Source organism: Pieris brassicae, chromosome 7 (genome assembly GCF_905147105.1).
Source record: "Pieris brassicae chromosome 7, ilPieBrab1.1, whole genome shotgun sequence".
Taxonomy (NCBI): Eukaryota; Metazoa; Arthropoda; class Insecta; order Lepidoptera; family Pieridae; genus Pieris; species Pieris brassicae.
In genome coordinates this window covers 11041881-11098956 of record NC_059671.1, presented here as the reverse complement: position 1 = coordinate 11098956, position 57076 = coordinate 11041881, and the positions used below count along the sequence as shown (strand labels likewise).

General features: G+C 36.0%; 3 protein-coding genes and 2 long non-coding RNA genes across 7 annotated transcripts; 3 read left to right on the top strand and 2 right to left on the bottom strand.

The window, feature by feature from the left end:
• Positions 1-11158: 11158 nt before the first annotated feature.
• LOC123711627 lies at positions 11159-12348 on the bottom strand. Its single transcript, XR_006753993.1, has 2 exons — positions 11900-12348; positions 11159-11817 (listed from the first exon to the last, which is right to left on the bottom strand). It is a non-coding gene; the product is annotated as an uncharacterized LOC123711627 (long non-coding RNA).
• Positions 12349-13780: 1432 nt separating this feature from the next.
• On the top strand, positions 13781-17855 carry LOC123711626 (host cell factor 1-like). The gene has a single exon (XM_045664262.1). It carries the CDS (start codon positions 13923-13925, stop codon positions 16389-16391), a length of 2469 nt encoding a protein of 822 aa, XP_045520218.1. The 5' UTR covers positions 13781-13922; the 3' UTR covers positions 16392-17855.
• A 2593-nt stretch (positions 17856-20448) lies between these two features.
• On the bottom strand, positions 20449-23050 carry LOC123712056 (cytochrome b5-like). Its single transcript, XM_045664990.1, has 4 exons — positions 22821-23050; positions 22434-22557; positions 21770-21898; positions 20449-20609 (listed from the first exon to the last, which is right to left on the bottom strand). The coding sequence occupies exons 2-4, from the start codon at positions 22551-22553 to the stop codon at positions 20499-20501; spliced, it is 360 nt and encodes a 119-aa protein (XP_045520946.1). The 5' UTR covers positions 22554-22557; positions 22821-23050; the 3' UTR covers positions 20449-20498.
• Positions 23051-30970: 7920 nt separating this feature from the next.
• LOC123711924 (prothoracicostatic peptides-like) lies at positions 30971-52750 on the top strand. 3 transcript variants are annotated; one of them, XM_045664789.1, is made up of 7 exons: positions 30971-31025; positions 46133-46216; positions 48483-48926; positions 49035-49145; positions 49245-49353; positions 49780-49869; positions 52397-52750. In XM_045664789.1, exons 1-7 carry the CDS (start codon positions 30996-30998, stop codon positions 52420-52422), a joined length of 894 nt encoding a protein of 297 aa, XP_045520745.1. In that variant the 5' UTR covers positions 30971-30995; the 3' UTR covers positions 52423-52750. The 3 variants fall into 3 exon arrangements, with proteins under 3 accessions (XP_045520745.1, XP_045520744.1, XP_045520746.1); XM_045664788.1 differs by having other exon boundaries at positions 48480-48926; XM_045664790.1 differs by lacking the exon at positions 49780-49869 and having other exon boundaries at positions 48480-48926.
• A 1124-nt stretch (positions 52751-53874) lies between these two features.
• On the top strand, positions 53875-56733 carry LOC123712422. The gene is made up of 3 exons (XR_006754083.1): positions 53875-53989; positions 55770-55826; positions 56383-56733. It is a non-coding gene; the product is annotated as an uncharacterized LOC123712422 (long non-coding RNA).
• Positions 56734-57076: the final 343 nt, after the last annotated feature.

Genomic DNA, 57076 nt, shown 5'->3' with positions numbered 1-57076 from the left:
ACATTGCCAAAAGGCTCGCTAGTGAGTTGCCGGTCTTTTATGTTAGTTTCAAGTAAGGCCAATGGATATATTAATCTTTAAAGAATAACTGAAATCTCTCTGAAATGAATTTCTAAAATTGACTTCATCATAGTCATAAATACACCATCGCATTCGTTACGTTATCAGGGTACATTAGGAACACTTCCCTTCGCGATTCATATGCACCTTTATCTTCTCTTTATGCATCTTGAGGTATTTCTATTTTGTTATTTATTAAGTACAATACTAGCAAACGTTCCTTACTAAATAATTTAGGATATTTCATTGGTTGCTATTTTAAATTTAGAGTCAACATTTTGTAAACATGTAATGGAAATAATTTGTATCAAGTGTGAAGGATTAACATTTTGTTTATTATTGGCTAAATTAAGCCTTATCTACCTCTGTTTAGTTTGTGATCAATGCGAAAAGATTTAACACTTGGGCACACCCAGTTATGATATAGCTTATCTATAAAGTTGTTAAGATCAAAAGGCTGTGCGTAACTCCGGCGATTTACATATAAACATGTAATTCTTTTTGGAATCGTCAGTGCCCCTATATTATACTTAATGCTTCTAGGTGATTGAAAAACTGCAATTTAGGAATTACAACTAAATGAACAACGTGTAATCATTTTTGCGACGAAATTAATAGCAATTTATAATTGACAATGCTTTTAGTATTTTCTTGTATCCAGGAATTGTACTTGTACGTGTTAGCGTACACATCCGGGATATCTCTAGCACAGGTAAAGTTGAAGGACACGACGCCGGCTGAGGCGCCGTTGCACACTAAGCTGCAGCCTGAATCACCCTGAAAATTTCCAATTACAAACATTGTACCTGTACATTGGATTTAAAAAAAATTATTGTCTGTAACGAAACACAAATATTCATTATTACTAATAAGTTAGTTTGATGTAATTCAGAAATCTATATAATTAGCACCTCCATGATGTCTATTCGTATACAGTTGAAGCAGATGAATGGCAAAATGTATCAGCTGTAGATTCTTTGTGCCAATAAAAATCGTCTTAAATAATTCACTAAACTCGTAATGCGCTCTTTAACTATATACTGACTTGGCATGTTCCTTCACCGCGTCTGTTAAAGGTACACATCTGGCTGGAACTAAGATTGACTACGTTGCGTCCATTATTTATCTTCTTACTGCACTGGTCACCAGTCAAAGTTTTTACATACAGATACTGCAATTTGTCAGGTGATGACCGTCTAGAGCTCTAAAAGTGTACAAATTACCTATAAATTTCTTTGATTAAAAGAAATAAGTTCGCCGGTAACTATTGTTTCTATAATATCAATTGTACAAATATGTATCTCCGCAATTTTTTTTACTCGCAAGTATACCCCAGCCGCTTAGTATACAGTATAGACGATATTCCAGCCGTGATATCTTGTTTGGGTAATGGCAGGAGCTGAACGTTATTATTGAATTCGATGGCCTTTTTCGTACATAGCATTATAACAGCAATATCGTTGTTGAATCTATTTGGCTTGTTGTGTTCTTTGTGAGCAATGACTTTGCTTATTTCGTACGTTGTACCACCTCTCGTTCTCGATAATGTAAAAACTACAGCTTTTTTTATGGAATCTCGCTGTTAAGGGTCTTTACAGCTCAGCTCGGGCTATTTTGGCGAGCGTAGCTCGGCGTTATATCCCGCGGCTAGCGCAAGGGCGTCTCCTGTAAGACTCGAACCTCGGCTTGGGCCGTCGCGGGGTGGTCAATCGCCTGAAGGGCAGGACGGAAGCTCACTGGAGTGAACGAAGTGCGAAATAAAGGTCCTCGCCTTCCCCGGTGAATTTTAATTTATTGTTTGCTACGGTAATTGGATCGTCCGGATTTTTTAGTGTGTGTCGAGGCCTCCTACGAGCCTTTTTTGTCGGGAAGGGGTAATTGGGCTATGGTAGGGAGCTCCAGGTCCAGGTGGAGATTGACGTTTCTCACGTAAAAGGGCGCACAAATAATTAATAAAATATGATTTCAATGAAACAAAGGTCAGAGACATTGCTCGGAATAAATGAGTTTTGATACGAAGCCCCATAGGAATATTATAGTGTTTTAACATTTTGTCTAATATACTATAGTTTTAAAAACAAGAAATAATTATACAGAATATAAAAAATCTAAATCAACCACTAAATTTATTATCGGTATTAAGAAGTATAATTATAGAGGATTACTGGTTTTCTTTCGTATTACGTATAAATGGGATTGTTTGTTGGGCTCTCAAAAGCAGAATTTACAATTTCGTTAAGTTTGGGAGCCTATTTTTGAGATGCGAACAGATGTTACGGGCGGCGGCTCGACTTTTGTAAAATGAACCCATTGTGACTACAAACCAACATGTTGTATATTTTTATTATAACTAAAGAACTTTAAGTAGAAGAAAGTAAAGGCAAAACAATTTTAGAGAAGAAGAGTAAAGAAATGTAGATCATGAATATTATATATATATATATATAATAAATGTCAAAATTAACAGCCTTAATAGACTTACAGGGAACTTTTGCGGACCACAAACCGGACATGAAGTAGGACGTCACATGCGGTCACAAGCCTGTATTGTGTATTATGTGATGTCTCCGACATTTTAATTGTAACAATAAAATTAAACTAAACTTTGTGAGTAGAACTCAACATGTAAATAATATATAGAAATAATAACAGAAATGAACCATTATTGTAATATTTAGGTATGTATATCATTTACTGAAATCTTTTGTGGGATCCTTGTCCATATAATTGTAATGAAAAATCACACATCGACTGTGCATTAAAGGTTACATGTATAATGTTTCAGAATTAAATTCATTGATCAAACTGAAAATCACCAAACCACCACGACCACAACCTCAGTAGTCAACAAACTGATTGCGAAACTAAAACGGAATGCAAAATGATGAGGTCAGTGATTCCACCAAAGTAGTGTAACTGACAACTCATTTGTGCTTGAAATATTCTCATATCGCATTTAGATAATATTATTTTTAGTCTGTTTAATAAGATTATATTGTACAAGTTCTGACTGTATTTTTGCATATGTTTCCGCTTGTTAAGCAATAGTAGTTGTACAAGGTACCTAACTTACAGTAGCCTCAGATATCTGTATCCGTGATTGTTTTCTTTTTAAGGGTAAGAGTTGAGATCAATTAGAGTAATGTAAATAGTATGTAAAAAAAACAATAAAGTTCTTGATACGTGGTTCACTTATTGTCTCACGTATGTAACCATTCTTGCCTCGTAATCTGGAACTCGCATACTCTTATGTAAGGCCCGATAATATATTAAGTATAATTAGTTAAGTACTTGATTGCAATGTCGACATATTCAAAATAATTATAAATATTTTACTTCTATCATATTCATCAGACTGGCTTCTATAAGATATAGATGGTAGATTTATTTAGTTATTTAGACTTCAGCAAAACTTTTGAGCCTTGGTTCATGCCAATCTTTGGAAGGCTCTGGTCAAACAAGGAATAGAAGAAAAATCAGATGAATTCTAAACAATATCTCTCTCTTTAATCGGCAGCTCATGTCTGAGCATCGTGGTAGGCAACGAAGCAGCTAGAGCGTACTATCTGCTTCCATCGGTTTCACCTGATCGCTGATGGTTGGTAAACGACCAGGTCATCTTTTGCCTTCTGTGTTACCCACCACGATCATTTTCTCCAAGTTCTCATCGCCTCTGCGCATTGTATGTCCGAAATAAGATACGATTTGCTATAGGCATATGGTAGACAGGCGAGTCCCTATGCGGAGTTGTGTCAGGATCGATGTATTGGTACGCTTCGCAGTCCAAGGTATTCTGAGCCGACAGCACCATATCTTAAAGGCATCGATCCTTTGCCTTTCTCGTGCCAAGATAGTCCACGTTTCTACTCCATACAGGAAGATGTGGAACACTAGAACCCGTATCAGTCTTATTTTGGTTTTGATACCAAGTCCTCTTTTCTTCCAGATGATGCCTAAACGTGTCATGGCATCTTTAGCCATGCCTATTCACCTTTTTATCTCAGGGACAGAGCTGCCGTTAAACTAAACGGAGTTACTCGTGCGTGCGCCAGCTAAAAATGTCGATGAATAATTTTTAAAGCAAATTCGTACACGAAAATGAAATCGAGAGTGAATACTATTCTATATTATGGATTTAAATCAAAAGTTATTCTTTTCATTCCAAAGACTACAAAATTTAATAATAAAATATACTTTAAATAATGCAGAGCAACTCCATAGAGGCAAATTCCACTAAATACTTTAATGTAGCTTCATTTTTCGAAAGATGCGTATGTAGCGATCTCAACGCGTTTGCGCTGCGGTAGGCAGTTTTTTATTTTTCTTTTTCCTAAAAGCATATTTAATAAGATGGATTATTTTATCGGAACAAATAAATAATACCTATAATGTTTCAATAATATATTATTGAATATTTTTTTTATCTGAACTATTTAATAGGTTTAAAAATCGTTTGTTTAGTATGGTGTATTAGAGTTTCCTGTTTTTAACTTTCATCCAAATTAACCATACATTGTTAACAAAAAATAAACATGTTAAAAGCTTAGTTAAGTGTGATAGAATCATAGCATATTTGCCTTTTAATAATATTCTTGCACGACGTATAAGAATTAGATTTTTATTAGATTAGAAAGGGTGATTCGGCAGTAAAAAGTAGTATTCATACATACACACACTAACTAATGAATAACTAAAGAATAGGAAACTACTATACTTACAGATTGGGTCTTAATTAGGCATTTTTTGTAAAAAGTATAATATTCAATGTCAGGTTTAACTAAACTCTGATTTATTAAGAGACATTTACGTTAACATGGACTAATCTCTTACGCATCTTAAATGTTAACAATAACGAATAAATTTAAATACACAGTTTTTAAATAAGTGACATTTTCACCTGTATACAAAGGAATAGTTGCAATGCAAGATAAAATTGACTTAAGAAGATGTACTTTGTCCTATATTTTGGCATATTTCACATTTGAAACGGGGTGTTACAAAACATAAATGATACACGCCAGGATGCACAATTGTCGAAATTGTCCTTAAACATGGTATACATTATTTAATAATTTACTAAAAAAATAAATACTTGCCACTGCCACTGGGTTGTGGCATATTGCATCTCGTCTGAAGTCGAGAGCACGCATAAGTTCTGTCGCTGCGCACTGCTTTCGAGTATTCATTAAAAGTTATCAAACTCGCGCCATATCTACGCTAAATTCATTGCATGACTGTATTTTCTCAGGTTTACAATTAGTTTGCAGACCTAATTAAACTACGCTTTCGTACTTTTTAGGTAACATATTTTTTATTTCATATATTACAGATATTCATTATTTATTATCATAAATTATAATGTCTATGAATATTTTTAAATAAATTGCTAAGTATTTCTATTTGATGAATTCCATTTCGATAAAAGTAGGTTTAGAATAATAATTTTATTATGTTTTTCATTAAGAAGAGAATTAAATATTTTATAATTTAATTGTATATGATGATTATGGGTAGTGATGGGCCTGGATATCCGGAAGCTATATATATCCAGGATGCTCCCTTCCCTCGGTAAAATACTGTAGGTGATTAGTACGTGTCGTCATGAAACAATAATTTGTTCTGAAAAGAACAGTTAATTGCGTTACCGTTAGTACAACTTTTTGCATCTTGGTACCACATGTTTACCACTAGTGGCCAGGTAGGATAATTTTTGTATATAAAGCTACAGTTTTTAAAAATTAAACACATTCCACATTCCATCTTCACCTCTTCTCAACGAATTATTAGGAAGTTTTATTTTAACCAAATAAGGACCAATCAACATAAACCAAAACTACCCTAAAGTGGTGACCCCGAGAAGAACACCAAGAAAATTGAAGATGACGACCACAAAAAATTCCGGTGCAGAGCGTCAAGTTTCATCACATCCGTCGAGCCAAGAAGTCTCCGGTATCTCACTGTCACTCCGTGTGCCACCTCCAGAACAACAACCAACCATCGACACCCTCATCGGTGAAATAAGAAGGTTGTCTTTGGAAGTTGCCGAGCTACGAGTACAACCGCGCGACAACTACCGCAACAGTCGTTCTCGCTACCATTCACAATCACGCTCGCGGAACGCATCAACAAATCGAAACGAAAACCGACGAGAGTCGCAGATGGAAGATCGAAGCCGGAAAAAATCCCCAATGCCGTACTGCTATTACCATCATCGCTACGGTATGGACGCGAAGAAATGCGCACCACCATGCAGTTTCAAGCCCATAAATCAGTCGGAAAACTAAAAGTAACGCTGGCCGCGGCGGGAACCGGCGTTACCGAATCATCACACCGCCTTTTCGTTACCGACAGGGTAACGAAACTTACCTTTTTGGTCGACACAGGAGCCAATATCTCCGTGCTACCAAAGGCAAAAGGCTCACGCGAAAAACCACTGCCGTTTCAACTCTACGCCGCCAACAACACGGTCATTCCAACATACGGAGAGAAGTCACTCCAACTCGATCTTAACCTCCGAAGACCATACACATGGAAATTCGTCGTAGCAGATGTGTCTAAGGCAATCCTGGGAGCAGATTTCTTGCAGCACCACCACCTCATTGTCGACGTAAAAAACAGAAGACTGATCGACGGGAAAACAAAACTGGTAACAAACGCTCAGCTCAGTACTGCAGACATACCTACAGTTCGTAGTATAGACATTGAGCAAAATTACCACAGCATACTAGCAGATTTCCCAGGCACAACCAGAATCACTTCAATGAAGCTTAGTCCCAAACATTCCGTTGAACACTTCATTGAAACAAATGGACCGCCCCTTCACTGCAAGCCACGCCCCATTGCACCGCATCGTTACGAAATGGTCAGGAAGGAATTCCAAAACATGATCGATCAAGGGTTATGCAGACCAAGCAAAAGCCCTTGGGCATCACCTCTTCACGTCGTGCCAAAGAAGAATGGAGACCTACGCGTGTGTGGCGATTACCGAAGGCTCAACGCCATAACCAAGCCCGATCGGTATCCCATACCACGCATACGTGACTTCACATACCAACTCGCAGGGAAGAAAATTTTCTCCACACTCGACCTCAATCGCGCGTACCAACAACTGCCAGTCAGCGAGCAAGATGTGGAGAAAACCGCCATCATCACACCTTTTGGTCTTTTCGAGTTTCCGCGCATGTGTCCTGGTCTAAAGAACGCCGGACAGACTTTCCAACGCTTTATTCACGAAGTACTGCGCGAACTCGACTTCGTATTCCCTTTCGTTGATGATCTACTCATAGCATCAATCGACGAGGAAGAGCACCGAAAACATCTACGCATCGTATTACAGCGACTAGAAGAATACGGCATCACCATCAATCCATCAAAATGTGTTTTCGGCCAGCCAACTGTGAAATTCCTCGGTCACCAAGTCACAGCGGAAGGAATACAGCCACCCCAAGAGAAGGTGCAAGCTATTACAGATTTTCCAAAACCACAAACCGTAGAAGAACTACGACGTTTTCTCGGTATGATAAACTTTTACCGTGAAAATATCAAAGATGCCGCCACCATACAAGCGCCGTTAAATACCTACCTGCACAACGTCAAGAAGCGTGACAAAACTAAGATCGACTGGACCACTGAATCAACGCAAGCTTATGAAGCATGTAAAGAGAGCATAAAAAACGCCGCTTTACTTGCTCATCCGTCTCACCAGGCGACACTTGCTATATTCAGCGACGCTAGCGACAAAACAGCTGGTGCCGCACTCAACCAATTTATCAACAACTCATGGCAACCACTCGGCTATTTCTCGAAGAAATTCACCGACACACAGACTCGCTACAGTACCTACGATCGAGAGCTACTCGCCATCTACATGGCTGTCAAACATTTCCGCAAAATGTTCGAGGGACGAGAAATAATAATATTCACCGACCACAAGCCGCTAACTTTCGCTTACACAAAAACAAATACAAACAGCGAATCACCGAGACGCACCCGACAGCTACTTTATATCAGCGAATTTACCACTGATATACGACACGTCAGTGGATCTCAAAATGCAGCCGCAGATGCATTATCACGTGTCGAAGCAATCACCTGTCCATCGCCGATCGACTACAATCTACTTGCAGAAGCTCAAGAACGCGATAGCGATACCATTAAAGCACTCAGTCTACAGAGCAACTTATGTTTCAAGAAAGTCAACCTGCCCGTCTCAAACATCAAATTACACTGCGAAACTTCAACCTCACAGTTACGTCCGTACCTACCAGAAGAATACCGACGTACCGCATTCAACGCAGTACATAACGTTAGCCACCCTGGAATCAAGACTACGAGAAAATTAATTACGCAACGTTACTTCTGGCCCTCAATGAACGCAGACGTCGGCAAGTGGGCAAAAGTATGCCTACAGTGTCAGCGCGCTAAAATACAACTCCACACAGCAAGTCGATTATCAATTTTTTCACCAACCGAACGATTCGAACACGTTCACATCGATATCGTTGGTCCGCTACCTACCGCGGCCAGCGGTCATCGATACCTCGTGACAATGATCGACAGAGCAACAAGATGGTCCGAAGCATACCCATTATGCGAAATATCAGCTGAAGACGTCGCCAAAGCGGTATACGAAGGTTGGATTTCCCGTTTCGGTTGTCCTGTAACAATAACAACGGACCAAGGACGCCAATTTGAAAGCAGAGTATTTGCATCTCTTTCTCGCTTACTAGGAATCGAAAAAACGCATACAACTTCATACCACGCACAGTGTAACGGTATCATCGAACGATGGCACCGTGTCCTTAAAGCCGCATTAAAGGCAAGACTACAGACCGCAAGAAGCTGGATCAACGAGCTACCAACCGTCCTACTCGGATTACGCGCCGCTATGCGAAGTGACACCGGCGTAAGCGCCGCTCAGCTTACCTACGGTTGCAACATACGCTTACCCGGTGATTTGTTATCAACGACCTGCAATGACGTCATCATGGACTCTGGCTACATCGATCAGCTGCGCGACGCAATACGTAACTTGCAACCAATGCCGAGTCAACCACACAGCAACACAAAACCCATATTCGTTCACCGCGACCTGCAATCATGTGAATACGTATTTGTACGCATAGACGCCGTAAAGAAGCCATTACAAGCACCTTACGACGGACCCTATCGCGTGCTGAAACGAGACAGCAAGATATTCACGCTGCAGTTACCTAACCTTGAAATGAATATCTCTATCGATAGACTCAAACCTGCCTACACTATCGCCGAGCAAGATATGCCTACTGATACAACAACGAGTACCTGCAACAAGCAAAACACATCAAGTGCGAGCGAACTACATGAACCATCAAATAGCCTGAAACATCAAAATGACAACACCCTGAAACATCAAGATGACAACAACCTGAAACAACAAGACACTGGGAACACCTCAATACCTACAAGAACAACTCGCCGAGGCCGCGTTATACGCCTGCCGGTACGCTTCGCTAGAGGGGGAATCCTGTAGGTGATTAGTACGTGTCGTCATGAAACAATAATTTGTTCTGAAAAGAACAGTTAATTGCGTTACCGTTAGTACAACTTTTTGCCGCGCCTCAATTTTATTGTCTACGCACCCTTCGCATCTTGGTACCACATGTTTACCACTAGTGGCCAGGTAGGATAATTTTTGTATATAAAGCTACAGTTTTTAAAAATTAAACACATTCCACATTCCATCTTCACCTCTTCTCAACGAATTATTAGGAAGTTTTATTTTAACCAAATAAGGACCAATCAACATAAACCAAAACTACCCTAAAATACTATGCACTGGTTCGGCTGTCCCGTGTCAGTATAATAAAAAAAGGAATCAACAGTCAACGGTGGTGTGTCCCACTCCAAACACTGGCTCCTTAAATAATTATGATCTATTCTTAGTGCGCACGCGACAGCGGTTAAAATTTTACTCCTCACCTTGCGCCATTACGCCAAAACACCATTTCCGGTTCATATGTCAAAGTAATAACCGACAATTGTCGTCCTTCTTTGACTGACACCGATTTAGCGCAAACAAGTAGATATTATATTTTCTTACGAAAAAGCATTATTTATCTTCATCAAAATGTGAGATTTTGCAAAGTCATAGATATAACTTTATTAACAGATATATATAAACATTTTTATAAAACTCGACATGTCAGTCGGCAAGCAGTCATAGTTAGAGATTTGTTTGTTTAACGTGAACACCGAGTTCACCAATTTACATAATAATTATGTGAAACTTGAAAATACATTTTAGATCTATATAACTTTAAATTTACTGCTTCCTTTTGAAGTTTGCTAGCGGCGGCTTGCTTTAGCACGGTAAAAAACTTAGTTCCAGTTTCGAACGTTGGGCGCTGGCTTCGGTATCGAGTGATAGAAAAAGGTCGGATACTATGGCGTACGTTAGGTACGTTTTGGGCGTTAATGGAAACGATGTACTCTCATCATGGACCTCGGACGTCAAACGGAACCGATAACCAACTACAAATTGCTTGATCGATCGCAGGTTGAATCCGATGTTTTATTGAAAGTCAAAACTTTATTTAACTTAATATAATAAACTAATAGTCGGATACTTCAAGTAAATGCAACGCTTTGGAATCCTAGCAATTGTGAAACTAGACGCGAGAAACAAAAACGCAAACAAGAGCTTCGTTCGATTGCAAATGTATTATGAATATCCTTTTTCGACATTACTAATTAAATAAAGCATTTGAGGGCTGATTATAAGAGAGGCTCTAACCCGTTCTCAAGATCCAAATGATAGATACATTACAAATTTGTGTGCCTATGATTACTGACACTCAAATAAGCCATACAAACTTGTTCATTCGGTAAGTTGTATACCTATAAAAAGTATATTCAAAACAAATTACTGGCACAGCATTTATATAATTTTCATTTTTAATAAATGGTGACATTGATGGCCAGCTTAATGTATGAGGAAAGGGATAAAGAATTTCATTTGTTAAAAGTATTGGCTTAATTTTATGTGGAAGATTTAAAATAGGGCCTACTTAATAAATATATTTATTTATAAGAATTACTTACAAACAATAAAACCCACTGATTACTTTGGTCTTTTATTTCACAATTCCTTCTTTAAAATTTTATATTGTCTATCATTTTTCTAATTTTACACCAGGCAATTGTGATTGAACCTTCAAAAATGTTGGTGTATAAATAAATGGCAACATCTTTTTGTTCACACTGATCTTTCACATTCAATCCACAGTCAGCCATTATTGCATCTTTTTCATCAATAACAGCTACAAGGTTATTCCTCCTATAAGTAATAGGAGGCGGTACTGGTAGATCTGCATATCCATCTGAACAAAAGGATATCAAGCAACCAGGTAAAGCACCCACCAAGAATTTTATGATGTTGTGGTGTTTGTAGCTACTAAATCTTGCTTGTTGCACTGTAGGGTTTTTTGATTTTGATATAGGTACCATCTATTATCACTGTGGTAGCTGGATGATATTGCTTACATAAATCTGGCGTATAATAATCAACCAGTAAGTGACTAGGCCAAATTTCTATTTTTTTTTCACAATTCATAAACAAAATAGCAACTTGAAAGTCAGGAACCTGAAATAAATCTTCAATGGTATCTTCAGGTATAGAAGGTATATTAATGTCAATCTCTGTTGCAGCTGTTGATGGAAATACCAGTGTTTTTCTATTATGGCGTTTCAAATATCTTTGTTCCCTTGCAATATTTGCTGTGGACCATAATTAGCATAATTAGTGCTTATTACCCACCTATACCGTATACGTCATAATTTAAAAATAGTTTATGCAAACCTGTAGAAGAGCTTACGCCTTCATAATCGGATTCAATAAAATGTTCCGAACATAACCTCGATGAGTTTGTTGCTTTGAAATTACGTCTATTCAGAGCTTTTTCCCAGAGTAATCTTATGAAAATATTATTTTATCCATAGGAAAACTGTGATTTCCATTATTATTACAACCGATTGCTGCGCAGCGAGGCATTTTTGGAGAAAAAAAATGTTTTATCTTGTTTTGTAATAATGAAGTCTACTTCATTATACTACGGATTTGACGTTTGTTTACATTTGTATGAGTCAGTCAAGCGATGCCAGCGCGATTAGGGGCAAAGTTTGGCAGTTTTCTCCTCCATTGGGTGACCACATAAAAAATTTAATCACATTCATAAGATCAATAAACTAAAGTACTCGTCAATTAATAAAGTAGTAAAATACTAAAAAATCCTGCCAAACTACATAAAATAAGACATTTTTTTATTTACATGTTTGTTTACATTTGTATGAGTCAGTCAAGCGATGCCAGCGCTACTAGGGGCAAAGTTTGGCAGTTTATCTCCACCATTGGGTGACCACATAAAAAATCTAATCACATTCATAAGATCAATAAACTAAAGTACTCGTCAATTAATAAAGTAGGAAAATACTAAAAAATCCTACCAAGCTACATAAAATAAAACATGTTTTAAACTGAATTTAATATCGATTCCTTCATTTTCTATTTTAGCGTAGTTTCTATTCTATGTCGTCGATGATTCCGTATCCTTCTTATTTTATTCTGTAGTCTCCCAAGCTAAGTAGAGATACTAGTTCTTTTCATAAGTCTGTCCCCCAGACTGCCCGCGAACAGCGCTGTACTCGCATGACATAATATTGCCATTTATGAGTAAAAAATTTACCAATATTTACTATTTCTGTTATGCAAAAAGTATATTTTTAATTATTTAAATACCTGAGCTTTACCTACTTACAGGAAAAGATGAAAAAATAGAATAAAGAAAAACATACAATTTTTTTATTCAGAGTTTTATTGTATAATTGTGATCAGCGGCCATAGAACCATCACTGTCTAAAGAATGGATGGAAACAGAATCATGGATTCAGTATCAGTAGCCTAATAATAATTATTCGGTATATCCATAAAGCCGTCATTTTTTAAATATTCCTTCTGTAAATGTTCGACATGTGTGCACTGAGCTATCCAGTCTATCTTCCGCCGTAATACTCGAAGTCCTCTTCAGTTAGTTTCATCACGTTGTATTTGTTCAATGCACTAATCTAATTTAAAACTCACAAAAATCAACAAACGAACTTAATAATATCGACGAACAACAACATTAGCGACCTGTCGAATATAGTTCCAAAAATCACCGCGGGTCTTCTATAATGAAAACTAACATAGTCTGTAATTAAACGCAAGTACATTTCCCGCCTTTTTTCACATGAGTACCAACCTTAGCTTTAAAAATTATTTGAAGCGCCAGTGTTTTAATACGTAAAATTTACATAGGTCTTTACTTTATAGCACTGTGAAATATTAACGGGGTATAAATTCTATAATGTAAATTAATATTATAGATTTGAGAATGAAATAAATAATATATTTTTATAATATTGAACAAAAAAATCATAAATACATGAAATATTTCTGTTTTATATTATAATAAAGACCATATTTTTAAATCTGTATTGAAATTTAAAAAAAATAAAGAACCGACTGATATTTATAATCTATATAATAACATAGACAAAATCTTGACGGCCGACGCCATTTTTCTCCCTTTTGTAAGTTGCTATTGCTGTTGCTAACGCCATTTTTGTTATACAATCGAAGCTCCATAGGGTGATTCTTTTTTACTCATAGGCGAGACCCGTAAGTGCGAAAGAGATAATCGACATAGATTGTTTTATGTAGCTTCAACCTAACCGAATATTTTCTACAAAGCTTATTTACGACGTTTCTCCTTGTCTATGCTCTAGATACGCATCCCGAGCGATACATACGGTGAAAAGAGTTTACTGACAAATGTTTAGTAAAAATGAAGGAAAACGCTGTACTTAAGTGGCAAAAAGTGTACAATCCTACTGGACCCCAACCACGACCTAGACATGGTCATCGAGCGGTTGCCATCAAGGATTTGATGATAGTTTTCGGCGGCGGAAACGAAGGGATAGTTCATGAGCTTCACGTATTCAATACTACAACAAACCAATGGTTCGTGCCTGTTACCAAAGGTGAGGTTCCTCCGGGATGCGCTGCCTATGGCTTCGTCGTGGACGGTACGCGTCTTCTGGTTTTTGGCGGCATGGTGGAGTATGGCAAGTATTCTAACGACCTTTATGAACTACAGGCCTCCAGATGGGAATGGAAGCATTTGAAGCCACTTCCACCAAAACAGGGACTGCCTCCCTGCCCGCGTTTGGGCCATAGCTTTACTCTTCTTAACGGTAAAGTGTATTTGTTTGGTGGACTGGCTAATAAGAGTGATGATCCAAAGAACAATATTCCAAGCTACCTTAATGATTTATATACATTGGAGCTGTATCCAAATTCGTCAATGACTGTATGGGACATACCATTAACATATGGTCAATCGCCGCCCCCACGCGAATCTCACAGTGGTGTGGCTTATACAGATAAAAATACTGGGAAATCATCATTGATAATCTATGGGGGAATGAGTGGCTCCCGACTAGGAGATCTCTGGATCCTTGATATAGATAGTATGTCATGGACTCGACCTGAATTAGGAGGTATATCACCACTGCCACGTTCCTTACATACAGCTACTGTAATTGGACACCACATGTATGTGTATGGTGGTTGGGTACCACTTGTCCCTGATGAATCTAAATTAGCAACTCATGAAAAGGAATGGAAGTGTACTAACACCCTTGCATCACTTAACTTGGAGACTATGACATGGGATGATATATCTCTTGACAACTTTGTAGAAAGTGTACCTAGAGCTCGCGCTGGTCATAGTGCAGTAGCTATACAAACTAGACTATATATTTGGTCAGGTCGTGATGGTTATCGGAAAACATGGAATAACCAGATTTGCTGCAAGGATTTGTGGTACTTAGAAGTAGGAGTTCCACCACAAGCAGGACGTGTGGCTCTTGTAAGAGCTGGCACTACTTCTTTAGAGTTGTGTTGGCCAGCTATGAATACAGTTACAACTTATTTACTGCAAGTCCAAAAATGTGGTAAAGTGACCCCGGCTAGGTTCCCATCTGCATCTGAGCCTGTTACAGCACCACCACCTGCATCTCCTGTAGCATCTCAACCAGACGCAGCAAAGGCCTTTGGATTGACATCACCAATTGCAACATTACCTACACCTGAGATACCTACCCGATCAACAATTTCTGCTGCAACTCTTGCACCTACTACACCTCAAAAAATTGTATCTGGATCCATTAAAGTGGCAGGACAATCCACTGGTGTAAAGATAGCTCCAAGCCCACCAACAATAAAACAATCATATCCTGGGAAAACAATTGCCAAGTCACCTGCTCCTGGATCATCACAACAAATTAAAGTAGCAGCAGTTACACCACAAGGTGTAACAAGAATTATGAGTGGAGTAGGCACTCCTGCCACAGTACGTGTTTCAACCCCTCAGTCTAATGCACAGATTGTTCTCAGTTCTCCTGTTGGATCTAGCACACCACGTTTTGTACAAGTTAAGACAGGTACAACTGCAGGAGTCCCTGTAAAACTTGGTGCGGGTAATACTGTAAAATTGGCCAGTAACACACTTAAGATTGGGACTGCAAATCTCCAGGGTAAGATAGCAAATAGTGTTCAAAAAGTTGCTTCAAATGTTCCATTAAAGTTAAGTGCTGGCAATGTTAAACTTGGTACAAGCAATGTATTGGTTAAATCTGCAGGAGGAGTCCCTATACAAAGTGGCATGCAAACTAAAATAACAGGAGGTGTCCCTGTTAAACTAGGTTCTGGCAATTTACCTGTTATTGGCAGTGCTGGAGGAACTATACAGATAGCTAGTGGTGCACTTACAGGACAAGGGGGCAAAGCTCCTGTGTATAAAATAGTGACTGCAAAATCTGGTGAACAAAGCACTGTAGTAACATCTGTGGCAGGCAGTGTGAGTGCTACCGGTGCAACAGTTTTACGACAAACTGGTGGCAATGCAGGTATACCTGTTATTATAAAGAAGACACCAGGTGCCAATGCTCAAACAAGTTCTGCTCCTCAATATGTTACATTAGTGAAGACCTCAACTGGCATGACCGTTGCGACTGTACCTAAAATGGCAATGATGCAAAATAGACCTGTAGTATCAAGTGGGGCACAGGGTCAGGGAATTTCTCCGGGAGCAACGATTGTTAAATTGGTATCAGCAAATACTGTAGGAGGTAATAAGATAATCACTTTACCATCTAATGTTCTCCAACTTGGTAAATCAGGAGTTGGTAATAAGCAGACAATAGTAATCACCAAGTCTGCTAACCAAACACAGCATGGACAACAGCAGTGAATGAGCCGACCACACTGAAGTGTTCTTGAGTGTCTTATTCCTTCATAAACGGTGAAAGTTCTCTGGTACTTGTGACCCTAGAAAAACCTTAAACTATTTATTAGTTCATATTAAGAAACCCTTTGCACTTAAACAGTTTATTTAGTTGTTATGCTTTAAATATATATTTCTGCTTTGCATTTCAATGAAATAGCAAAAATATTTACATAATTGTTCTGGTTCTCAACATGGTTTGTCACAATAGATTAATCTGAACCCATGTTACGGATGCTAAACATATTGTCTTTTTTTGCATGCACATCAAGATATTTTCTGTACAGTAACTTTGAACTTAGTAACTAGGGATTATTATTGTTTCACCTCTTAAATTTTCTTGTCTTCCTGTTCACAGCAGTTTATTATAAAATTCTAAAATATAATCTCGTGTATTAGTCAGAATACACAAAGAATGTGTGAATGCATTACTTATATGTGAATAATTGTTTTCTTAACAATTGTAATTGAAATAACATAAAATATGCACTATTTTAGTTTTAATATGACAAGCCATTGTTAATGTTGTGGTGGTTATTTTATCATTTAAAATAGGTTCAGAGGTGTGTTCTGTTGAATTGCTGATTTATGAGGCTATTTGTATGTTGACACTGCACTGTTCTGAATATGTGGATGATTATGATTATAATGGAAAGCAAAGATATAAAATTTATTTTCATAGTGACTGAAAAATTCATGACAACATCGCTATAACTCAATGGTAATTTAAAAAAATGTATTGAACATCCGAAAATGTAATTTTTTACAGAATTTTTTGTCAATTGCTTTACTAATTATAATAGTCAAAGCCTGTTTAGTGTTGTGGGCACATATTGTTTTCTTTGTCAATTACATAAATAATTATAATTGTCTTATACACAGGTACTACAGGAGTCAGATGATTTTCTTTTGTGGCCTTGCCAATAGATTAAACAAAACAATCAAATTCAAAGCGTCGAGTTGCTGAATCTAAAAGTAACCTAAAAAGTCACGAAATTCCATGTCAGCTTCAGGATGTATACATATAGTTTTGAATGCTGGTTGGCCCTATCCTGGACAGCCTTACTCCTATCAAATAAACAAACATTTTATTTGTTTGATATAATATTTTATCTATAATTTTTATTTTGTAAGTTAAGTAATTGACATAATATAGTAATATATTATTAAAAGATGCAGAATATATTTTCATGTCACCTAAATCTCAATTATAAAATTAATGGTAAATGGATGCAATATGTCGAATTAATTGGATTTCTTATTTTTGTATTTGAATTAAGTGAAAGCATATTCTGCACACAAAAAGTTAAGTTAGTTATATTTTAGAATATTTAGCGTGATAAGTAAGAAAGAGAATGTAAATATCATTAAGTAGGTAATGTTATAGTTTGTTCATAATATTATGTTCATTTGCTTGAATAAACGATTTGGATAAAATGTGAATTTTATTTATGTATTTACCAAATATGAATAGTAAATGATTCAAACTTAGTATGTATAACAATCAGCGCTCAGCTTTATATTATTTAGTTTTTGTCACTAGAGGGCGTTACCCGCATTTTGTATTGTAGGGACATATATAGAGTACCCGTTATATATTGGTGTCGAACTGACAAAGTATTTAAATCTCTCATTTATTTTTGTATGCCCTCTTATTAAACAACTAGAAACAGCTTAAGGGCTAAAGGGTATTTTAGTTTGTACTTGTATCACTAGATTGCTCTGTGCGCAATTCACTAGTTCTAATAAACTGATTTTCGTGATACTGCATACTTAGGAATACATGTATACGTAAAATTGTCTGGTGTAAACTGCTATCCAGATAATTTAATAAAATCAGTGTTAATATTAATAACTAAGAAGTGAAGTTGTAAGCCATCCTCCATTTCAAAGTGTTTCAAATTCATTAAAAATTCTTTCAATCGGTAATTTGTCATAAATTAAATTTATTTAAAGGTATGCCACCTCACCTGATGTTAAGTAATACCTCCACCCATATTGTCCACTCACATGCCCAGAAGGCTCGCAAGTGTGTTGCCGGCCTTTCAAGAAAGATCTTTAATTAGATCGACCTTGCTGATTTTGTTGCCATTAAGATAAAGTTGTTAGAATGCCTGCCTTGACATTTACTGTGATTTTAAGTCATTTCACTAGCTCATTTAAGTCTTCTTGAAGGTAGTGGCGCGGTGAGTGTTTCGGCTCGGTTTAGTATAAATATAGGAAAATAACAACGGCACCAGAACTTTTTTTGGAATTGAAAGATTTCAGGCATTTAAGTAAAATCTCATCATCGGTCATAAAGGAAAGCCTAATCCCTTTGAGACATAGGCACTACTATTATTGTAAACAAAGGCAACGTGATTAGCGATAAGGTAGTAGATCTTGGAACCATTCTTCTGACACCCGTTAACGATTATTGCTTGGTAAACTACTGTTTAGCTTAATGTCCAAAAATATTTTGGGTTTTCTTGAATGGCTGTCTCCCTGACTTTGTAAGAATTGTAATCGACAGTTCTTTTCGGCATCCATTCTTAAACATGTTGAGTGATCACAGAGAATTAACACACATTAATATCTAATTTTTTTATATCGCAATCTATACTTTTCTTTTGTTTATAAGCCCGATTCGAAAACCAGACTAGAAAGCTGCGCTTCAGAGAACGTTTAAAGTGTACGAGAAGAGAAAAGGCATCATTTATCTAATATACATTTTTTTAAATATTTTTAGTATAATTTTTATTTTTTTATGATAGGTACATAATACCACCCTAAATTTTCACCCCTATATTTTATTTGTTAATTAAAAAATTATGACTTAAACTCTGAGGTTTATATAGAGAAATACGGACAGAAAAACCTAAAAAGTTTTCATACCCGAAAAACGGACAGTATGTTCCATGTAAATGTAATATAAATTCATACAATGTCTTATTAAGTACATAAAATAATGTTAAGGTTAAATTATTTACAATAGCTGTGAAATCTATGGTCCAAATATTCGCAAACGCTGTATTTTAAAGGCACTTTGCCTTTAAAAATGTAATTAAAGGTGATCAAATTTTTAAGGGATGTTAATAAAAGGGAAGGCCCCTTGAAAGAATTACATGGCAATTATCTATAACTTCTAGGAAGGTGATTAAACAGTTTTATAGCGTAACAATTTTTTGTATACATCGTGGTGGAGCATGCAGTGTTAGATCCCTCGGTATATAAAGGCAAGTTTCTTTGTATGTTTTAAACAATTTTGGATATTTTTTTACAGCCATAACTACTTTAAGAATATATAAACTATGTAAACGTAAAAAAATGGTCTACAGCTTACAAAGGGTCCATAATAGCCATAATAATTTTTTTTTGAGTAATGATAACTTTATTTACATCAACCGAATTTCCCCATAAAAGGATACCATAGCGCAGAACTGAGGCAACGGCAACATAGCCGTGATAACCAATAATTGCTGCTTGCTTGGAAGCCACTTTGCGACTATTAAGGCGCGTACATATAGATAAAATGTGTTGTTTCCAGGTAAGAATTTGGTCTAGTGTTATGCCTAGAAACTTAGTCGATACGACTTCTTCAATTGACTTGTTTTGCAATCGACTGTGTAAAAGATAAATTTATGAGGTGGGTACAAGCGCACAACAACTAGCAAGATACTTGCTAGTTGTTGTGCGGAGAATTTTAGCACTTCGGTAGTTATTGAGTCATAACCTGCTGCTTTAGTATTATTAAGATTATTTATAGCTTTAAACATTTCGTCACATGAACATGGAGTTAGAAACAAAGATTCGTTTACAGAGTTGTTTGGAAGGTTACTGAAAGGTTTATTAGTTGCTGTTATATTATTAACGTAATATTTGTTGAACAGATTAGCTATTTCATATGGGTCAGATATAATTTCGTTATTATCATTAAGAATTTTACTAGTAACTACTGGACTAATCTGTGATGCAAAATCTAACACAGGTAAAATACAACAAGTAAAATATGCTGTTTAGAAAAGATCTAGAAAATAACACAAACTACATATAAATTGAATTTATTTCTTAATTACATACATTACTTAAAATATTTTAGCCCAGAAGCCCACACGTGACTTTATTTAGGCAACTTCTAGTTTGTCCATCAGGTTTTACAGCTACTATTTTCTTCTTCTTTCCATTGGCATCGTAATGTTTTTCTTCCTGTAATTTACCGTATATTATATAATCGATTGTTCTAACTCGATGCCTTTTAGTTGTTATTAGGACATGTAGTCGCAAATATGCAATACACCTTTTCAGGCCATCGGATATAAAAAGCTATGTAATTTTTTTTTTCTTAAAGCGAAGCGGACATGATACGCTTAGGTATATACATTATACATACTGAGACCACATGCGAATGGACGAATTTATGATATGAAATGCGAATGACGTAAGGTCATTTCACACTTCAACTTGATGAAATTCTTGGAAACTTATGGTTAGTCCCTAATAATATTAAAAAAGGAGAAACTTCGTTGTGCGACATTATACCAAGTACCTTTCTAAAGTTTGAAGTATGATTTATTGACATTGTTACCCATACCACTACTGTTTCGACAAATGTCTAACCCAACAACCTTAACAATTTTATATAATATATACATATATATAAGTAATCTCTTGGAAGCATATTTAGGAACGAGTTTTAACTTGTATGAAGTGCCACTGCATCGGAACAAGCGTCCACTCAACGTAATCGATTGTCAATTATCTATTGGATTGTTGAAGATACCAAATTCAGCTGAAACGTCCTATTTTGAAAATTGCAAATACTTCAGGTGTCCCTAAGATAATAATAGTAATGTACACTTTATTTATAGATATTTTAGTAGACAATGGGTATAAAAGGTTGGTTTTAATGCTTTCAGCAGCTTCTTTCAGACAACTCAGAATTACATAAACAAATCAATAGAAATACTTAAAAACTACGTAGGTACCTATTACGTAGTTGAAGGCTGGAATGAGCTGTAATACTTACGTTCAAAATGAAACTGAATGGTTTTACGTGGCGTATTTTGTAAAGACCTACTCCATTAAATATCAAGTAGTACTTAGCCTTTATTCCGCTGCGATTGTAAGTAGGTATCTACTTATGTACCTATTCTATCAAAGCGAAACTGTGGAGTTCCAAAATGTCTGGTCCTTCACTTTTTACATTAGTGAATATTTTTTGTAATTTATTTGTTTAAATAGCACTGTATTTGAATAATTCAGATTTCCAGAGATTCGGTTGTGTACGGTTCACATCCTTTAAAGTTTCAAAGGCTTAGCAATGGTTTCGCCCACAGAAAGTAGAAACATGATGAACGAATACTAACTTCATGTAGTTCTCCTATTTTGTATTTGGCGAGTATGGTGTATGCATCAGCCGTGTGGCCGGCCTCGTGGAAGACCTTGGTGGAGTCGGTGCCTGCCTCGTCTGTAACCAGCTCGGGGCCACCGGGATGCTGTGAATATTTATTCTTTAGCTGACGTCAAAATTCCGAAGGAGGTTTTCTAATTCGAGTAGTCCATTAAAATATCTATAATGGTAGATTAATTAAACGGTCCGTATATCAGCAAACTAAATTTAGTTAATATCTGATTAAAAGTTTACTTTGTTTATTATAATATTACGATAAATTAACTATATTCGCTTGAACCCGTAATTGATAACGAGATTATTTTTGTACCATTATAATCAATATTACATAGATTAAAATATAAGACCGCCGTCTAAGGTCGGTAGGTCGATCGGTTTTCTCACGATATTTTCCTTCACTGTATGAGAGTTTGTTACAATCGGAAATAGAAACATCCATTGGTGCACAGCAAAGATTCGAACCTATGACCTTGGGGATGAGAGTCGTACGCACCAGTCTCAAGGCCAACACTGGCACAAAGGCTACAGTCGTAGGACTTTTTAAAATATTAAATGACCAAATTCACATTTGCGTTCGTGAAATTTACTTAAGTTTAAATGAGTACGGGTTTTGGACTAACTTCAGCAACATATTTAGTAACATCATAGACGGCGTCCTTGTATATGATCCACACTGGTGCCCCATTACGACCTGTCTTCTGGGCCACCTCCGCTCGACTATACCTCAACGGCTCCGTCATGTTTCTGTAGATTAAGTCATTACCGATATGTTGATTATCTTTGCTCATCGTCCTAACAAAATTTGTAAACGGAAAAAGGAGTGTGTCGTCTTCAAAAATAAGTCCAGCGTTTTGATCACATACTGCCATTAGTTTTACACAAATGTTTCATCATTCAATAATATTCGCTTAAATCGCATAAATCGTTTGAATGCCGTTCTAAACGTTGATACAATGTTAAATAAATTATTATTTTTAATTTATAAAATAAAGAAACTATGTACTTACGGTAATCCACAGAAAGCGAGTACGGCGTTCAACGGCTACCACTCTATCGCCATGTTATCGCTTTGTATATCCATATTATCTTTGATAAATGTATTATATCCAATCCGCTCGATTAATGACGGATACGAAAGGTTTCATACAGTAAATGTTATTTTTTTATGGCTAAGGTATAAGCTAAAGGGCTATCCAAAAGGAAACGAGAATTGGCAATCCACTGGTTTCCGAACGTTTTCACAACCAGATCTAGATGCAGAGAGAATCAGATAAAAAATACTATATATTAGATTATATGATAATATGTTGATTATAATAAATATTTAAAATTGATTGATAAGATAAAATATACTTTATATTCGATTTACGTCATTAACACCACGAATTTAGGCAAGCCTCTAATTTATTTGTATTTTAATTAATGATAAAACATGATTTATAACATGGAGAGAAATATTATTAATCATTGAAAAGTACAAAATTTATTTAAATTTATTTTGGCGTCGGGACGTGACGACCCCATCGCCCATTGGTGAAATAACCTGTGACAGAAGTTATTTCACCAGTGCAGTCAGTCAACCCCCTTCCTAGTGGGAGTGCCATGCTGTTGCTTTCGGGCTTCAGCCAAACGGGCAGGCACGACCGGGGCAGTACCACTGTCTCACAGAAAACCGTGAAGTGATGCAATAGGTTCATCTTATTGTACTCGCGTTTCGTGCGGTGAGTGAGACTCCCGGAGCCCATCAATTCCCCCCCCCCCCCCCCAGAATATGAAGATGCAGTTTAAACAGAGATTACCCCAGGGAGGAGGGAGATACCCACACGTTTCCGCTGTGGAGAATCCCCCTCTGAGCGTCCATCATCCGAACTATCAGTATTCGGTGGTGGATGCACAGGCTGGCCTTCGTATTCTGGGGTGGGCAAAAACAGCGCAAAAAACTATAGGTTTCGATCTCGGGGCAAACGGAAGAATTTACCGAAGGCATCCCCTTCCACGTCCTCAGTGGACTTTACCAATGTTAGGGGGCTCAATTATAATCTTAACGCGGTTCACTTTCCCCTCGAAACTGCGAAGCCGGCCTTATTCTTACTGAGACTCAGATATCCTCCCGGCTGATACTTCCTACCTACCCGGGGTACAAATTGGTACGTCAGAGAGGATATCTGTTCTCGTCGCCTCGGGTCGCTTGAAGGAAGGGAGCTATCTAGCCTCTGGCTGCGCGAAGACTGCAATGACCATCCGCGATTCTACGCATGCCTGTATAGGTCCCATAGCGGAAATGCCGAAACTGAGCGACTCATTGAGCACATCCAAATGGCTACAGATTCCCTGCTCGAAAGGATTCCTACCGCTGAAATCGTGATACTTGGCGATTTTAACGCCCACCATGCCGATTGGCTCGGCTCTGAAACCACCGATCACGCGGGAAGATCCTTTCACGACTTTGCTTTAGCCTACGACTTGACGCAAATGGTCCCTGCGATTACACGAATACCAGATGTGGATGGTCATAAACCTTCTTTGTTGGACCTTCTGCTGACTTCACATCCGGAGACCTACCAAGTCTCTGTTGACCCGCCATTGGGTTCATCAGATCATTGTGTGGTACGGAGCATTGTGCCGCTCACGCGCCCTTTGGGGCCCATCTGCTTCTCGTTGAGTACTCCGGATGCCGTCGCTGATGTGGTCCTGCAGGGCATGGAACTTTTTATTCCATTCTCTGCGGTGCCGGTCGGTGGCAGGTCCCAGCCTTGGTTTAGGCGTTCGTACAAAGAGGCTTTGCGCCGTAAGCGTGAATGCTTTAAAGCCTGGGCAGAAGTGGCGACATCCTGTGATGCGGCTATCGGCGAACGTAAAAAAGCATACAATTCAGCCTCTAGGTCCTTCAAACGGGAAATCGCTAAGGCAAAGTCAGAGCATATTGCCAGGTTTGGTGAGAAATTGGCCCACCTTCCTTCGGGAACTCGAGCCTTCTGGTCTCTTGCCAAATCTGTCCAAGGGAATTTCTGTCAGCCCTCTATTCCACCACTGCATAGGGGGGATGACTCACTGGCCCATACTGCAAAAGAGAAGGCCGATCTTCTAGGCTGTCTCTTTGCGTCGAACTCAACTTTGAATGATCAGGGGAAGGAACCACCGACATTATTGCGGTGTGATACTACGATGCCTGAAGTTACATTCCGGCAACGTGCTATCCGTAAACATTTATTTTCCCTGGACATCCATAAGTCGAGCGGGCCTGATGGCATCCCCCCAATTGTGCTGCGTACTTGTGCTCCTGAGTTGGCTCCGGTCCTGACGCGCCTATTCCGGTACCTGTACTCGCTCGGCACTGTCCCGAAGTGCTGGAAGACCGCTTCGATACACCCGATCCCTAAAAAAGGCGATCGCTTTGATCCGTCCAACTATCGTCCAATAGCTATAACCTCCTTGTTCTCCAAAATAATGGAATCCATTATTAATGGCCAGCTCTTGAGGTATCTAGAGGGCCACCAGCTGATTAGCGATTATCAGTACGGCTTTCGTCGTGGTCGTTCGGCTGGTGACACATAGATGGGCAGAGGCAATTGAGTCCAAGGGGGAGGCGCTTGCGATTAGTTTGGACATAGCGAAAGCCTTCGATCGGGTGTGGCACAAAGCACTGCTCTCGAAGCTTCCAGCCTACGGGCTTCCCGGGAAATTATGCGACTGGATCTCCAGCTTTCTGGCCGATCGGAGCATCAAGGTCGTCATCGACGGAGCATGTTCCGACGTTATACCCGTCAATGCTGGGGTCCCACAAGGCTGTGTTCTATCCCCGACTCTGTTTCTTCTGCATATCAATGACATGTTGCAACTTAGCAACATTCATTGCTATGCGGACGAGAGCACTGGGGATACTCTTTACACTGGCTGGGCAGGTATTTCTCGAGCAGTTGTCGATGAGTACCGGAACAAACTTGTGTCTGAAGTCGAAACTCTACTACATGGAGTCTCGGACTGGGGTAGACTAAACCTAGTCCAATTTAACCCCAAGAAGACACAAGTTTGCGCGTTTTCCGCGAAAAAAATGCCCTTTGTCGCTACTCCTCTTTTCGAAAACACTCTTCTTGAAGCCACAGCCAGCATCGGAATACTTGGCGTTGACATATCGAACGACGTTCACTTTCGCGGTAATTTGGAGGGAAACGCTAAATTAGCCTCCAAAAAGCTTGGCGTGCTCAGCAAGGCGAGACGGTATTTCACTCCGGGCCACCGCTTGCAACTGTATAAAGCGCAAATACGGCCCCACATGGAATACTGTTCTCACCTCTGGGCGGGGGCTCCCCAGTACCAGCTCCTTCCACTTGACCGTATCCAACGAAGAGCGGTTCGAATCGTCGATGACCAATCCCTCTCCGAGCGGCTCGATCCTTTGGCGTTGCGTAGAGATGTGGGGTCACTCTGCATCTTCTACCGCATTCACCATGGAGAGTGTTCAGAGGAGTTGTTTGGATTAATACCTGCAGCTGAGTTTCATCATCGGACGTCGAGGCAGAATACAAAATTCCACCCGTATCACCTCCACGTCCGCCGTTCCACGCCTGAGCGTTTTTCAAGGCAATTTTTGCCGCGCACCACCGCTATGTGGAACCAGCTACCCACTGAGGTATTTCCGAACCAATTCGACTTAGGGTCCTTCAAGAAAAGAGCGTACAAATTCTTAAAAGGCCGGCAACGCACTCGCGAGCTCTCTGGCATTGAGAGTGTCCATGGGCGGCGGTATCACTTAACATCAGGTGAGCCTCCTGCTCGCTTGCCCCCTATTTTATAAAAAAAAATATATATTAAATTATGATTAAATATAGACAGTATTCTGCACTGAAGAAGTAGTCAACGATAACAATAGGTTTATTCGATTCGTTTAATTGCTTTTCAAACACGAGATCAAATGCCGACGCTGCACTATGAAAATCGAGGTCTGTTTCATAGCATAGGATGATACCCTCTAATCTATATATATATATCTAATAAGATAGGCCTTTTTAAAGTTAATAAATACAAATTTTGTAAAATTTATACTCAAAAAATACGTACATTAATGTGTAAATTATACCGCGAAATGACTGCAAAATGAAGATTTTATTTTTTAATCAATTAAATAGTTCAATATTAAACACCACAATAGGTAGAGGTTTTCTGTTTCCTGGCTGGTGTCATGAATTGATTTTAATAAATGTTATTCTTGAATATTTACTCTACAAAACAAAATCACATGTAAAGCACCGGGAGACATCGGCAACCGGCAAAAGTCTCGACAAAGTTAAAAACCTCACTTACTGTAAGGGGAAAGAAGACAGTTTATTCTTATTTACAAAAATATAATCAGAATACCTAATAATTATATTTGTCTTACATCTGAATACCATGGGCTTTCTTAAAATGTATTACATTTTATAACAAACCAACCAAACATTTTATATAACCTACAAAGAAATTAATTTTAAAAGATTGAAGCGAAAATCATTCTTTGACAAATTTATTTTCATGAATTAAAAAAAACATTCTTATCTCTCTCTCTTGTCGATTTTTTTTTATGCCGTTGTTCTACCATTTTCCATAGTGCGCTGTGGCGCAATAACCCTGTGCGGTACAAGCAACAATTATTATTATTATTATGTGACAAATATAAGAAAATCTGATAGCTTCATACTCTTCCTTGGGTGAGAGTGAGAGTGACTTTTTTTAACTAATAATCTAACTTCAGATTTGTTTTTGTTTTTTTTTTTGTTAAATAGGCGCAGTAGGCTATTAATAAATAAAAAAACAAACGTGCATGCGTGCATCTTAAGTTTTATTAGAACGTGTATAAACAGGCTCGCTATTAGTTCTCATTAAGAGTGTAATTACTGAAAATCGCTAAGAGTTGTTAATATTGAGATCCCATATAAGCCTGGCTAGAAGCAAACTTGTGTTACGATACACCATAATACGTTTTCATTGTTCCTTAGTAAATATTAATACGTTTCTAGTTCTAATAGAAACATTTTTAATCATTTATTATTATTTATAATCAATAATTATTCATTTCTATGTATCGTATGTAAAAGATAGTACTACTTGCAGACATTGTCAGATATTATAATTAAAAAAAGGACACAATTCTCAAGATAACGCCCCTGCACATATGTCCAGAGTTGCGACGGCTGCCATTCATGAAGCTGCCTTCGAATTGATGGAATATCCTCTATATTCACCTGAGCTCCGAGTCATGTATATTTTTTTATGTTAAAGAAACATCTCATAAATTTGAAGATCGTCTCTGTACACGATTTTAAGGGAAGCTTAGGTAAAACGACATAAAAAGTGTATTAACCTGAAAAATTACTTAGTCGAGAAAAAAAAAGGTAATTGCGTCGAAGTGATAATCACCCTTCAGTGACACTATGAATTTCACGAATAAGGAACGGGGAACGGGAAGTGAGTTACTAAAAGTATTTGTGTTTAAATATTGGCTAAAACTAAAAAAGAGGTAATACTAGTTTTACATCATAGTAATAGTTAAACTCTTTTAATTGAAAACAGATTATTAGCAAATTTATGAAGGCACATAAATACATCATTATACCGAATGGTGTATTTACAAGTTTACACGAACACGTCTGATCCAATCTGGCTCGCAAACATCACGCGTGTTTGTTCATTGCTTACGGACATCAAACATATTTGACCAACACACCCACACTTGGAATATTATTACGCACTTTAATATTTTAAGAGTTGTTCATATTGCTACGAGCTAGGGGATCGGTTAGAAATCGCCGGAGATCTCTTCAAGGGGTTTTTAAAATAAATAAACGAAGAATTTAATTACACAAAACTCTTCGGTGTTTATCTTTTGAAATCGCATTTGAAACTGAATTACTGGTCGCGTTTCGACTCGCTTATATATCCCTGGCATTTATCTTGAATGATATTCTAGAAATCTCCAGGCAGGATTGCTACTAAATTACTACATTCTAGAACGTACTGTTAGACGTATTCTGGTACTTGGGTTTAAAAAAAAAGAAAGATGAGTTCAGGATACAATTGAACTTTTAATTTGATTACAATATTTAACGAATATTAAAATAAAGCCAACAAATGTGTGAGCGCGACGGAGGATGATACCGAACTGATTTCATATTTTAAGTATCATTTCACCTCTCGGTGAGAAATGCTGACTAAACAGAAGGTATTAGTATGTCAGCCAAACAGGGTGCAATATATACTATATGTATAATATAACAGTACGTACTCTTTATCTCTTTCGCGTATCATTTCGTCCTTGTCTCAAACCTAAAAAGTTCTAGAATATTCCTTCATCAAAGGGGTATACCCAGTTCTGAAAACGCCTGAAAACAGGTTTCCTAAAACTTCACCACCCGAATACATGTGTTATTAAACAGCCTGAAAAAATGTTATCCTCCTGAAAACTAGATTAAATTTACGCTAATTACCATTTTCTGGAATGAGCTTTGTTGAAATTTCAAGAGAAACATTTCAGTCCACCGAACTTTGTAACAATATAAACGATTATTATTTCACAATTATTTCCAGTGACTTTGAGGTGTCTCGTAGCTTGTTTGTTTTGAACTATTAGAGGGAACTTTGGTGGACATGAAATCTGGAAAAATAAATTATATTGATTCTTGAATAAAGCAAGAACTAAAAGACCTGTTGCAAAAAAAAATATTTTTAACGACATATTTTAGAGAATAATATTTTTTACACCAACGTCGCGTCGGCAATGAGTGTAAACCGAATTATATTGGCTCTTACTTACTATTGCTTTGCCGATTGACGATCCTACGTAAGCATTAAACAGCTCATCAAACTTATAGGCATAGCTTTCAAAACAAATTGTTCCAATATAATGCTAAGTGCTAAGCTGCTAAGTTTAAGTAGTAGTAGGACTCCAAACATTGGTAGATTCCATTCTTTTCCAGTATCTTTTCTATAAACGAATAGTAACCTATAAAGGTCGAAATATTCAACGGCTTTTGAGTGCAATATGAACGAATAAACGATTGGATATGCCTACATTAAGTCTATCTTCTGATGAGCTACGAGTCAGATCAAGTGACCCGAATAGGTCCTTTTCCTCCATCACGCACTTGAGTGCCTACTCACCTTTAAGGCAAAGGCGACGATTTGGGTCAACTCTATTAATGTAGTTTGTAAAGCAACAAAATTCGTAAATGAGAAAGTGATTTCCTCAAAGGAAGACAAAATACACAGTTTTGCGCAGTTTTTTAGTATTGTATTGCAATATTATATTGTACCTGTATCTTAAAATATTTCATTGCTTCCTTTAAAGACAATAAAAGCTTTTTGAATAAACTAAATTGAGATAATAAACCTTCGATAGATAAAATTAATTATCAATTGTAGGTGATAAAGGAGATGGTGACGACTGCTGAGTAGAGTTTACGAGTATCTTGAGAAGTTTACGAGTACACGCCCGTTAACAGTTTGCCAACAATTATCGCTCTTTATGGTCTGTCGCATTAAACTGTTATTACTTTATTTCTTAACGTATGGAAAATTTCAATTTGTTGTTTTTCTATGCAATCTGTGAGTTTTATAAAAATATTTTTTATACTTCAATCAGTTCCTCAATTCAATTCGTCAATTAGTTCCTCAGACAAACACCCTAGCCTAAACTAAGTCAACACGTTACATTAATTTTTATTTATAATTGCAGTCACAGTCAGTCCAATACATACAAATAGGAAGCTCAGGTTTTGCAAAGTTACGTCAAAATATCTCGTAATGATAAATATTTTTTATGACGGAGGTTTAAATTATGACTACGAATATACATAATATTTAAAAATTCGATATTGTATTTATTCTGTTATTTGTGACACACTATTTCTAAATAATCGTCGATCACTTTTTTGCGAAATCTTACAAGTTTCTCACATACCGTTACACGTGCACTTAGCTCTTCCAGCTCGTTCCTGCGGGATCACATCTGTAACCTCTTGACCCTGATCAACTAAAATATCTAGACGTCATCGATGACGTCACAAGATTTTATAAAAATGGGCGGAGTCAGGGATGCCATGCGCTGGTTGGCGCCGCCCATCGGTTCGAGGAGCCAACGAGTATATAAACCATTTCAGCCTGAAAGAGCAGCAGTCCACGTCGCACTTCAGGCAAGAACGTGCTGTCTGATGTCGCAAAGTTTGCTCCGAAGTACAACGGTAAGTAGCTCTGAAAAAAAATTACGTAAAAAAAATAGATATACTCCTATAAAATTATTAGATATAAACAATCTACTCCAATTGAAAGCTTGTTTACACTAAAAAATCTACACAAAAGAGTCTTCCGGCAACGACTCCACGTAAAACTATGGGAAATTCGAAAAAATCAGAACATCTAAAATAGGATTTGCAACTATTTCCATAATTTTAATGTTTTTTCAATTTAGTTTTCTTAACTGGAAATTAGTTAGCCAAACATTTTCAAATTAACCCTTATAGCGTATTGGTATGTTAGACCCATATAAGCAGTAAATTATGTATATCCTATTTACTTAATTAAATAATTTATAGGATAAACAAATTATATTCCAAATTTACAATTCGCTAAAAACGAAGAATTGAAAGTTTTATTGAAGCCTATGAGTGCTTTTGCTTGGAGTGTTGTTGGGGAACCGAGTTTATCTTGGAAGCCAACTTTTTAAAGGCTTCTTATTTAATGCGTAAGACAATGGATAGTCAAATGATATTCAGTTATGATCACGTTGTCCTTTTATTCATTAGCAATTAAGTAAGCATTACTAACGGTAGTAAAACTAAACACAAATATTTCTTTCGCATATTGAGCAGTAGTTCGTTGGCAACGAATATGCTGTCAACCGGACTAACAAAAAATTATCGCGTGAATTGAAATTGCATAAATCTGGATGATGTCGTCTTTATTATAATTGCTCCTTATCTGTACAGGCCTTTCGATTTTTATTTAAAATTATCAGAACAGTAAAATTATATGTAACAAATAGGAAAATATATAAATAATTAACTTTTAATACAAAAAATTATAAAACGGGCCGTATAATATAGAAGAGAACGTTTTAAAAGGCAATTATAAAAATTCAATATAAAAAATATTAAACGGAAAATCTTAGAAGCGTGAAATCATGGGACAATAATTAATAATACTCGAGTATTAAAAGAAATTATTTCTATACCACGGGCATAAGTTTCACCGATTTTAAATTACAATGCCGGCCATGGAGAAGGCGCGATTGGTTAAGATTGTAATAAATAGGCTATCGGTAATTAAATTATTCGGAAAACGAAGTCAGAAATATTTGGGCTCATGCAAAAGTTATGAAGACTTACGTCAGCCTTTGAAAGTCTGTTTCTATCAACAAAAGATAAAAGACATATGTATCATATTACTTATATCATTGACGTGTAATGCTTTAAAGGGGAAAGTGATTACATTATTAAATGCCTATTTGGCGTGGGAGATTATTTAGACCACGCACGATCAATTTTGATAACGATCAGTTTTTATGTGACAATAATAAATTTGACATTTGCATAACTATTTTTCATATGGCTGATTGTGCGGATTTGTATAATTGACCGAACTAAATATAACACTTTCTTTGCCAATAAACGGTCGGTAAATTCTTTCAAATAGATTTCACTTAACATCAGATGAGCCTCTTATATTTGGGATTAACACCCAAATATCATGTTGACGGTAGCCATCGATCACTAGAATAAAGAGAGTATCAAGTAAAAACATTACGTAGGAGTTGGTATTGATTGTCTGTGCAATGGAGTGAAGATAAAATTATTTTCGAACAAAAATTATTTGGTCCAAAAATCCGTTAATATAAAAAACGTTTGTAAACTCATTGGGCCGTTATGGCTGTAAAGAGTATTCCTCAAAACTGAATAATATGTGAGTCACTCTCATTCCCGTAAATAAGATATTGAGATCGTTTTGGGTTGTATTTTATGTCAATATTAGATACAACTTGATAAGATAGTTATTGACTCAAGAAACGTCCGACAGATATTAAGACCTCATTACAAGCTCAAAGACCCAACGTCTCTATTTGCTCTGATCATATTTGAATTATTTTATCAACAAATTGAAATAACAAGAAAATTACGTTGTCAATATTTCAGTTGAATCAATCTCCTGCGGGAGATTATTGATCTGCTGCCATTAATACTTCGCAATCTCTGGATCTATGAATAATAATTATTCTGTTTTCTTTTTTGTTTAGAATACCTGTCGTTTAATAACTTTCAAGATTAAAACAGGTTTCAATTAGTTTCTTAACTATTGGAGTGAATTGTGAGATCAGAATTTTATCACTGTTCTTCGTAGTTTATCTTTATGATTACACTATAGTTAAGTCATTTCAAGTAGTGACGCGTATTTGTTTGAATAATTTGACGAGAACTGCAAACCTCTGGGACGTCCCGAATTAATTAACAACCACTGTTATAGCTTCAAATTGTCTCAAGAAATCTGAGCTTGACAAAGGGTTTTGAGGTTAAACACTGTAGTTAAATAGTGAAAGCTGTTGCAAAAAAAAAATGCTGAATTCAATTTATGTTGAAAGAATGTCTATATCTATAAAGAAGTCGTGTCTGTGGGTGTACTCGAAAATTGATCAAGACTCGGTTATTGTCAAACTACGTTTTTATATTTGGTAAACTAGCAGGTCATTTAGTTCATCAACCACGGTTGATAGATTGCTTAAATAATCTTTTATGCTAAGTTTTTCAACGTCACTTTGAAAATCCGTCAGCCGCTGATGGACCTTAAATAAATGAGCAAAGAAGCAATATCGGCGAAGTAGGCTCGAAACTCAACTACTGTTCGAGAACACAATGCGCCATTGCTGTCTTTAAGTGCTAACAATTTATCCCGAAACAAAGGTAATAGGGATACGGGGCACTGTACTTACTCTAAAATATATTGTCAGCGCGAGAGTAACGGGTTAAATATTTAAGTCAACTCCATTGTCTCCAAAATTAAGTAGATCAAATGAGTCGAAACATAAAAAAAACTCGCTTATATTTTATTATAAACAGTGTACAAAACCTTCGCAACTATGTAATTTATAAATACCTGTTTGAAAAGAAGTAACAGTCTTAACTTATTCACTAAATTTTAAGTTTATTGAAGAAAGTCGATGGTATTTATAAAACATAGAAGCTACATTTTAACATATGACGTAGACATTTCACAGATCTCTGTAGACCCTTCGTAGATGTCTGCTACGCAGATATTCTGTTTGCTCAGACGCCCGATATTGAAATTGTTCTATATTCGCAATCAGTACTGCCCAATCTTCAAGACTTTTAGAAGAGCATAGGTTTAGAATGCCTTAACGCAGTTTGAGAAACTGACAACCGTTACCTAGAATATATAAGGACTGAGGACTCGCAACTGCGTTGCCAGCCTTTACTGATATCACCATCAATTATATTAACTAAAATTTCTATCGTAGCTACTTTCACACCGTTCTGTTGTTACGGTATTCTATTGTATCGTGCTGCTGCAGAGGTTCAAACCATATTAGTGCTGCAGATGCTGGCTGTTCGGGGTATTTGTTGTTTTCCCAAGGGAGTCGGTACGGAATAAGTTTAAGGAATTAAATCTTATGATACTATCTGGTCTATATATGCTTGAAGCCTTGTTGTATGTTCAAAAATATAAGCGATTTTAAAAGAAATTGTGACTTTCCGCAGTACAATACTCGAAACAGAATCAATTTGAGTATACGACCAACCATGCTCCAGAAGATAAACCACTCCTTATATAGAAATTGTATTCGTTTTTACAACTATCTCCCAAGCGAAATTAGACAATTATTACTAAATACATTCAAAGCCCTCGTTAAACGTGAATTTATCAATAAAGCTTTTTATAAATTTTACGAATATTTAAATGATCCTAATCCTTGGGATTGATTTGCTCCAGTTCAATCCATTTGTATGACTCAAGACTTAGCGATTAAAAAGAGTGGCGAAAGTTTCTTGCGTAGTAAATGTAAATTTAAAATTAATTTAACGTGTTTTCTGACGTTCATAAGTGTACTTGTTTACCTATATGAATAAAGTTATTTTGGGTTTGAGTTTAATAACTTGTCATTATTACTATTGTTTTATCGTGTTTACGTTAAAATTACCTTTTTACCTCTCTCGGTTTCTTAATAGAAGTTAAAGTTTGTAATAACCAATTTAAATTATGAGTTAAGTTTAAAGACTACTCTTAAATGGTATGCGGTCGGAGTCACATGAATCCGCTCCACCGAAAGTATTAATTTAAAATCCGGTCACTGATTGAAGCTACCTCCCGCCATTTGGCGTCATTTATATGGAAATAGCTTTGTTTAATTTTTATTGTAAATTGATTACTGAGTCCGTTATTTGTTTAACTGTCCTTATTTACCTTCAGCTGATTTTTATTATTCCCGTGAATGGCCGGTGTGTTTTTATAAACGCGGTCGCAATTAACTCCGCTCGTTACTTTTAATAGTTCGTCTTTAATTCAATCGTCTAATTTGTTTCGCTCCCGCCATTATTGTGTGTGTGCTTATTTCCTCCGCGTTATGAGTAATATATAATGCTTTACTAAATAATATATGATTAAATGGTTGCACAATATAATGGGAGTATGTTTTCTGGTCGTATATAATAATATTTGAAACTTCCAGAGCAATCTGAGCTCCTTATCTCGGATACCTGCTTCCACCGGTCCGCCATAAATAAGCACCGGGCGAAGTGTCCCAAGATACCGAACCCAGCCACTTTATACACGATTCCTTCCTTTGTTGGTATAATTTATTCATGATCAGGTTTCAAATACTAATTACTCAATTATATTTTAAATAAACGTAATGCACACGTTACGATCGGTAGCTGATAGAAACTTTCGAAACAAACGCAAGTTTTTTTATCATACCAAAGTAAGATTAGAACAAATGCGTTAAATGCGTGCGTTACTTTAGTACAGGCAGATGAGTTTAAATAAGTCTTTCAACATATTATAGTAATGATAGTATAAGTTAAACATGTCGCTTTTCACATAACCGTACAGTTATATTTTTCCGTCGCCAATCATAAATGATATATTATTAGCATTAGTTAGGTTAAGAAATGCCACTGAGCAATATTTTTAATTGGTTCTGCTATTCTCAGATTTCTGTTTTCTTAGCTTTTTCTTGATTATTTGTTTTCCACAAAAGACTAGAATACTCCTAGTAGGGGATCAGCCTGTACCTTTTCCTTAAAGTGCTAAGTCATATAGGGTGAGTGACCTTTATTTAAAGAAAAGATAAATTACAATTATACATATAAAAATGATATACACAGAAGACCATGAATCACACAACCTAAACTGTTAATGCCGTTCGCCACTTGAAAGTGAGGGAAAGTTTCGGCATATTAAAAATTTTAAATCCCAGTTTTTAATAACCTCAGAAGCGCCTTTAGGTAACTATTTTGAACTCATTTTTTAATATACACAATAAACTAAGTCTACTCAAATGAAATCCTTTGTAAAACCATATTATATTTTAAAGTTATAAATAGAATAAGAAGTTTAGTCGAATACAAATATTAACAATGGCGAATTAATTCACAAACACAGATCACAGCAATCACAAATTAGCACCTTGATCATCAAGTATTGTTGAGAGGTACTTCTCTCTCAAGAAATATACATTCAGTTTCTCAACAAAATAACTTCTCAAATTTTCAATAAATTGTCATTAAGGTGAAGTGTCGAGGTAAATAACAGACATCTTTACTCTTCAACGTCTTGATTTATTCTGCCATCCATATTAATACACTACAAGATACTAGTACACATTACAATCTACACAAAGATTTAAAACAACGTTTTATACATTTCTTTTTAATTATTGTATCTCCTACTGTTTGCAATACTAGGATTGAAACACTAAGGCTTATGTTCTTAAGATTATCAAATTGATACATAATTTAGTATGAAAGAATGTTTTAATTAAAATACAAAAAAAATGCCGAATTGTTAATCCTTGCATTGGAGCCATTAAAAAAATAAAGGTAAACTTAACATTAGCTATACATCGTTCCATAATTGTAACTAACAGATATAATATTTTAGCTAAGTTTAGCATTATTAAAGAGTTCATAGTGAAGTCTTCTCTGAGAGCATATAGGGACAGGTGCAACAAACACAGCACCGTGTCCGCCGACCGACAACACGGATTATAAACCCGCACGTTTCACACCAATACTTTGCCCTGTTTATTCTCTAAATAATAGCTAATGTTAACACTGTTTACACCAATCACGTATTATACGAGTATATACTCGTTGGAGTGCCTTAACAACGAGGCTCAGGTGATGGGTCAACACAGTGCTCTAAAGTGCAATTGTAAAGGTATCAGGCATCAAAATTTAGGCAATACAGTTGATTTAACCGTAACGTAATCTCAGTTTGGTGATATAAAAGCCATCGCTGTGCTCCTACAGTATCTTTTTGTACTCTAAAATAGTTTATTGTTACACTATTTAATATTTTTAGTGAGATAATTTAATATCTAGTATAAAAATTAGTTTAAAAATGAAATTAATTTATTCGTATCTTATGGGGAAAATGATGTGCGACTGCAATTATACAGAGACGTAACGAAATGTGTTGTAACTATCTCAATATCGCGCTATTGTTGATTTTACAAAATATATTAAGAGTCTTTGTAGTATAAATCAGGTAATTACAAGGCAATGTAAATGAGGCATTATGATGGCAGTCAACATTGTTCAAGAGTTTTATACTGGTCACATTGGTTATTCTAAAGGGAAACCTTTCGATCAATGAAAGTCGGTCCTTTTGGCTGTACAAACTCATAGCGCCAAAGTGTATCGTCAAACACTAATATACAACAATCAGTCACCTTTGGTTTGGCAAAAATTTCTCGTTGGGTTACACCTGTTGAATCACTCGCCTAGGTAAGCACATTTAAAATATTGAATATAATTATATTTTGGTCAATATGATTATCAATTGAAACTGGCATACAACATATATGGTAAACAATTAATTCTTATTACCCTTCGGAAACAGTACAATTTGTCTCTGGTTAGGGAGCGTAGCAATGTTTGTTTTTCTAAAGTAAATAAACACGCAAATTTGAGTTAGTTTCCTGGATGTTTTTTTGCTCTCGGAATACACATAAAGCAAGAAGTATCGAGCTTAAATAAGTAACAATTAAGTAAAGGCCTTAGTGCGGCTGCTTCCGTTTCCGGCAAACCTATGTACAAATGTGATGTCCTACTTTCTTTTTATTTATACTTCATTTCCACTCACAATAACAACACATTCAACATTTTCATGCATAAAAAATGACAAAAAAAATTTCGGTACCCCAACCAGCTTCAACTTCCAAATTAATTTGGAGTTTACAAGTCAAACATGTCGACATGTTTCATTCCACGCAAAACATATTTGTTCTGCATCAGCAGTAAATCCTTTTTAACGGCATTTTGTGTTGATTGAAAAAGATACAAATTATTCTAAACCCTCGTGGGCAGTAAACATTAACTAAGTCTCGACAGTCAGCTATAGGGTAACATTTCGCATTTTAGGCTTTAGCTTCATTTGTGTTTTCCCTCCATATTTCGTACACTGTTTAAACAGAATATGGCCCAAATAACCGGTGTTATATCGTTTCAAATAATCCATGCATTCAAGTACTACCTGAATCGACAACAAATATTATTAATTCTTTATGTTACTACGTATAATTGCACAACACAAAAAAATCCCAAAAGGTTTTTTTATATATAATAGGAGGGAAACGGATAGGAGACTCATCTGATGTTAAGTGGATACTCACATTGCCAGAAGGCTCGCAAGTGCGTTGCCGGCCTTTTAAGCCTTTAAATTTATTTATAAAAACACTCCTGTCCTAACAGGTGACCCTAAATTGACAAGAGTGCACAACATGTGAATAAAATACGAAACAAAAATAACAAACAAGAAATTAGGAATTAATTAGGAAAAACACAATAACTACTATTGGCACTAACGAAATAAAAATTGTCAGCTTTCTCAACGGACAATGTAAAATGTTTTACACAACAATTTTATGGAGTAGGTGTGTACAGTAGCGGTACACACCGTACATCCTAAGATAGATGTGGCTTTTAAAAATTTATTTGTACCCGCTCCAACATCACCTAATACTTATTTTATAGGGAGCTCACCTACAGTCTGTCTCAGTACAAACCTAAGTCTCTTATAAGATTTTTTACAAATCTGTCTTTATGATTTTGAAGTTTGATTATCTGCTTTATATATAATTTATAAATTTGACAGATAAATTATATATAAAGCAGATAATGAAAATAAAATCATAAAGTATAGTAGTATAGTATCGGTACAACGAGAACTTTCAATGATTAGGCGACTGGTTCCGTACTCCTTCATTTCTTCTGGAGAACTGGCAGTTAAAGCGTTTTGTACATATTTCTGTTTTTAACGTTCATATGTGTGTATGTATGCTGATCTATTTGAGGCAGCCACTCGAATATTCAAAGTAAGAGTCGAAATGTTAATATTTCATCTTGTAATAGATATCATTTTATTTTACTGTGAATGACATAAGAAAACTGTTTGTAGAAACTCGTAGTAAGTAGGTAGTAACATGTCAAGTTTCGAAAAGTATACTTTTGAATCATATACTTATTAACTTATTATTCTGTACATGGCGTTCGTTACAGCGTTAGTTGTGAGCTCTGTGTGAGCTTTAACATAAAAAACAAAAAGCGTAAAGATCTTGTGTCGTGCATACGAATATTATTACAACTTCAAAAACGTCCAAAAACAGACCACCACATTTTTTTATGCAAAAGTTTACCATTTCCTCTCAAAGTCGCTTTGAGTCGACTCTCGTAATATTGTTGGTAAAAACGTTATAACTGTCCGTAATGAGCAACTAATGAGCTCGCCGCACACTTTTATTTACTCTTTCGCAATTTATAAGCAGCTTACAACTTAAAGAATGACATCGTAGAGTTTTTCTAAAAGTTATAAAAACTGTTTCGCTGTTTATTTCCCAAATAGCACAAAAACTTTACACAACCTTAAGATGAATTAACAAGGCCTTTGCCAGTGTAACTAACTATATTTAAACACAAATAACATCTTCATATGTGTGTGTAAATGTTTCACAAACTACCATTTCTGTTTAAAAGTGCTAACAAGTTGAAGCGCCATGAATCGTGTATCGTGATTGATGAGTTTTTGTAATTATATTGTGCAGACAAAACGAGAAAACTTTGTTATTAAAAACCGCAACCCTACAACAATGCCTGTACCTATTTACGTTAACAGTACACCAATATTAACTGCTTGTATTTTACGTTCTACTCGTATCATTCTACTTTATACTGTGCTGCAATATTTGGAGACGTACGAGATGGATTAGGTCAATACGTGTAGTTGAAGATATAAGTTATGTAGGTGTGAGAACGGAAGCTTCGACTGTTAGCAGATGCACAGTTGATTGTCAAGTTTTCTCGTTACTGAAGCCCACGAAGCGTGAACACTTGTGAGTCCTGTGTGACTTTCCTTCTTTAAATGTCGAATCACATAACAAGTGTTGAAGTTGTATTCAAGTATACAAATCTTTTTGTAACAAATCTAAATATATACCCACAAGAGGCAGTTAAATTTTGTCACAACCATATCTTGTTATGAATAAAGTTTATTATTAGTATTAGGAGATTCAAAATATTGGTTGAAAAAATAATATTAGTGCTCTTTTAGACGAATCTGATTCTAAATTGAAATCATTACTTTCTGCCCATCAATAATTTCTTTTAAGGGTAAAACTCACGACATGTTGATACGATAAAACGAAGCACAAAGCGATGTTGGTTAAATGACACGTCCATTCTTTGGACTTCAGCTAGAGAACGATTTGATTAATGACTTCACTCACGGGCACTTCTCAAACAATTTTTCTATTAAAAAGTTCTAAGTAATCGTTTTTTTTTTTTTTAATTATAATTTATTAATGAATTTTTTAAAAAGGAATTAAGAATGTGAGTACTATATATACGTCCTTAATGGGCACAAAAGAGGAAAAAAACATAGGCCGAATCTAATATTTCGCTTCGATAATAATTTCTTACGTTTATTTTAGTGCTAATATACAAGCTTTTTTTGTTTAAGATGAAAAACGGCTACGACAGAGTTTTTAATGAAAGATTGGCGATACCTTGATGGACGTGACAGTTTAATAACGTCGCCTCTTCCCCGGCCACCCTCACCCGCGCACCTCACCCCCTCAATACGCTGTTAATGGAGATTAAGAGATTGAAGCCGTTTCTATTTCAATAACTTATAAAACATAACGATGCGCATCGTTCGTGAAAGAACTGGAAACGATTGCTGAAAACCACTAGAAACGCCGAGTGCTCTCAGCTTTCAGCTCCGTTTTATTGATGAATTGATAAATCAGTAAGATTTATATCAACATATCACGAAGAGTTAAAATAAATATGAAAGGAATATGATCAAACGAAGATTTAAACGTTTTTAAGGCTACTATTAAATTACCTTATAAGTATTCAAATTCTACCATCACCTAGCTCGGCACGGGTCCGAAATTTAATGGTAAACTGTTAAGCAGTACCTGTTTTTTCTTTGATTACATCGCCGCCAACAAATTATACGAAACTAAGCCAGCCGTCGATTGCGGCTACTAAAAGTTATTGACGATTTCCGGAATTCGGAACTGCATTGGAATATACGTATAGGTTCCTACATCTGCAAGCCCCTCAAGATTACTTACGCTATACGTATACGTATACGATGCCTTACGGAATCATGAAAGCGTGTGACGGATCGCTTTGACGTATGAGAGAGACCGACCCTAAATCATTATTGAGTGTAATCAAAATGTTTTGATGATTGAAAATTATTGTAATTTTCGTCAACCGAAGTCTATTTGAATTATATTAACTTACGTGAAGTCTCAAGTTTATAACGAACCCAAAACGGTTTAAGATAGTTTACTTCAAATAAACCGCAAGTTAATTTGAACCCATCAAATGAAAAGTCAACGGGCAGATTATCCTCCGTCAACGGATCTCATCCAAACTTTAAGTCTCGTCTTAATAACTACTTGATAGTCATTCGTTCTGTCCTCTTTTAAAACTATACCTTTGGAAGGTATAGTTTTAAAAGAAAAAAAAGACGACTTGGTTGGAAACTAATTTCATTCTACTTTCTCATTCATCGAATTAAATCGATCGATTAATAAACAATAACCCTACTAACAGTTATTAATTAAATTAGCCGATAATATAGCAATAAGCTCTCATTATACAACGTGACAAATCCGATGCGTGATGAAAGACCGCGTGACACGATTACTGCGTGTTTGTCACGTACGAGCTGTCGATAATGCGTGAATGCCTCAATTACTGACGTCTCGACAAGTCGGGTGAGACTCACTTCAACGTAAGACTCATTTGAAAACGTGACTTACATGTAACAATTTTGTAACAGTACTCGCTTCAAAACAACGAAGTATTTATAAGGACATTTTCATTGGTTTAATAGTAAGGGAAGTGGACGAGGGGCTATGTCTCGAAATGGAAATGTAGCAAGAAATATAATTCCGGCAATTTGCAATAATCTCGCTACAAATTAGGTTAGAGCGGGCTCGAGGCGCGCAGTTAAATCTGCCCCACCGGGGCTCGCGCTATTAAACAGTCATAAACATTATTTATAATTTACTTTGTTTTTTTTCCACAATCCACGGTTGCGTTAGATTTACAGATTTGTGTAATTCCTATAGCGGCAAATTACAAACGTCTATTAAATGAAACGTTGATTACGGCCTCACAGCAAAGCTACGATACAAAGTTTGTAAGGCGGTCTACAAACAGAAAGCCACCATCCCGAACTCGTAATCTCCGCTAAGCCCCGTAGACCTTAATCGAAATTAAATGTTTATTATTAAACCGACATTATAATCTATCGAGTCCCATTTAGCTCATAGACCCTCGAGTGTCACTTTCGAGATGATAATTGCTCGTTATATCTCAAATGTGCAATTATTATTGCCCGAAGCCGAATGTCATGTAAAACACTCAAAACGTCGGAGATGTTTAAATATAGTATTGTCTTTTGTTAAAATAGCTTGTGTAATTATGTAAATAACTATAAGTTTTAAAAACAATACATAGCTTTAATCCGTTCAAAAAGTGTTTTTCCTAATATTTAAATATATTTCCCCCATTAAACAAAATAAATGTGTATATTTACATATTCACTATCACTCATGTCTATATTCTTGTCTTTTAAAAATATACTTGATATGTAGTAGGCACTATTAAATTAATCGAAGATATTTACTAATTCATAGATAGTGACTCAATTCTACGCCTGCCGTGAGCACTTGACCTAGCCAAGTCTGTTGTTATTCCCACCAAGGAAATGCACATACATTTTCAATAATAATAACACATACTACTACAACTATTTGCAAGTAATTACATGTATTAGTAAGAAATCTCTAAACAACAGTGGTCGATTCCTCATCCAGCAATAGAAATAATCTATCAGAACCATAACGACTCCCTAGTTTAGTCGAGGCATGTGGCAGACTGAAATATAGTGTTATTACAGCAGATATGTGACAAAAATATTCATAAAGGATTTACATGTCGTCTTTTTGTAGACATGCACTACTAACATTTCTCATAAGTCTCGGTATATCTACAGGCCTAGTAGAAATGTAAACGTGAATAGTCATTTGACTCTGGTGTCAAAGATTTAAGTCAAAGACATATTATGTCGAAATTCGATAATTACGCGTCAATGATTTCCTTGTACGAAGTAAAAGAAAGACTTAAAATCCCTTTACAAAACGTACAGTAAGAAGAAGCGATTGCTACGCTTTTCTAAGCGGCTACGGCGTAGAAGCTTTAAAAAATGATAGTAAATTTTACTATAATTTTGTGTATCTATGACCCCAATCGTTGTAAAAAGAATATTGTTCTTTGATGTTATAAATTTGTGTGTTTGATTTGGTGGACGAATAACTTAATAATTATACAGACACGTTGGAATTATGCTTCATTTACGTCATTAGTAGTCACTTAATGACGTCATTTATTGAGAATTCAATTTCTGTATTTGTAAGTTTATTTGATTATTCCGAAAAACTTTGTTAATACTGAGCTAAATCAATTAAACGATTCATTAAAGTTGTTCTGATTTTGAATATTGCCATTAACTTTGGGGAGAGGACAAACGAGGTGCTTTGTGCCTGAAATTGTGAGTTGTATACGTATTTCACAAGTTTCATTTCATATTTCATGAATTTCTTAATATCTGGAATGTTAGTAAAATATGTATAAGTGGGTTTTTTATATGGCTAACTCCTTCACCGTGGAAGTCAAAATGACAGAGTCCACAATTAAATAGACTTCCTCATGTTTAATGACATCAAGTGGAATAATACTCTATCTCCTAAACAGACTGAAAAAGGGAAAACTGTTAACCTTTTCGTGATCTGGCAACATGAACGGTTCATATACTTTGAATCATGGTCTATAACTACGACATAGTCATTCATATTTAGTAGACGTTGAAAGGTTTATTTAATGCTAATGTGCCAACTGATGAATATTTAGGGTCACGTTCAGAATGATGCATTTTAAAATTTTACTTAAAACCTTTTATCAAATTGTATACAAAACTATTTTTATAATTTTATGCACTTCAATGTGTACTCCATCTCTAACTATATAGGTAGTCAGTAAATTAGTTTAGTATTAGAGATTAGCCGAAACTTATTAACAGTATGAAATAAAAATTGTAGGGAGTTTCAATATTCTGCTCTATGTAATGAAACCGCAAGAAACAAATGATACTGATTCGGTATAGGTTTTAGAATTAAAGTTTGGAGTATGATACAATTAAAACATCAATTATACAAAGAAGGTATACAACCTTAAGCGTATCGCGGAAAAAATCTATATAAGAAAGAAATTGTCTTTATAATAAGGCCTGTGACGCAATCGGGCTATCTTCAGGTCTAACCTACATCAGATACATAATTATACCTATGAGATGTATGTGTATGAGGCTGATCGATATCGCTCTATAAATACAAAATGTGAGTATGCTTTATATCGCACTACACGACATTGAGAACGCGCAATACTTGCATTCCTCCTGAATAAAGCTTTTAACCTGCTTGACTCTGTAACCCAAAGGATTATTTCGGTTCTTTATGTTTATGTATTAGGTTGCTTCCTGTCGTTAATAATAATGTGATTTGCCAAGAGATAACTTCCGATATCGTATCGTTTGCTTTGAAGAATAACAACTCCACAACCCGTAGCTAAAGACCATCAAAGCTTGACCCCTCACGTGCTCCAGTCGTTTGACTACGACAACGACCTCAAGTAATCCCATTGAAGTGCAACAGATCAACTTACAATGGATAAAGCTGGCGTTTTTTATAGATCATTGGCTTAGCGAATTAAACCGTGCCCTGTGTGAATGTCTGAGTTGAATTGTTTTCTTTTAAATAAATAAATCTCTCATAAATATTTAGGCCACATAACGCTGGAGTGAAGAAGCAGCGATCGGTTGAAACGGTTTGCATTAAGACAATTCTTATATGCATACAAACTCTGTCGAACACTTCCGTTTAATTACTTTCAGCTTTACCAACATCCACGTCCAAACAAACTGTTATAAATTATCTTTAAAGTACTATGAATATATAAAGAATGAGTAAAACTATTTCCGCATTTCGTCATAAAGCAAATTCTAAAGCAGTTTATTTGTTTTCAATTGCAAAAACAAAAGCTTGGTACAACAAAGCATTCTTTATTCCCTGAAAGCCTTATTTCTATGTTCATTTTGTTTTGAATGCTTAACAACTATTTTTAAATGTAATAAAGCAATTTCTCTTCGTTTATACGTTTTAGAATAATTCAGCTATGAAGGAGCAGCTGAGAAATGTGGATTTCGCATCCTGAACATAACATTTTATGAATTAACATTCTTTACCCGAAACCCATAAACAACCTGAAAATTTTTAAACATTTTTTTTTGTTAGCTGGAAGAGACAATGATAAATTTAAAATTACACGTGCTGTCATTTTTATTAAAAATTATTATAATCAATAAGAAATTTCAGATAAAAATTATGAAATTTGGTCCATAATTTACTCGTACTTCATAGAACATATCTGAACAGTTTCGAATGTAAGTTGCTCATTTTATGAAACGTTTGCAAATGTTACAGATGCGCTGTGTGGCGGCGCTGTGTTTGTCCGTCCTTGCGACGCTCGCCGTCGCTGCCGCCGAGACTCACGACACGCTACCCCAGGTGATTACTACCATTTATTATAAATACGAATGGATCGAGACACAATTCAAAGTATACTTTCAATCGCATTATCATACGCAGACATGACAACCGAATGTCACTTTTGTTTTAAACAATTATTGTCAGACGCATGACCCTTCGGGATCTGAATGAGCAAACTTGTCTTTACTTCACGGGCCGTTCGCTACTACAATAGATCTCTTAGTATAAAAGCTGTCAACAAAACCTTTGTTATGTGTTTAGACGGAATACGGGCTAAATTACTGTTTCCGAAATTATAATATTTTTCACTATCATTTCAAAATAAAATCCTATGTTATTTTTGTTAGTATGACAACTAAAGTAAAAATGTTTTGCAAATGCAAATTTTGTGGCGTAATCTCACCCATCACAGAGGAGTATTGTGTTTTCACGCTATTTATGTTGATACAAACCTAAAATTTGATACGAACTAATTTCAGCAAACCTTAAAAAACTGAATAATGGTTTTCAAGATAACGATATACTGTCTAGTCTTGCAAATGATTGCCTAAAATACAGACAGACAACGTTGAGTTTGAAATTACGAGTATGAAAACTGGTAAAATAATTGTGAATTCGATACTATTATTCTTTGTTCTTAATATTAAAACTGCTGTATGTAACAATGAAATGAGGCCGATAAACAAGTTCAGTTGTCCTGACCTTACCTATTCACGTTAACGTATGGGCTTTAAAAATATCAACGCTACGAATATTATTTTAGGTTGAATCTAAAAGTGTCAAAAATATAAGTAAAATTATGACTACTTTTTAGAAATAGAAGCTCTTTCAATTTGCTTTTAAAATATATTATAATTTTTTCTAAGCACGTAACGGCTATAGAAAAAGCGTTGTCAGAAAGCGGGTGATATTAAAAATATTCACAGAATACACAACCACGACGCAAAATGCGAATAAATCAGTGTCGTTAAACAAATTTTCAGCCAGTCCAACAGATTGGAGTTCGACTTTATAAGCCCTTCTACCTTCTTACTTCTTACCTCGTGCCGCAAATCTCATATCTCTTCAGAACTGGTAGCTTCTGACTAATTCTGGACTACTCATTTATTCATTTTAATCCTGTAGGGACTAAAATGAATAAAGTTTGTCCTAAGACAGACAGACAAACTCAAAAAACTTTATTTATATAGGTAAATAACTACACTTATGAACGTCAACAGAAAAGGTGTTAAATTGATTATACGTTTACATTTACTACAGTTCGCAAATCAAGGGCGCGCAAGTAGAGCGGACAAGAAAAACTGACAAGAAATTTTCTGCCATTCTTTTTAATCGCTAAGTTTTAAGTCATACAAATTGTTTGAACTGAAAGAAATCAATCCTTTATTGATTAATTTACGTTTAACGAGAGCTTGGAATTTATTCAGTGATAATTCTCAAATTGCGCTTGGGACTTTGTTGTAAAAAGAAATACAATAACCATTTCCAGTGGTTTATCTTCTGGAGCCTGGTTGGTCGTACGCTTAAATTAGTTCTCCGAGTATTATACTCGTGACCTCGTTTTAAACTCGTTTATTTTTTTTACACACAACAAGGCTTCGAGAATAGGTATATTGACCAGATAGTGTCATAATATTTAATTCCTTAAACTTATTCCGTATCGACTCCCTTGGGTGCTTTCCCAATATTTATATTTGCTATTTACTTTTATACACTTAGGTATATTTGTGCAAATAAGCACCCTACAGCCATATGACTTGATGACAGCCTGGAAATATAATCATTTAAAATATGAACCACTGAGTAGTAAAAACATCAAATAGCCAACTTTTACATTTTTCATTTCTTTTAATTTTTTTCTTTTTACTATCTACGAGTATAATCTAGTGAAAATGTCATTAAAAAAAGAGTGAGGCATTTATTTTTTAGAAAACTGTGTTTAAGCCTCAGCAAAGTAAACTGATTAAGATTCCGCGCGAAAACAATTTCATTGAACAACTTGTGAGGCGGCTCACGCGTCGCCGGCTCCCAGGATTTTTGTACGCAATATAATTTAACAAAGAGCTTTGCTCCGATACGCCGCTAAACTGATTTCATTCTAATTAAACAATAATCTCGGTTTAATCGCAGACGTATCTGATGGATATTGCCTCCGGATAGCTCGGACCGTAACCGAATACATAACGCGGCTCCTATTCATTTCATGATTTAACTGACCACAAGCAAACAACATAACATCAACCTAAATAAAATAAAACTATATTTTTCAACTTTGCTCCAGCAGACCGACAACGATATCCAGTTAACAGAAGAAGACAAGCGAGCATGGACAAGTTTACAAGGGGGGTGGGGCAAGCGAGCATGGCAGGACTTGAATTCTGCTTGGGGTAAGCGGGCGTGGCAGGACCTCAATTCTGCCTGGGGTAAACGCGCCTGGCAAGACCTCAACACCGCGTGGGGCAAAAGGGGTTGGCAAGATCTAAACTCTGCCTGGGGTAAAAGGGGATGGCAGGATCTAAACTCAGCGTGGGGAAAGAGAGGATGGCAAGACCTAAACGGAGCGTGGGGCAAGCGGGCTTGGACGGATATGTCGCAACACCCATGGGGAAAGCGAGCATGGCAAGACCTGAACACTGCTTGGGGAAAGAGAGGCTGGCAAGACATGAGCTCAGCGTGGGGTAAACGAGGCTGGCAAGAAATGAGCTCTGCTTGGGGCAAACGGACTCCTGTAAGCATACCTGTTCCTACTTTAATTACAAACACACTTTCACTTAAATCGAATGCTAGCTAAACCTGCTAAGTCAGGGAGTAAGCTAATCTTTTAGTCTGTTCGCAGGACAACTGGGCTAACTTACACGCGGCGTGGGGCAAGCGGTCACCTGAGCCCGACTACGAAGACTACGATCTCATTTCTGATCGCGGCCTACCCTTACAGCAGCTACAACCGGTACTCTTCATATTACTCATCGAAAAAAAATTTGTCTAATCCTTCCCCTATTTTCTGACACGCAGGGCTTAAAAAATATATTTATTATGTATGTAACAGTTGGAAGCCGAACAGCGTGGACTATCGGAGGCGCCGGAGAAGCGAGCGTGGTCTTCTCTCCACGGAGCCTGGGGCAAACGACCCGTCAAGCAGGCGCACTATAACAACGGTGAATTTATTTTATTTTGTTGATGTTACTGGTCTTTAAGTCTAGTTGCTCTAAAAGAAAACGCAAAAAATCTTCCTTAGGAAACTGCTGTAAACATAAAGTAGCATGTAAGCATGAAAGCCAGAATTAATTTTCGTACTCGCTGCGATCTTCAATGAATTACTCGGCTATTATTAAGCGTGGACATTTCGCAGTTGAACCCTTGAATATAAAATGTTATCATTTAATTATATACTGTACTGTATATAGGATAGCTTTAATAAATTGTACAAAATATTTTCACAAAATATTTGATTTGAACTCGGCACTCAAGGGTCTCAGGGCTGGACCTTTGTTGTTTAAGTCGAGCTTGATGCACCGAACTATTTGCTTTTAACTACATATCCAGAATGGTAATAGTAAGCATAACTTGCGAGTGAATCTCAGGAGCATATTACTGGAAGCGCGAGCCGGGCTGGACGAACCTGAGGGGCATGTGGGGCAAACGATCGATGTCCCCCTCGCACGAGGACCACGGTAACATATAAGCCCCACCGTCTAGTGCATCTATGCCTCTATTTGCACCACTGCATATTTAGATTAGACTGTAGAGGATTAGCAATTTGCACTTTCCGTAATAGTATGCTCTCGCACTTCGTCTCATTTCGCTTCACTCGCCAATCGCCTTAGTGTATCAGATTTCGCAACATTCAATCATTTCTCTTAGTAAATCTTATTTGGGTTTCTGGGAGATGTGTTTCATAGCACCATCACTAACCCACCCACCACTAATAGCACCCACCGCCACATTTGTTCCTATCAATGTACCTCTTGTTGTATTCTTATACAAGGACTATAACTTATATAACATGTTTACTCAAAAATTTAGCGAACGATTCAAACCGGAGAGTGTCAAATGATAATTAATTTAAAATCATGATCCTCTTTACAGAATTAAATTAGAGTTAAATCAAATGTAGCCTAAATAAATAGAAGCCCTTTAGATATGTTGACATGCGCCGGGTATCGCAGGAAAGTTGTCAACGTTATGACGTTTTGCTGAAGGGAGATTAACTTGCTTGAAATGAACAATCCCAATACTAACAAATGCTTTTCCCGTGTCATTACATTTTTGTGAATTGTAGTGAAAGGTCACTACATAATAAAAACACAAAATATCATTGAAATAATTAAAAATGGTTCCAAAACAAATTCCTTGAAAAATTGTAAATAACATAACCCTAGTTGTTTGAATGTATGAGCCATGTGCCAATCATGAATGCGCAGACAATCAGTGTCACCACCGACTGGCAGGTGCCACACGAACTGACGGACACATGAGTCTGAGCACTTCGTCATTTCATACATAGTAGATGTACGAGAGAGTAAAAGGACAATTAACCTCATTTTCAACACATACTATGAATTATCTGGTTCTAAAAAGACTTTTTTTAAGATTTTTTAGGCCAATTTTGTATTCATACCTTTTACATTGTGATTATATTGCAGGCGGAAACTACCTTGGATAACCATAACATGATGAAATACATATAAATTTGCGATTGCTCCTTAGAAATTAATTTCAATTGCAAGCATATTAAGAGGACTTAGAGCAACTTAAGTTACTTTGAGTTAGGTTAAGCATTATGGCAACAACGTGTTGTTTGAGTGACCGGTGAATATAATGCACTTGATAATTATATCATTAATTCAACTTCAATAAAACGAAATGTTCTCACTTGCAATGGCACACGAATCAAATTCATTAGTAATTAAAATGACCGATTATGCGATTCGTATTGTTATGGTAATGATCCTATTTTTCTCTTTCCGTATACAATATTTTACTTTCATAAATCAAAGTGCTCGTCCCAAATTCTAAGCACTGCTGGAAATGACGTTAATTGTAATGAAAATAAGCCGGCGTTGAGTCAAAGCTCTCTGTTTTATGAGTAAAATAGCATCATTTGCATTTACCAGTTTATATAAATAATATAATACCTCGTAGTTTTAAGCTTATACTCGAGTGTGGACCTGCTAAAAATACTATGAGTACGGTAATATACTATTCAATGGTCAATCGTTGTCTTAATATTAAATTAAGTAGGTTCAAAACAGTTTGCAATTGCAATCCAATCTAATAGCGTACTTTGCGTGCCTACTGCCTATACCGCGTAATAACATAATAAACTAAAGATTTTAGTATCAACCTTTTTATGTAAAACAACGCAAACAAGCAAACCTACAAAGCATTGCTAACTCAAAATAATAATAAAACTTAAATATATATATATATTAACCATTCAGAATTAGATGGGCTCATGCCGAAACAACACGTCTTAGAATCGTTAACAGAATGGTTCCAACCGAATGAGCGGCTCCTGACAATCTTAATGAGGCCTGACAGCGCTTGATAATGTTTACATGCTCGCCTAAAGCTACCCTTCTATATGTGACTCATACGTATATAAGCCGCACACAGGCATATGTAGTAATGTGAATACTATTACTAACGAGATATTACCAATTTTTTTACAATTATCCCGGGACACCTAGAGACGACGAAAAGAAAATAATTAATAATTATTAGCTATCTTCTTAAATGAATTAATACGTTAATGTGGATTAAATAAATGATGTACATTGTGCTAACAATGGGATTAGTAGAAATCTATTAGGATGGTATTAGATTCGGCTTTGGGAGTAATCGGGCGCTCAGCACCCGTTTGTAAAACAGATGGAGCGATCAGGCTGTCGGGCGACCCACCGAGTGGCTCGCAGCTTGGGGCAAATCGTTTCAATATGTAATCCCAATGATGCGCGAAAAACAATCGCTTTACACGATCCCCGCACTCACTCCTAATTTATTGGGCCTAGGAACATATTATAAATGTATCTATAAGGTATGAGTATTATTAGATGTACGTTATCTGTCTGTGGTAGGTACCTTATTAGTTTCATTTAGAAAGATGCACTCGAACCCTTTTTGTAGTCTCGGTAGATGCATGTTATGATGGATATGCACAAACATCATCATAACGTAATGGTATATTTGTGTTTTCAGAGAGCGTGACAGAAGACGAGGCCTAGACACTGGAACATCATGTATTACGATAAACTACCTTATCTTTATTCCAGAATACTTTAATTTACCTTGTGTTAGCGGTATCAGTTCCTGCTAATTGTTTAACTTATACTACAATAGACTTTAATTTGATATTGAGAATTACTTTTACTAAATTTGTACAAGTGTCACCTTCTAGTTAATGAAACAATTTATGGATATTATATGTTTAGCTGTAAGTCGGGATGGTGTAACATACGTTAGTTAAAAATAAATAAAAATGTAATTAATTATTGTATTTTGTTAGTAATGTTGATGTATTAAACGGCTTCACGAGTTGTCCAATAAACATTTATTCAGAGCCGAAATATGTTTCATTTTATTTACCTTATACTTACTACTGCACAAATCTCTGTTAAAGAGATTGATAAAGCGAACGAGTTAAGGTAAACTAGATATACTAATATCATGAACGATATTTAACCCGGTTAGTATAATACTATCAGATAGTTTAGCTTAATAATGGTTAAACTGTGGCCTCCACAGTCCTCAACTCTAACTTCCGTAATTAGTAGGCAGTTATGTCTTGGTGCACCGTTTACAACAAAAGTAGTTTAAGATCGTTTTGCATAACTGGCTTTGTCATCTAATAAAACAGAATTAGAATCCATAAAGTTTAATGTTTGATATAAACAATCGGGAAATTTTCAACCTTTCATCGTATCCACCTTTATTAAAGATACGAATCGTATTTGAAAGTGTTGTCATTTCATCGTTCTGTAAAGAATCAAAGAATAATAATACTAATGTAAAAATAAACTACGATAACGTTTGCTTGTATGACACATTATAACGAAAACACCTTGCTGCATTAAAAAGCGTCTTTTAAATTAATTATAAAACTGTGCGAACGTTCATTTTAGCAAAATTCAAAAGAGCTTACGCTGAATTAATTAAATATAGCTGGACTAACCGACGTTCGTAACACTAGCAGGGGATTATTGGGCCCGAAAATACGTTCGTATATACATTTACGAATGGCTAACTCAAACAATTTATACATACATCACGTAATGTTCCATATCATGAACACAATTTAATAAAAAAATAAAGTTACACGTCCAAATTTAAAGGAAGATACAAAATATTATTAATAACTCGATCTCATTGTTTTTAATATTACCACCAAAAGTCAACATGAACACAGATAATTTTATAAGATGAATCTCAGAAAACGAGGACTTAAGACGAAGCTCCAACGATATCTTTGCAAATGGAATATTTGTGCATTTGATTTCGTATTTACCTAAAGCGTAGTACTAAGTTTTCATTTATTATTGTTTTATGAGTAAAGTATTATGACGAGTATATAGCAGAGAAATAAATTATGTTTAAATATTTTCAATCAAACACTGCAAGACTGATAACACGATTCCTCGCGGGTAATAAGGCACACGACAGCAATTTGTATAGTGTGAGTGACGGCGTCGGCGGAGCGCGATGTGACGATGAAATATGAACTGTTTTATTGCCTCTAAGAAGCTCCGAACACACTACCAATCCACCTGTCGCCGAGATGACGACCTCATCAAGGTAACGCAATACACAGTAGTTATAGTGGATCAACCAAAACAAGAAACTGTCAGTTTAATTAAAAAGTTCATTCGCTTTAGATATCCTAGTGTTTTCGATAGTTAGTTTGATTATACATGCTGATAAAAGACGTTGAAGCATGCCACAATATAAAAACGAGAAAGATCGGTTGCTCTTAGTGATTACGTATTAACCATTTAAATTGGTAACAATGTGGATTGTGTTTGCCTTTTATTTTTGTTACGTGCTATTAACTATGATTATCACGATGTATAAGAGATAGATTCTCGTCTAAACAAAGATAGGGTAGGCGAGGTCAACTCGAAGAGTGCAGACAATAGTGATGAAGCTATAAAAAACAAAGTAAACGAAGCACTGATATTTGGGCCGCAACCACTCCATTCAATCGTGTACTAACACCAATTCTTTATTATTTTAGGGATTAAATAAGCTTCAATTTAATACAAAATGAGTGTGCTCTGTTTTTTATAGAACCACCATTTTACGACTTAAAAATGACAACATATATTATCCTTTCTTGTTTGGACCTTATGAGGAAAAGAGTGTATACTTTCGCTTATGTAGGTACAAATTCGGAGCAATAGAGTTCATAATCGGCTGTGTGGTTAAATATACTATTTATAAAATTAAATACAAAATATTTGGTTTAAATCCATTATGGGCCTTTTAAAAACATGGTCATTGCGGTCCATGAAGTGGCTATGTACACCGTGGCGGCGTGCAATCTGACCGATTGTGTACTTTGTGTATGTGCTGCCCTGAAGGCTCAAGCTCACACTGTATTACTGATTAATTGTCAATATTCAACACGTATCATTATCTAGATCACACATCCGAAACATTACGAAAATTAAACCAATTGCAAACGGACAACCGTTACCTGACTGAACAGAATTGCTTAATTCCCAACTTTATAAATTTGTTATAATTCTGCTCTGGCCTAAAAGCCTGCTAACCACGAGTAATATAGCACAACATGACACTGTCAAAAAGAGAACACACACGCCCACATGTAATTGCTTGTTTAGTTCAGCTTCTATAAAACTACGATATCAATAATGCCTATTTATCGATATGTTACGTGAGGTCGCAGCGCGTTACGTACTTACCCGATAACGTATCAGGGTAGCGTTACAGTAAAATCCTTTTATTGTTGGAACATTGAGGCTTGAGAGCAATGTAATGCGCTCCCCGATGTGACCGCTCTCCATTGCACTTTATAGGCTATAAACAAAAGAAATTTCCGACAAACCTACGCAGTACGTACAGTTTGACTTCTATATATTTTCTAAATTCGAAACGCAATAAGCAGCGCTTGAAAGTCAATGCATAAATTATTTAAAATAAAGTAATCTGATATGATCTTCTTCGATTAAATAATATAAAGCCTCATTTTGGCAGACCTGGCTTAAATAACATAAAACTTGCCGTAATTAAAAATAATAGACACTAATAAAGAATAAAATTAGGTTAATTGAGTATCAGCTGTAAGCTGTGCAGTTGTTCTTCAAAATGGTCGAATTTCACTTCTATTCACGTTATAATATTAATATTATACTTACTCTTATGTGCAATTCGCGACTGTCACAGAGTGGATGAAGGTCGACGTTTGAATGGGGTGCGTTAAAACAATAACATTATTTCTATGGATTTATTCAAAGCGGACAACTTCGGGGTATTTAAATTGCTAAACTGTGGACAAGATTCAGAGGATTTGTCGAATCACAGAGCAAATAAATATGTATATTATTATTCACAGGTTTAAAACAGAATTTACCGGTAATTTATGTAGGATCGACTGTAGCCAATTTCCGCTGTAAGTATTTGGCTTTTGTTTATTTATGTAATATATAATGAACCGAACATTAGACACAGAGTGTTTGAGATCCAATGAAGTGATAAAGATGTAAGTCTCAGTATCCAAATGTCCAAACAGCCAAAATGGTGAATGCGAAGGTATATTTTATGAGAATTGTTCCCAACACAAACTACAAAAGGAGACAAGGCTGTCTTTATCAATATTGCGCTGCTGTCACTTCACAAAATGAAATGTTTTCGCGTCCATTAAATATTCCCGTCCAGCTTCCATTTACTCAGATCACCTCAGCACCCGAAAATTTCGCAGAGATATAAATAAATTTGCAATCATTAATTACAACCAAAATTATGACGCCTTTACTCTTGTTTCCTATTTATTTTATTGTTAGCCGTATTCGAAAAAAAACACTTTACGATTTGCACAGATTTATGAGCTATTGTTGTACGTTATAGGTACGTATATATTTGGCAGCATCACATGGTGGTTAGCCAATGTTATAGGTTAATATTGAGATCTTTGTAACTAAATATTAAAGCTGTTGTATTCTGCCCAGATTAAGAAGACAGCATGCGGCAGTGGCACAGGGCACACAGAAATGGCGGGATTTGGTGGAGGCACACAGATAAAAAGAAACATAAATGTATTATAATGTATCTAGTATAAATAAGAGAGCAGAAATCAAAGACTTTATTATGATTATAATTATTGTCTTAGAAAACCCGTTGTCCGCAAAGTAGTGTAATATACTAGCTGATCCTGCGAGCTTCGTAGCGTAACAGTCAATGTCGTGTTTTAGACTAGCCGAATATATTGTACGATTTTATTAAAGTAATACAATGAATACAAATAAATATTATGTTTACGAATAACGAATTGCAATACTCAACGTTACAATGAGCCTTGATTTAAGTAGCTTAATATATATTCTGTTTATTTTACAAAAAATAAATTTCTGAACTCACACACTAAACCGAATCCGAATATTGTTAATATAATATATCACGTCGATTTGAAACCTTTATTTAAATACGTTTTTACCTTTATTGTAATTTGAAGGGAGAGTTTACCGTATCGACAGGTGAACTGTTCCTTTGTCTTTAAATTATATTATACAAAGAAAGAAGAGATACAACAAATCAGACAAATTAAAAATTACTTCAGCCATTATCGAGTTATAAGTGTTCAAACAAACCCGACCTTATTATATTAAGATAGTGTAAATGGCATGAGATTTGAAATCTTCATTC

Coding starts and splice junctions, on each gene's coding strand:
- LOC123711626 (XM_045664262.1), top strand. CDS start 13,923: ATGAAGGAAAACGCTGTACTTAAGTGGCAAAAAGTGTACAATCCTACT.
- LOC123712056 (XM_045664990.1), bottom strand. CDS start 22,553: ATGACGGAGCCGTTGAGGTATAGTCGAGCGGAGGTGGCCCAGAAGACA. Junction 21,899..22,433: donor TTACTAAATATGTTGCTGAA/GTTAGTCCAAAA, acceptor AAATATTCACAG/CATCCCGGTGGCCCCGAGCT. Junction 20,610..21,769: donor AAATAGGAGAACTACATGAA/GTTAGTATTCGT, acceptor GGTAAATTACAG/GAAGAAAAACATTACGATGC.
- LOC123711924 (XM_045664788.1), top strand. CDS start 30,996: ATGTCGCAAAGTTTGCTCCGAAGTACAACG. Junction 48,927..49,034: donor CTTGGGGCAAACGGACTCCT/GTAAGCATACCT, acceptor GTCTGTTCGCAG/GACAACTGGGCTAACTTACA. Junction 49,354..49,779: donor GCAGGCGCACTATAACAACG/GTGAATTTATTT, acceptor AGTGAATCTCAG/GAGCATATTACTGGAAGCGC.